Source organism: Indicator indicator, chromosome 3 (genome assembly GCF_027791375.1).
Source record: "Indicator indicator isolate 239-I01 chromosome 3, UM_Iind_1.1, whole genome shotgun sequence".
NCBI classification, from domain to species: Eukaryota; Metazoa; Chordata; class Aves; order Piciformes; family Indicatoridae; genus Indicator; species Indicator indicator.
The window spans coordinates 8,079,713-8,130,254 of record NC_072012.1 but is presented as its reverse complement, the minus strand read 5'-3'; the positions used below and the strand labels follow the sequence as shown (position 1 = coordinate 8,130,254).

Genomic DNA, 50,542 nt, shown 5'->3' with positions numbered 1-50,542 from the left:
GGCATGAGGTGTAGGGTGACAGGTTGGACTCGATGATCCTTGAGGTCTCTTCCAACCTTCTTGATTCTTGAAGTGGGGTTGTTTAATCTGGAGTAGAAGGAGGTTAAGGGGAGACCTTGCTCACTACAGCTCCCTCAGAGGAGGTTGGAGTGAACTGGAGGTGAGTGTCTTCTGCACAGAAAACTTTGATTGCTAGAAGTTGGTATTCACAAAGCAGATGGAAGGTATCCTGTAAAACTTTATTGGAGTAAAGAGAGAGCCGAGGGGATATATCCCTGTGGAGTCTCTCAAACTGCCAGAGGGGACAGCTGCCTTTTATCCTAAATTCCCAACCAGAAGTGACCCTGCTCCTTTCCCCCTTGGCTGAGGTACTCTGAATGTACAGACCATCCGGTTCACCTACTACATGTTCCCCCTTGACATGTATTAGCCCCCTACATCATACACTTCACGTTCATTAAAATCAGGCTTTATAGCTGCCAGAGCACAGAAGTTAAGCAGCCTATTAAGCCTGCACACTACCCAAAAAAGTTCAAAAGTTTGGGTTCTGTACAGTTACTCATTTTTGCTGTCTTTGAAGCACACTTTGCTAGTTCAGGAAAAATATGGGGAAGCATCAGAGATGAGGATGCAGACTTTGTTAGCCAGAGGCAACAAGATGTAGTGAAATTGCTGAAATAACACAAGCTCTCTCAGCCCTTTCCTGGTAATTTGCTACTTGGCAAGGCCTTCCTGGTCCTGTCTTTATTATATCACATTTCATAGAGTAGCATCTTCATTTGTAAAGACGTTTTATCTCTGTCCCGTCACTTCTCTCTAGTAACAAGTGATGGAATGAGAGGAAATACCCCCAAGTTGCACCACTGGAGGTTCAACGGTGGATAGTGGGAAAGATTTCTTTACTGAAAGTGGTCAGACATTAGAACAGGCTGCCCAGGGAAGTAGGGGAGTCGCTGTCCCTGGAGGTGTTAAATAATCTGCAGACAGGGTACATGGACCTGGTTTAGTGGGCATGATGGTATTGGGTTGATAGTTGGGACTTGATCTTCAGGATCTTTTCCAACCTTAATGACTATTATTCTTCCTCCAGAACCCACTAACAACTTTATCTGGTTTTGAATCTTTGTTTAAATTCAGAAAGTTAGTTGTAAATAAGTAACAGGTTTCAAAGAAGGTAGGTTTTAAATTAAGCTGAATTTCAGGTCCAGCCTGAGCATGACCAAGCATCTCTCACATCTCAAAACCATTAAATCCTTTAGACATGCAATGAAATTAACACATTCTGATTTAACTTGCATTAGTTGAATTATATTCAAGAAAACTTAGAAGACTTGGTAACAGAAAAGATTGTCTTTTTATTTTAGAAAAGGGAAACTAAATTGAAGTTGTACACAACACAAGTGATTAAGGTTGATTTAAATGTAATTAATAGAACAGCACACAAAGGAAGCAAAACTTGGCATTCCTGCTTAAATTCTAACCCATACTGGTAAAACTAACATTTTGCAGAACATTATGAAATTATAGAAAGCTTAAATATAAATAAAGACAATATAAAACAGATCTTGTGTCTTTTGGTTGTAGTTGAGTAACATTTCCAACTTTTCTTACAGATTTGAGGTTCTATACACAGAAGAAATTAACAAAAGAGTTGACGTAGAATAGCACCAGTGTTCTGTAGTATGGAAAGAAGAGCTTGACACTTTATCCCATGTTTCCCATCCTTCTAAAATCAATTTTAAAATTGTAAAATTTAGCACTTCAAGCTTAGGGAAATCACAACTGATAAATTACTTAATGGCCAGTCCAATTCAGAAATGCTACATTTCACTATTTAACAGACATAGACACAAAAGTTTACACTCCAAAGTTCTCTCTCCTGAGCATTATAATCTCATCATTGCTTCTCCTTGCACAAGACACCTCAGTAGGTGTCTTAATCTCTTCCCTGGGCTGCACCCGAGTTGCACAGACAGAATTCACATTCTTGAATGAGAAACTTTCAGATGTCACATGCCTGCCTCCAAACACATGCACTTTAATGCCATCACATGCACGAAATTCAACTTTAAAGCCATCGTTGTTTATTTACTTCTCCTAAATACTCATTCATACACTGTGTTGTCTTTATCAAAGTTATGCAGAACCTTTGTAGTGAAAATAGTTTTAAAATGCTCATTGCTCAATCCATGTGTGATCTGGCTAACTTTCAACCTATTGTTTGCACACAGCTCCCTGGGCATTGATATTTCCACCAAGTCTTAATGTTTGCTTCTACCAGTCAGCCTTGGAAAACTTCCTCACTAATTCAGGAAGGACCCCTTTTTACTTCTTCCCTCTAGCAAGAGGGAAGTGAAAGAAGGGAATAAAATCTCAAAGTGGGGCGTATGTGTGTGAACACAAATAACAGAGAGCAACTGGGCAGCAATTAGAGAGATTGGAGAGAAGCATACTTCACCACTTCCTATACATTGATTTTTTTGTTTTGTTTACGTAATGATAAAGTTTACACCACCTCAACTTACTGTTTGCTACTAATCACAGTCACTATTTTACCTACTTTTCAATACTTATTCAAGTATTAATGCCTTAAGTACAAAAAAAAAAAAATCCTCTGAAATCACTTAACTGTAGGTGGTTACACTACAGGGAAACAAATCCTATTTATTTAATGTCTTTCTCCCTTGAAGCAGTGGAAGAGCCATAAAGGAGAAGTGCAACAAAGAACATGTTAAACAACCTACAGTAATACTGCTTCTATGGTATCTCCTGCACATCACTTTTCCAAAAAACACAACACTATGTTTAAACATAAGGCAAAGACATTGGAGGCCAATAAAAAAAAGCATTTGTGCATTTCCCTTTATGAAGTAAAAGTCCAATTTCATTTAAGTGCTATAAAAGTCACCCTAAAACATAATGTTAAGAACTATTTTGTTAAAAAAAGGTTTTGTTAGTGAGGTTTGTCTAATAATATCTGAAGAATTTACATTTTGTTTAAAACGTATCTCCAGAGAGAGACAGTTTACAAGAAGTATTCCTACCACTGATCAGCTGGTGCTTCAAGAGAATTGTAGTCTGTTACTACAGCAGCCACTGCTTTTAGAATCCTTAAAACAGTAGAATTCCTGAGGCAGATTTGTCAAAGAGCTGTAAACAAATAATTTTCCAAGATTTATTGGCAATAAGCAAAATGATCTTTAAGCCTTTAGGATGTAAATTTCTCTGCCAAATTGGAATTTTGGAAACTGTGGAATCTGCTTCCAAATTAATACTCTGGAGCAGTATGGAAACTTGACTCTGAGGAAGAGTCAAAATCTATTTCCAACTCAGATTCGTCACAGTTTGGGAGAAAACTGGGATAGGAGTTTAAATTGGAATGCTCCTGCATGTTGGCAGAAGCATTTTTCATAGGTGAGTGCACGAAGCATGAAGATTCCCAGAGCCAGGTTTCAAGGTCCACAGAAGAGTGAGGCACTTTAAGGTGGCAGTATGAAGAACGAAATTCCATAGCAGATGGGACAGTTTGACATTTTCCTAGTGATGTATAATTGTCTTTCCTGTTTAGAAACAAAAAAAAAAAAAAAAAAAAGAAAAATATTCTTAGTGTTTCAATAACATTTTTATTACTGTTTAGATGTCTGACAGGGAATCTTCATATAAGGAAAAACACTAGAGTGAAAGAGTTAATTCTTAATAAATTTAGTGAGTTGGGATATGGAACAACAGGAAAAGGATCTCGAAACAATTGTGTCTAATAGAGGGCCTTTCTGCCACTGCATGTTACCCTCAGTAGTAGGTAGAAAACAGTTACACTAAGTCATGTCATTCTGATGAGCTCAGAAGACAAGCCCCAAGTTTGTACATTCCCTGCTAAATAATATTGATTTCCCCCCAGCTATCCACATGGAATTCCATTTGCTGGTTTACCAATCACAGCAATAACTGAACACTAAAAAGTCTTTACAAGTTGAGTAGCAAATAGTTATGCAACTTCCTAAATACCATCTACATTCCACTTTACAACCAGCTAATTATTACCAACCTCAAACAGCTGGAACAACTTTCCTACACTCTGAAACAGCACCTGAATCACCAGGCTCATCTTTACCAACTCAAGAAATAGGAAACTGAATTTGTCACTGTGAATACCTCTTTTTTTTCTTTAAAGTTCTCTCCTACAGTCCTCTGTGGACAAAAAGTCAAACCAATCCATGACACATTCTCTCACACACACAAAAAAATCCAACTTATGATACACACACTTCAACACCAGCTTCTGTAGCTGAAGTTCAGGTGCATGAGGAGTTACCATCCACCAGGTTAAGTCTGCTAAAGGGACTTCAAACTGTTAGTAGCACAAATTTTCATGAGATTTAAGTTTGGTTCCAAAACAGAAGCTAGATCTGATGACCTAAGAGGAAAAGCATTTTAAAAAAAAAGTGTGGGGATTACATTCTGCAAAAGCAGCAGTAAGCTCTTGGCAGATGCTGAAACAGCACAAGCTCACAAAGCCACCTGTAGAATGAGACCCAAGATTCTACACAAAGCCTTGGGACCTAGCTACCTGAAGAGAGAATCCACTTAAGGAAGGCTTCAGAAAGCTTTCTCTCACTGAAGTGAGAGCTGGTCACTTTGATGCCATGAAAGCATACAGCAAAACCCATGTCAACTACCAGGTTCTGGTTTATGGCCAAGAGCTTCTCTTTCCACAAGAAGAGAAACAATATTTCTGGTTAATCATAACTCAATCACCAAATAACCCCTCTAGAAGTTATGTCTGGGACAGTCTTGGGATACTATGTCTTCCAAATGCTCATTTCAGATGAGGAGTATCACAACTGGCAAGGCTAGAATACCAGCAACATGAAGAAGCTGCTAAATAAGGCTAAAAGCAGGAACATAACTATACCCACATTTATGGTGTAAAGGAGTCAGGAATCTCATTAAGAAAATGAAGAAAAAATGAAGCTGGATGGCTTGCGGTATGAAATAATTGATGAGATAATGGCAGGATGGTAGCAAATAAATGCTCAGAGAGATGGCCTCAAAAGCTAAGTCGTGTTGTACAATAGAAGGCTTTAACCGATTTCAGGAAGGGAGAAGAGAAGCTATTTGTATACAGGAATTAAATGCTTCTGAATTCTGGATAAAACTGAAAATTGTAAAATGACAGTATCTTTACAACCTGATATTAAAAGGCACCATTTAGTACTTCCAAAGTGGTAAGGAAACCCAAGCTTCAACCTCATCAAAGTCATCAATTAAAGCCAGAACCTTTTAATTGCAGATTTTGACTACTTCTAAAAGGATGGGACACACGAATCAGATATTTCATGACACCAATCCAGAACCTGGAAAATCTTCTACTTAAAAGGAAGTAGGATCAAGCAGTTCTTCTCAGATATATCCAACCCGAGTTTCTGATGGGTCTGTGTAAAGCACTGCCAAAGTAAAACCAGCACTATTGATCATTTTCCTTGTGTAATTTTATTACTAAAAACAGGAATGCCAAAGCTCAAGAACTCTTAGCTCAAATAAAATGGTATTTTATATTTTAGTTTAGAAGTGTGCTGTACACAGACCATGACAACATTTTAATAGAAATAACTGCTGCAGTTATGCAACTTCAGCACTACAGCTATCTCTTGGAAGCCTTTATGAAGCCTTCAAGAATTCTCTTCAACTCTTAACAGCTTTCTGGATTAATTTCTATCCCACTTCTGCCTCCTGCACAGCAACTCCAGGAATTTTTTAGCAGGAAAATCTAACCTGAATATTGGCCATGTCCATTTTGTAAAAGTTTGCAGAGCTCCTTGGGCAAATACTACACTCCCCAGAAAAAATGAAAACAGTAATAGTATTCTCAGATTCATACAGAGGTCAACTGTCACCAATTCCTCCATACATATTGTGCAAAGGGCAACAGAAGTAACAAATCTGGAAGGCTAAATCTCACACCAGGTTGGTAAGGGAAGCATAATGAACCTAGTTACAACCAGATCAGAGGCTTTTCTCTTCCACAGAAACAGAGGCTCCTAAAAATTTTCCACACACATCTTAATTCTTTCCAACTATCTTAAGAGAGTGTCCTTCATAGTAATCTACTTTTTAATCGTTACAACCTTTCCTGCCCAGGCTCCTAAGAATCTAGCCTTTCTCACATTTTCCAGTTCTCACCTGATATAATCTGATTTAGAACATCCCGAGCAACTTTTTCCTCCTCATTGCTCCAGCTACCATGGAGCAGAGGAGATACAAGGTGTCTGTTCTCAATCCAATGCCTGCTCCATAATTCACCTTAAGAAGCATGAGTCTACCAACAAGAACACCACTTCATCCACTATATGTAGCAGTCATGAATCAGTTATAAACAAGAAGCATCAGAAAAATATACTTAAACAATTCTAAGGATTAGAGGGAAGGAGAATTGTTTTGTATTACCTTCGACAAAATTATTAAATCTTGTTTTAAGAAAGAAACTTATTAGTAGTTGAAGCTCTAAGAGAGAGAGAGACTTTACATCATTGGCACACAATAGCACACCACTTTACCTGGCTGTAGAGAACAGCTTGGTTTTAGCGTGGGAATAAACAGTACCAACGATCTGACAAAGCTGTTCTTGCATCCATCGAACATCAGCAGGCATGTCAGGAAACCAGTTCACTAACCTGCAATCACAACCAAAACGTGTGTTGCTTTGTAAGCAGAAGATTCAGTCTGCATTATATTCTTACATACCATGTCCAACATCCCACAAAGTAACAGAGTTTTCATTCTCCCCAAGTGAACGCCTCCATCAAAGTCTCCAGGTCCTCCCAACATCCCTACATTTCCCTCTCTTCCACTCATTGCTTTTCTACAAACTAAGAAGAAGGGCAGCACAGAGCACTGCATCTCTGATCTATGATTCTATAGAGTGGCTGACCCATGCCACTCTATTTGCATTCCATGCCTTGTGATCAGTGTTTAGGAAGCCTGCCAAAACTTCCTGTCTCTGCAACATCTTTCTGTGTGGTGGAGACTTTCTGGTCAGTTTAAAGTTAGGTTGGAGAAGAAAGAAGAACAAAAGAAAAGCACACAGGAAGAACAAATAAAAGGCAGAAATAGAACAAGGTCATGAATGTATTTTTTCTTTACGACACCCTTGACAGGTATCAGTTACACCTGAGGGGAAGGAGAGGAAAAAACTCACATTAGAATTCTGTTGAAAGTTGCTTCACACCCATACACCAAAAAAATGGCACAGAAGTACTACGTTAACTGCCACAGAAACAAAACATTTTACTGAAGCTGTATGTAGTTCCATTCACAGAACATTTGATGTTTCAATTATTTGCTGATCAAGTAATGACATCTGCTGTTCAAGGACTGAAATTCTCTTAAGCAAACGTAAAGCTCGGGGCTCACAATGCCTTCATTTAACGTAGTTTCTCCTTTATAGGACCTGAAAACTTGAAAGTTCAGCCCTTTTTCAAAGACCACATTTTTTCAGTCAACCTAAACAAACCTGGTAAGAAGATTTATATGGTAAGTAAAATTGGGTTTCATTCCTGATTTCAGAAAGAAGGTAAAGCCCAAGCATGATCTGGATAGAGTTCAAATACCACTGCAGAATATAGTACTAGTAATAAAGTACATGTTCCTGGAAAACATAACTAAGGGTGCTTCTTTCAAGCAATTAGAAGACAGCTACTAGTAATAAGAGTAAATTGATTAGAAATCATCTTAATCTGTTCATTTATCTAGCCTTGGACTTAGGAGGCTTTAGGGTGGTGCATTACATAGGTAGAAATAATGGTCTTTGGACAGATACTACTAGATTTCTAGAGTGCCACAATGCCCGCAGCACTGAGCTCCCAATGAGTACATTTTCAAAAGTGTAATAATTGTAAAAAGTGTAATAAATGTAAAATGGTTCATTAGAAGTTCCTTACCTTAAAGCCACAGAGTAAGCAGACTCCACTGGCAGAGTACATGGTAGCAGCAGATAGGATATCACCCGCATTGGGAACAGTTTAGAGAACTGATCATAGAATCCATTCTGTTCTTTACAAGCTTCCTGCAGTGCTTAAGAATAATTATTTTAAAAATGTTACACTATTTGAAAACAGTTTAAATCATTTGCTCAAACTTTGATAATCTTCAATCAATGTTATGAAGTGTTACTGAATAAGGTTTAGGCAAAAAATGAAAAAAATTCAGCTCAAGAAACTCTCACCATAAATCTCCTCTATGTCATTTTAGAATATGGGAAACAGACTCAAATCACAGGGACAAAAGGCATTACACAGAACTTTTAATAAAATAAGTTAAAGAATTAAGAGGATTTACAGTTCAACTCTTTAAAAATACTTGTGTATTTTTGATAACATTCCTGTCCTGTTAAAGACTGTAACTGTCAGGAGTTTTAATATCCCATTTACATATAGTTGTATGAAATAACACACTTCAAATTTTGTTCTCCTAGGTCACTGGGATCACAAATTTCCTATTCTGAAAATACCCATAAGCATCCACAAAACCAAACCAGATAAAAGTTATAGGTTAAAGAAATATCAGAAGTGAATTTCTTCTATTAACAGCTTATTTAAAAAAGAGCAAAGCAAGAAGTCTGTTTTAAAAATAAGATGGGGACAACCAGTGTTTGGATTCGAGGTTCAACTCTAGCTGGAAATACACGCTTCCAAAAATCCTGGGCACATACATAGTTTATCTAAATGAGAATTTGATTCACAGCTCTGCAGTGTTGGAAGTAACTCCTTCCTCCTGCTTCCATCATATTTCTGTAGCTAAATCAAAGTACATTTAATACGCATTCAAAGAACTTTGAACTTTAATTTCACAGGCAGTTAAAAGATTAAATAAAAAGCATCTTCTGCAAATTGTAATAGTAAGCAAGCAGGGGGAAAAATAAATCCTAGTTTGCCATTTGAAGTTACAGGAAACAGTCTGAAGAATGTACCTTTACGAAGTCTAGGAGGTAGACTCTCAAATATGCTTTTCTCCAAAGGCCATGGATTTTGCTTCAGCTGGTCATCAAGTACTTCCATTTTCAAAGTTTCTACTCTGTTATTTTCTGTCACTTTTTTCTTCATATGGTCAGTGTGCTGCACAGCCTCATGAGGATTTCTTTTTGTGAAGGACAAGTGGATATAAATTGAGTCATTCAGAATACCTGGAAGAGTCAAGAGCTTCCACTTAATCTTGACCCACAAGTCTTCACAATACACAGGTTACAAATACTGTATAGGTATCTGTACAAAGGCCTATCCTGAAGGAACATCATCTACCCAATGTCAAATACACTTGCTTTTATAATCTCACAAATGTTTAATCATACTGCTGAACACTCTTTTGCAGCTTTAGGTCTTAGTTTAAAATTGGTTCTTAAAGGAAAAATGAACAATTAACTGAAACTGCACTGGAAACATACAGCCACTTACCTAAAGTCGTTTTCAAGCAATAAAGTAAGTGATTTACAAGAGAGGAGGGAAACAGATGTAATATTTAACTGAAAGAAAACACCTGAAACACACCAGAAATTTGCCAGGACAGGTATCTCATGAGTACTTTGAGGCACTGCTACAACAGATGGAAAAAGAAAGCAAGTAGGGTACAGTACTTTTTTTAAGGTATTTCCAAAGTACAGATCTACTACTTCTAAAAGACAAATGTTAAAAGAATCTATAAAATCAATTTACCAGAAAACTTCTCTGAACTGCTAAAGATGGAAGGGAAAAACATCAAAGACCTAGCGCCTTCTTAGCTACATACAGCCCCCTCTTGCCTCCTTTTTAAAAAATAAACAAAAAACCCCAAAAATAACCAACCCACCCCAAACTCAAGTTAAAACCATATCACCAAGAATTATCCTCAATTGTAACATACCATTCTCTTTCAAGAATTTAAGAGCATCTGAATATCCTTGCTCACAGATCTCTCCTAGTACCTGTAAGCATAGGGTAAATTGAGTCAGACAAGTAAAAGGAGACTCAACTTAAGTTCAGCACTTTGCAGAAATTAAAAGCTTCTTCTATTCATCCTCAATTCTTGCAAGAAAATTTTACAGGAACAACCTTTATAATTCAACATATTCATGTTAATATGCCTACTGTGATGATGGATATGAGCTTAGCTATTACATGTGCATTTTTACATAAGGACAGCATTCTCATAGTTAGTAAGAATTTCCTCTTTTTGTTTCTTTGATTAGCATTTCAGCAGATGTAAGCAATAATGAAACAGAGTGGCTTGGATTATACTAAATCCCTTCCTTCTCACTGTTTCCCACCTTCCAAAACTATGAAAAGTCAGATGAGCAATTCTTACAGTTATATTCAATCTTCCACACAAAAAACATCTTTCACCAGATGCAATGCCAGCTCACCTGCATAGTAGTCCTAGACAAAGAAAACCAAACCAACCCAAAACCTGAAAAAATATTAAAGCCTACGTAAGTAGAATGTATGGCCCAAAAGCCAAGTGCCCCAAAAGCCCTCAATTAAAAAAAAAAAGCGTATCTATAGCACTCCTTCTCCTCTGTATCACATCCCAAGCCAGGTAGCAAAGCCTGTTTTCATTTTTTCAGCTTCCACAAGAGCAATTCAAAAGCACTTCCCCCATCAAATCTGCAATTAACAGAGCTCAGCAAAGTTTAAAGGCACACTGACTGCATGAACTATCAAGAACTTCACAAAACCATTAAGCTTTAGAACTTCAAAGTTCTGAAGCACTTGGTGAGCAGGTCAACATGAAAGGACTACAAACTGACAGGTATTTATATACCATATATATATATATAATATACCAGTGTTGATTTTATGATGAAATCCTGTGTTAGTTGCCAAATAAATACTGAAAGCCAATAGCAGGACATGCAACTTCAGTCTGAGAGAGACTAAAAATAAGGAGAATTAAGACAAACTATGGAAAAATAGAAACAAATGTCAGCAGGGTAGTTTGTGTAACTAGATGAGATGCTAAGATTACTGTAGCTTTCTGCAAAAGCAAGGCTTTTCTATGGGAAGGTGTTCTAGGAACTACACAATGGCAGTGACTTACTTTAGGTTCTGGTGGAAAGAGCGCTTGCGTTAAACGATAAAAATTCCCCAAACTGAACTGAATGCTGGTGTTGGTCACATTCATTTCGTGAAAGTTGGCAGAGTTACCCTTTGGACAGATATCACACTCCCCAGCAAACGGTGAAACTGTGATGGTATTCTTAGATTCATAGTGAGGTAAGTTGTCACTGATTCCTCCATCCACATAGCGCTAGAAAAATTGACAGAAATAAGAAGTCTCAAAGGCTGAAAATTTCTAATGAGCAGATTTCCCATGCAGGAATTAAAAAACACTTAAGACTGCAACAGAACAGCCTCAGCCTATGCTCTAAGGCTAAACATCCTTTGTCCTCTAATGCTATTTAAAAAAACATTCCCACCCATCATTCCATAGACAGTCTGAGATTATTCTATTTGTAATTTTTCCTGTATGTTTAAAGTGGACTTGCCCTTTCTTAAAGATCATAATCCTACACAATACACAGAAAAGTAGTACAGCTGACTCTCCTTCCTCAAAGGAGGGCACCAACCTAAGAGATACCAGGGTAGTTCCTTAGCAAGAATATGAACAAAAGAATAGCTCTATACTTCAAAGCTCAAGTTCCGTGATACTAAATGATCCAGTTAGGGTAACAGTAACTTAAAATTACTCTTCCTAATTGCAATTTGATATAAAGGAATCAAAAATACTTAGACATGAAGAAACTCCAAGTAAACATGGATAATGCTTCAGAAACCTTGCCAATGATTATGGATTACCGATTATGCTTTGAGTGCAAGTTTAGAAACTGTTTCAGATTATGCTTTTGTCTCCTTCATGTTCAGTTGCCCATTTTGTGCAATTTTTGTGCCTCATCACCTCATACATCCAAGAACTGAAGAGTTCTATGGTGGGGTACTAGTCTATGGTGCAGCAGCTATGGCCAAATCTAGCTCCTCCAGTCAAGCACATTAGCCATCTTCCCAGTGGCACCAGTTGTTCTGACAGTTGCAAAAGACCATTCTGCATTACCAGCTCTGCTGGTTTAGAGGTTCCATTTTCCTTCTTCCTAACTAGGTAAGAGACATAACCTGTAGGTACTTGTAAAACGTAAAGGTAACAGAGCAGGTGTGGCCAGCAGAAACAACATGGATCACCAATTTCATCTGCTCTGATACTCACTCCTTGACGATTCTGAGAAACAAATTAGGAATTCTGAAGAGGACAGCTCAGAGCAATTAAAAAAAATTCTAACATAATCCAGGGCAGCCTGTTCCTACCTGTCAGATTTCTTGGATACACTTTAGACCCATTAGCATGCAGCTACTGACAGATTTCCTATGGATGCATAACATGATTACTAAGGTACATGTGCAATCACCAAGTCCTTTGTGGAAACACGCAGAAGTTTTGGCAGAGAAGAGGCCATAGCATGCAGCCTTCTCATTAAATTATTACAACGTGGAAGTACACATCTGAGTCACTGTTCAGAGATCACTAATCAGAGATTAATGAGTTTAATTGCTTGGAGTTTCTGCCTATCTGTTCCCCCTAGTACATTTTTTAATCTGAAACCATTGCTGTGCTTGAAGATTGTAGAAAAGCACCCAACAAAAAACACCCTACCCACAAAAGGTTCACAACTGACAGTAAAATATACCTACTGAAAGATATCCTAAAGCCTTTGTTTTAAAGTATACATGCATAAAGCACCAAACCAACAAAGATGATACCAAGTTTACATACTTAATGTTCTACTGTGTTTAAACCCTACACACTGAGCATGTGCAACTGTGCTATTCTTACCAAGTTACATCAAAAACACTTCTTCAACATTAAAATAATACAAAAATAATTGGAAAGATCAAAAAGATACAATGATTCCTGCCTTCCCCTTCCCTCAAAACTGCATCAAATAAAGCATCATTTGGGCATTTTTGTACTCTGAACTAAGTCTTTTAAAATAACATTGTTGTCTGGTGACAAGGACTGAATAGCCAGATTAGCCTGGATCCACCTAAACCTTGGATTCAGTCCAACATCCTGTTTTCATAACACCTTTAATCTGGGAGAGTTTAAGGAGACATACAATGTTTAGAAGTACAGATAAAGAAAAACCCCTATGTAGTTCTAGTCACTCTTGCTTAAATTTCAGTATGAAGAAGAAAATACATTTCATGTGTATCTTTGACCTTTTAGCACTTCCAGCTTGCCTTGAGAACAACCTGTAATCAATCATTGTCAGAGATGTTTTAAGTTCGCTTGTTTTTAATATTTTTCCCCTTTCCTTGTGTAAGGAGCACAGAGGTTGAGTAGAAAGCAAATGCAAGTTAATACAACATTGCAACAAAAATACATGAACATTACTGCCTTGATTTGAAGTGCACACCTGCTTCCAGACCTGTTACAAAACCTACAGCACACTACACCAACTTTTCTGTAGTTGTTGCCCCTTTAACAGAGGATTTGTGAAAACCCAGTACAGCCATTAAAAGGTTTTGTAACCAACAGTTCCTGTGAAGTAATAGAACAGACTAATACACTGACATTTTGACACTTTGACACTTCAAAAAGCAACCTTTCTTTATACTGAATACAAATTACAGAAGACATTAAAAAGCCTCATTTATAATTAACTGAACATGGAATTTTAATCCAGTTTTAAGGCAGATCTACCTAAAGAAAGAACACAAAGATATACAACAAACTATCTAACAAGACATATTTTTTAAGCAAAACAAGTATAAATGACCCTTCCTGTAAGCTTGTACAGATGACTGAGTATCACTTTTTACAATAAATATTTATCCTTGCTAGTTTAGAAGAGCCTTTTTCAATTACTGTATTAGCAAGCAAAAAAATTTATGAGCATGTGTGTGTGCGTTTCACAGGGTAGAGAAGAAATGTGTCTTCTACACATTTAGTGTTTCCTTGCTTTTTGGGAAAGTTGTACAATGCAGTTAAGTACTAGAAGCTTTGATGAAGGTATTTACTTTAAAGCAGGATAACTAAAAAAAAGAGATACAGACTGTCCCTTAATTTTGGAACAGCTAGAATTACTTTTAGATCTTAATAGAGACTTACCACACCTCTAAATGATGGTGGAATTAGGCCACAATAAATAGGAACGAATGAACTACAGATTAAAGCCTGCAGAAACATGAGAAATTAAATAGTAACTGTCTTATGATCAAAATCATCATTCACCAAAATCTCTTTAGCTAAAACAACTGAACAATATCAAGCATTCTTTCAAACACTATGAAGGTATTCCACATATCTTTAGACTATAATCACACTCCATATAAATACATATATAAAATTTAAAAAAAAAAAAAAAATCAACCAAATGACATCTCTAAGGCTCACTAAAAGACCATTTCTAGACATGCTAATTGATAAGAAAAAAAGTTTCTGATCATTCACTCAAGGTATACATTTTCTGAGTAATTGAAGCGAATAACTGGGAACTAAATCTCAGCATTCTGGGATCACGTGAAACTGGCTTTGTAACTGATACTAAAAAAATCTAAAAGCTATTTTTGACTGCCTCTTGACCACTGCTTTTAGAATAATGACCTTGAAGTCTTATTCATGAAGGATACAGCTTTATTAGATACACTACACTATGAAGGCATTTATCCATTTTAAGGCTGATCTCCCACACCTGTTAACTAAAACAGTTTGTAAATACAGGGACTGGGAAAATAAGCAAGTCAATTTAGCATAAGAAAGTGTGAATTCATCTTTAAAGTACTGTCCAAGTCACAATATCTTAAAACAGAAATTCAACCAATGCCACCACATGGAGTTAAGATTACAGAAACCCAGAAATACACATACCTGGACAACTTCTTCTTTTGAGTTAAAATTAGATATCAGTGCATTTTTACCATCTGATACTCTGGTTAGTGAAATACACAGTCTGCCCGATGACAACTGGTGAGCATTTTCTGGAAGGTTTCTCATCAGGCCATCTCTTATTATCTTTATCACATTAAATGAAGGATGAAGAGGACCAAGATTTCGCTTTCTAGCCTCTTTGGCTAATGCCAGAACATCTGCACAAGCTTGAGCTGAAAATAAAATGCATTTATTTTAAAAACATAAGATATGTCAAAAACTATAAAGTAAACTTCCAGTAATAAAGCATGTCTAGAGCTCCAACTTGCTAGCATGAGAATTCCAAAAGTTTGTTTTCAACAAGAGTTTAGGAATTTTCCGAGGGGGAAAAAAGGTCACTTTAAACTTTCAAATAGAACTCCTGGTGAAAATACAGCCACCAAGTTACTTTATATACACCACTTGTGTCATATAGAAAACACATTCTTAAGAAACAACAACAAGCAAAAAATCCAAACAAACAAACAAAAACCAAAAGAAAACCAACCCAAAGATGACTAACTTCCGTAAACACATCTACACAGACATTCCATATGCAACATCCATAAAAATCTAGAGAGTATGATGCACAGATTTACAGTTCACAGTATGTCTGCAGGAGCAGAGCACCTAAGTTCATCACAGCTACTAACACTTGTTGGACTTCAACCAAATTTAAGGTTTCAGGGCATCATTTATCCTCATTTATACACAAACACAATAAAGGTGACATCAACTGTGAGCTTATAGTAAGGAACAACAGGAGGGAAGTTTTTAAAGCAGTGGGTAAAGAATGCAGAGGAGATCTGCAACACCTCACACAGGTCTCCACCTAAATAGGAGCATTTTTACTATCTGTAACATATCTCAGATTTTTTTCACCAACCAAATCAGCAGGGAAGTAGACCCAACCACTACAGAAGACAACTGGTCCTGAAAAATGTCAAAATATTTTAACAATCACACACCTAGTCACAATAAGAACAGCAGTTCATCCACCTGCAATACTTTGAATGTTTAATGTCATGTTTCTCCAGGCCATACTTTGAAGAAATTGCCTGATAAACTGTCAGCTTGGGAGAGGAAAATCAAAGTAACAGGTTATTAACCTGTGATATGCTACAAGATCATCCAAAAATACTTTAAGAACTGGCATATTTTATCTTACACAGACTCCTTTCAAAGCAGATAAGCTTCAACTTCAGTTAAATGTTTCCATTCAAGGAAAAAAATTTGCTTAAGCCAAATTTCCAAAAATATTACCTTTCCAAAATGTTATTTTTCCTCCTCAGATGACAATATCTAAACCTTTCTTTTTCTTAACACAGTAAACCAAGGATCTGTGTTCAAAAGAATAACTCTAACGAAAAAAAAAAAATCTGAGGTATGAAACATACTTCCATTTTTACCACAACGTTTGTTTTCATTTCACACTCGCAGCATGCAGCCTCAGGCCATGAATCTGTAGATAGCAGTAGCCTGACCCCACATTCCACCTCAGAAGACAACAAACAGTTTAAACATAGCTCACTGGTCACAGTCAGATATTTACATGAGCAAAACACATGTTACATGCAATTAAAAAAAGTGGCACAACACACATTCTGGCAAGTGAAGAAGGTATTTCCAAAAAAAGTTATGTAGCTACTTCTAGCAGTTCCATTTTTTACACATGCAGATATAAATCATCAACTCCCCATCCCCTTTTAAAAATTTCTTCTTTGTTTTAATAAACTAATTTAGCAGCATTCAATCCTCTAAAACTTTCTTAAAGAGATAAATCAGGTGCATTTCAGGAGTCCGAGATAGTGAACCTCCAGAACTCTGCCCTGCTATGCATTATTTTGGCTTTTGCAAAGTAAGTACATTTTTGAAAACTTTACAGTAAGCAATTTACTTGCTTGGGGCATTAAAAACAGACCAAGAGCACTGGGTGTGTGGACACAGAAGCAAGCAAATACACACATTCACTTCTCCAACAAGTCTTTTTCCAGCTAGCTTCCTGTCAAATTTAAGTTTGAAGCACAGTAAGATCTTCACTAATTTTCAGTGGAGGTCTGTTTCCGCAGGAAAAAAAAAAATAGAGCAAACCAGTGCCCTCTACTAACATTGTTATTTACCTCTCACTGTAAAAAAATGTCAGGAAAATATCAGCTCACTTTACACACCCCACTAAAGGGCTGTGAATCTGACGACCTGTAACAATCTAGATCTGAGTTCTTCTCGTTTCAGCTTCCTTTCATAAATTACCCAAAAACATGAAATTTGATTCCACATATAAGAATGTCTACATTTGAGGTAGTCTACAGGGGAAAAAAAATAAAAAAGACAAAAAAATCAACTTTACATATTTCATCTACTGTTACCTATTTTAGATAGTCTTATTCTGCTTAGAAACCTTCCTTGTATGTTGTGTCTATCCAAGAAAATGCAGTAGTAAAACAGAGGAAATGTAAAAAAACTACAAAAGTAATACATACTATGTACTAAAATGTATCACCAATAAGGGAAGCATACAATATGAACTAATGAAATTTATTAAATTACTAGCTTATCAAACAAGCTTCTTTAGAGCTTATTTACAACCCTCTGCTTTTACATAAACTCACAAAAAAATTAACAGCACAAAAGATACAGAATTAACATGGGAATGTTGTCTTAGTTTAATGAATTTACAAAGAGTCACAGTTTAGAATGTAGCTGGTTTTGAAGTGTCTTTCAATATTCCCAATTGCCTTTTTTTAAGGAGAAAAAAAAAAAAAAAGATTCCAGAAGAAATACACTTGCCCATGAAATACAACACCTTGGGCAGTGATGGCACACATGCTAGCTATTCCACTAAAGGGAAAAAAGTTGATTGTATGAGAAAGGAAAGTGAAGTGAATAATAGTTGAAACTTGCAGACTTCAAATTAAAACGCTAAAAATGTAAAAAGCTGCTAATAACACACACTTCTGGAAAATAATACTGATTTTTGTGCTTAAAAGCACTTCAAATATTTAAAGTGGCTTCCTTAAATCATTTACAATGACTTGTAACTTAAAATTTGATACATACTAAAAATAAGTAGCCATTGTGGACAAATGTGATTTGCTTTAAAAGCTGGTATCAGGCTTATAGCAACTCGAGTGTGTTACGTTAGGACATTAGAGCAAAATTAAATTATAAAGTTTAAGTAGTACAAGTTTACTGCTAAAGCTTTGAAGGAATTAAGCATACATGATCAAGATCAGTGGCTAAGCAGGAGGAACAAGCATTTCACAGCATTACTCTCTTACACATACAAAGAACTTCTGTTTTAGTAACTGAATTGTTCCCTGAAAATTTTAAAAGCACATTCAAACCCTCTTCAAATTCTAGGTAAGCACACACTGTTTTCCTTTTCCATCCATAAGTAAGATGAAATATCGATTTACAAAACCTATTTCTAAACTTGTTAACAAAAACAATCAGTGTTGAGTCATGAACTAGACTTATAAAGAAAAACCATTTTCAGATTTCCAGGTATTTCATATATTTTTTTTGACTACAGTCATCATCCTAAGTAACTTGATATTCTACTTGTATCAAGCTTGTTGTAATGTCTTGCATGTCTAATTCACTAGATAAAGGCATATTTAGGTTCTCACAAAGCCTTAATATGTAGAAGGCATGCAATAGTTTTCCTGCTGCTAAAATATCAGTGCTTACTACACAAGAGAGAATTAGTTACAAACATCCAGTGTAAATAAAAAAAAAAGGATTAACTCATTACTTAAATCACAATTAAAATCAGGTATTTTAATCAATCCACTGTTTCTAATCATACACCCAAGGGACCTATGCCATATACGCTGTGCACAGATTAAAAAGGAAAAGCATATTAAAGCTAACCTAAGCCCTGACCTTAACTCCCTTAGCCTTACCTCAAGAAAGCTTTAGAGGAAGCAACTTAAAGCTAACTGAAACTTGATTTACGAAGTTAACACAGGAGATGCAACAAAGTGCAAGTATTTTCGTTTCAAACTGCCAACAAGATTAGTCTGCCATGAAGGCTACTAGGATTCAGCTGACTCCCACTCTCCCAACACTACAATTCCTCTGCTTTGCAGGGAGGCAGAAGCAGCTGTCACCGACCCGGTATTTGTAACTCCCGAGTCCAGGAGGCACTGAAACGGCTTAGGTGGACACAAGGTGGCCCTATTCCTTCCAAGGGGCAGTATTTGAATACGCGTTAAAATCAGGTGAGGTTGCCTCAAGACCATTTGTGGAGCCAAGGAGGCTGGTAAATATCCATCCAAGGCGAAGATATGCTAGTTTCACCACCTGCCTCTTACCTCACCCTCAAAGAAAAGCACCACTTTGTGTGTTTTACTCAGAGGCAAGACGTGCACAAGACGAGATGCAGGAGATTAAAAAAAAAACCAACCAAACAAAAATACACCAGCCTGAGCTACATAGCCCTTCGGATTTAATTTCCTAAAAAGCTTCATATTCCCCTTTGGGGCTAGAAAACGAGCAAGAGCGAAGAGAGTCAGCTCCCCTGGGAAGAGCAAACCCAACCCAGCGCCAACCCGCCAGTCCCGCGGCTGTGCCCGCTACCCTGCGCGCCGCCAAACACAGGCCCTCTCCTGGGCCACTGTCGCCCGCCACCGCAACAGCGGCCAGCCCACCACACCTGCCCCGTTCCGCAGGCCCGCTCGGCCTCGCCTCAGTTCCCTCAGCCTGCCGCCCAGCTCCCCTCAGAACGTCGGAACCCCCCATGACACCGCCGCAGAAGGGCGGACCAGCTGACCCAGAGAGCCGCCTGCGACGAGCACGGCTCCACAAAGAGCCCCGGCGGAGGCACCGTAGACGTGACGGGCGTCGCGGATAACGTGTGGAGCGCGCTCCTGCAGGCAGGTGGCAGCGCCAATGTGGTAGACACCCAAGAAGCCGCAGCCGGCGAACGAGACGCTCCAGCCACGCTTGCGGTCCAGCATCGTCACCGGCGGGCGGAGAAGCAGAACACAGCTAACACAGCTCCCGCCGCGACAGCCCAGCAACTGGGTTGCGAGCGACGCGTCCCTCCTACCCGTTTTCACGGCGGCCGCGCCCAGCACCATCGGCATGCGCAACAGCCAATCCCGTGCTTCCGCTCGGCCCGTCCCTGTGGCCTAAGGGTGCCTCAGCCAACCCAAGGACAGATTGCAGACGAAGCCCTTCCCCGCCCCCGGTCGGGGTTGGGTGCGCGATGGGCGGTGGCGCTGCGTGATCGGCATCCGCGGGTCCCCTCGGCACCCTGAAACCCCTCGCCTTGGGCGGCCTCTGCGGCTTCCTCACCCTCTCCTATCCCCGGCTCTGTCTCCAGGAGCGGCTGGCTTCTCCCTGCCCCCTGAGCGAATCTGGCGGTTGGAGCGCGAGTCTTGTCCAGCGCACCGCAGCCGAACAATAGGGCGCAGGGTGGGTGAGGTAAGGCTCTGGCAGACGGGCTGTGGTGACGCCTTTGGTCTTCGGATAAGAAAGACAACGCTAGGAGCTGCTACCGCTTCTACTCATGGAGGGGTAGCGGGACGCGGCACAGCCCCCACAGCCTGTGAGCAGCGAGAAGGAAGATCAGAATTGTTTCAGTTGGAGAAAACCTTTAGGATCAAGTCCAACCGCTGTCTTTACCAAGTCTGGTGCTAAACCATGTCCTTCAGCACCACATCTCTGCGTTTTTTAAACACCTCCACAAATGGGAATTCAACCACCTCCCTGTGGGAGCCTGTTCCAGTGTCTGAGATCTTCTAATATCCAACCTAAACCTCCCCTGGTGCAACTTGAGTCCATTTCTTCTTTTTCCATCACTAGTTACCAGGGAGAAGAGACCCAGAGCCACTTCACTCCAGTCTCTTTCAAGTAGTTGTAGAGAGTGAGGCTCCCCCTTTGCCTCCTTTTCTTCAGACTAAGCAACCCCAGTTCCCTTAGCTTCTTCTCACAAGACCTGTTCTCCAGAGCCTTCACCAGTTTCGTTGCCCTTCTGGACACACTCCAGGACCTCAATGTCTTTCTCGTAAGGAGGGGCCAAAAACTGAACTTGGTACGCAACGTGTGGCCTCACCAGTGCTGAGTACAGGGGACAATTCCGGAGTATCTAAGGCTCAAAGGAATATATCCTGATAGTGCATACTAGCATAGATCTTTCATGACCTGCCATAAAGAAAACAGTGTTTAATAATGGTGCCATAAACTTGGAAGAGAAGGAAATTCATTCTGGTATTATTAGCCTTATAAAGGGAAGATAATAGAATAATTTTTTTTCCCCTGAATATCTCAAACCATTAATTACACAATGCTGTGTTCATGTTCTACTAATATTTTACAGACAAGTACAAGTAAAGCAGCCAAATGCCATTTGAAGTCTAGAAAAATGTCATCTGACAGAGCTTCAATAGTGCCCAGATGACAGATCCATCAAACCCAGACATCAGATACTGATGGACTTTTGAAGTTTTTCTTATGGCATCCTTAAGCACCTGAAGACTTCCAGAAAATCTGAAGGACATCAGTGATTGACATGAAATGAGTTATATTATCATTTGCAGTGGTCTTCACAGAACTGCTTAATGCAGTGCTGCATCATGATGTCCAACTTAGCTGCAGACAGGCCCATACATTTATTAGAATCAGAGAATTGCAGAATGGCTTAGGTTGGAAGGGACCTTAGAGATCATCTACTCCAACCTCCCTGTCATGGGCCAAGAAGCCTCTCAACTAGACTCTTCTGCTCAAGGCCTCATCCAGCCTGGCCTTGAACACCTCCAGGGAGGGGGCATCCACAACCACTCTGGGCAACCTATTCCAGAGTCTCACCACCCTTGTACTGAAGAACTTCTTCCTAAGATCTAGTCCAAATCTACTCTCCCTCATCTTGAAACCATTCCCTCTTGTCCTGTTGACAGCCACCCTTATGGAAAGTCCCTCTCCAGCTTTCCTTTATGCTCCCTTCCGATATTTGAAGGCACCTATAAGAGAACCCCAGAGTCTTCTCCAAGCTGAACAACCCCAGCTCCCTCAGCCTCATCTTATCCTTGCAGTACTACTCTGGACTTGCTCCAACAGCTGTGTGTCCTTCTTATGATGAGGACATCAGAACTGGATGCAGTATCCAAGGTGGGGTCACACTAGAGCAGAGTAAAGGGGAAGAATCATCCCTCTTGCCCTGCTGGCCACACTCCTCTTAATGCAGCCCAGGATACAATTTGCTTTCTGGGCTGCATGAGTGCACTGTGGCTCATGTTGAGCTTCTTATCAATCAATACATCCAAGACTTTTTTTTAGGGCTACTCTCAACGTACTCTGCACCCAGCCTGTATATTTGTGCTTGGTATTGGCCTGACCCACATGCATGATCTTGCACTCTGACTTGATGAACCTCATGCAGTTGTCACTGGCCCACTTCTCAAGCCTGTAAAGATCCTTCTGAACGGTGAGATCAAGTGAGGCTACCACACCACACAGCTTGGTGTCATCGGCAAACTTGCTGAGGCACTCAATGCCTCTGTCCAAGTCACTGACAAAGATGTTAAACAGCGCTGGACCCAGAACAGACCCCTGAGGAGCTTCACTTGTCACTGGTCTCCACCTGGACATTTAGCCACTGATCACAACTCTCTGAGTGCAACCATCTAGCCATTTCCTTACCTACCAAGTGTGTACCATGTCTCTTCATCTTAGAGACAAGAATGTCATGTAGGACAGTGTCACATTAGGACAGCACTGTGTGACATCTATTTGCTCCATAATACACCTGTATGAAGAAGGTGCTATGTTGGTGTCAAGCAGCCCTGTCAGTGTAACAACAACCATCACTCTTTCAGCTCTGCAGGCTATTTCCTCACTGCTAGGTCGAGTATTTCTGTGGAGTGCTTGCATTACAGGCCATTGCATTATGCGCCCTAAATGTTTGTCTGCTCAAGTTGTCTGGAAGCCTTACATGCATCTAAACACAATCCAGGCAGGTTTGAGCTCCCCATAAAAGGTTTGAGCTTCCCTAAAAGTTGTAAGAGGAACTGGTATTTGTATTATGATTCCTCTCTATCACCACAAATCCCAGAGTTTCCATTAGGCTCCTACTAGTGGAGACTGAGTGGCTCAGAAGGGAATGTACAACAATTGGCTTGCACTGTGGGGAGCTCCCCAGAGATGGACTATGAAAAAAAATCCAAAGGGCAGCGTGTCTGAAATCATCTAAGTTTTATTTGCCTCGTTCTAGCATCCTCTCAGGAGAAAGGTGCTACAAATGCTCCCCAACCAGTACTGCATCAATTCCTTCAGATGGGGTTTCACTGGAGCCTTACAGAGTTTTGCTAGACAAGATGAATCACTGATTCTGATTACTTATAAATCTGATTGTCTGGTAAATCCAGGTCCTTCCTCCTCTCAGTGTAGACCACTTTTTAAATATATATATTGCAATTCCCTAGTACTCAACACCAAGTTTGTTCCCCTTTGTTCCACTGGACTCCCCTTCCTGCATATGCCCCTTTTTCAGTACTTGTATTTGTCTCTTTGAGCTGCTCTCTAACAGATATTGCAATTTATTCACTGCATCATCTCCAGCTTAGCAAACAGCTTCTCAAGCAGAAGTAAAAGTCAGCTGAGGTACATACAGACAGGATGGATTCCATTTCCCTTCCCAGGAAAAGCAGCTGTCTCATGAAAAATGTAGATTTGTTTGACACACTGAACCTTTGGCCAATCACTGGCTATATCTCATGTCCCTTTTATCTTCAGGGCCTATAAAGATGATTGTCCTTCCTCCCCAAACCTGTCGTAATCCCTTCTTTTTCTTTCCATTTTTGTTTCTTCACATTTTTCAGTTCATTCATTTAATTCCAATTATAGGTTTAGCTGCCCTGGCACATGGGTGTTTAGGATAAAGATCCTGGAGCTCTCTCTAAAATCTGGGACATCTGAGAAAGCTGATGCAACCTCAATCACAAGCACTACAAACTAACCCTATCACAGTTGTCTAATAGGCAGTTTCAAGGCTGATCCATTAATCAAGTATCACTACACATACTATGCTGCAATTTGTGTTGCAGACATATCCTAAACCCTTTACTGAATCCAGCACATAATAATTTCACTATTACTCCAGGAATATGAAGTAAGGCCTGAAAGGCCACATGATGAGAATCTATAATCCACCAGGAAACCTGCATGCAGCTTACTTCTGTAAACAGACAACAACCCAACCCAATATCTGGCATGTAAGTTTAACAGGTGTGCCACCTATCCATAATTTAAGCACCAAAAGCTTCTCCCTTAATCCTTTTCATTTAGCTGGCATGTTAATTATGATACAGGTGTGCCATTTTCCTAAGATACAGATTAAATCAGATATATTGTAAGAGAAGAGTGAAATTGATGGTTCTAGGTTAGCTGAAAGCATATAGTTTATAGGAAAAGGAAGCACAAAAGGTAGAGCACCAACAGAGGGTGACAAGAGCACTGCTGGACAGGTGGCAAGTCATCAGGTCTGACATCTTGGCCAGCCTCGAAAAGCTGATGAGAAATTCTGTCATTGGAAGGAGTAGGATGTGAGCTCCAAGAGATAGTTTCTAATCCCTCCTTGGAAGCAGCAAATTTCTTCCATGACTGTTTTACTTCCAGGGATTCATTAATAATCACTGATCTCTGAGTTTTCATAAAGCATTTTTGAAGAGAGTGATGTACCATGATAGCCATATTCATGAGAGAGGTGGACAGGGACACAGTAGTGAAATTGTCCCAGTATCACTCAGCAAGGCCAGCTTCAAGGTTGAAGGAGAAGCTTGATTTACTGAAAACACATTTTCTGGAGAAACACAAAGCATTTGTTCGTGCAGTTTAGGTGCCTTTGGTGAAAAAAAGCAACCTTGTCTCATGACTGAAAGCCTTGTTCTCCCCTCCCTGAAAAGATTCAAAGAGCAAAATTAGGGGACTGCTTACACTCCCTTTGAGATTTCTTATATGGGATGCTGCAAGTTCACCTCTCACTTCAGTGTGTGCAGAGGATAAAAAGTATGAGCTGTGCTGTCCTGATTATTCACGTAACTCCTGTTTGTTCCCCTGAAGATGCTCATTTGTCATAGAATTTCTAATCAATAACAGACTGATCATCCTCTGTTGGCAGATCATAATGGAAATCTTTCTGGATTGGTGGTCAGAAGACTGTTAAACAGCCTTCACTGTTTAAAGTGCAAGAGGAAGCACAAGACAGGAATGGAGTTGTGTCGGGTTACAGAGGTAAGCTGAGGACAAGCACTGATCATAACCTGGACAAGGAATCCCATTACATTCCCTGTGCTAAGGCCCTAAGTGCACACTGCACTGCTTTTTTCCCTGACCTCTGCTGCTGGGCTGCATGCTGGAGAGTGGGCTTGGAGAAAGGATATTTACATTTTCCTAAGTTTTCCAAGGTTTTAATGTTTGCAGCACCAACTGAAATACCCCCACCACACATGACACCAGCCTTCCAAGAGAAACTACACTTGGCAAAAGCACTGTTCCTGTTCCATAATTGGCTTCCAGTTCTGTTTAAAACAGTGACATCAACCAGCAAATACACAGGCAGTTTGTAGGATTTTTCTCTCTTCACATGTCATGTCACAGCCTATTAAGCTTGCCCAGGTCTCAAGTTAACTACTCTCAGGTTTCTTTGGCCAGAGTTGGAAAGCAGGTCATTCTAGTGAAAGCTACTGACCTGCTTTTTTTTACCTTGGGCCTTATCTAGTGTTTGAGCAACATGTTAGGGTTTGGGCTAACAGTCTGGTGTCTGGTACACATCTAATACAATGCAGCATAACCCTAATGATTGCTTTGAACTAAGCCAAGAGGTCTGCTCTCTGAATTGTAATTGTGGACTGTGGACCAACAGGATTTGGTTTGGGGAAGGGGAAGTCATCTGTGAACATCTGTATGAAAGGAGCAACACAATCTCTAAAACCAGAGAGATATAGCAGACTCCGGAGTTTTCTTTAGGCTTCTGCCATAATCTTTTTAAAAGGAACAATAAAAATTAAGCATTCATTTCACATACCTTTTGCTAGAAGGTTGTTCTGTAGAGGTAGACCCCTGCTTTCTCTTTAATAAGCTGAAGCACGGGGGTAGTAGGGCTAGCTTTGGAAAAATCTCTTTACATGCCCCATTTCCAGTTGTATGCTCTTCGAAAACTGGGACCTTCATTTTGGAAGCTCTATCAGAAGTATTTTCTCTGGTTACTTCGGCTGGTGTTGTGTAAACTACTTGGTAACTATTGCTGAATCTCAAACTGAAGTTCTCAAATCTAGGTGCATCCCAGGCCCTAAAAATTCAGTTGAAATGCTACTTCTGCTGCCAACTCTTGCTGACTCCAAGTGATGTGGGAGGGAGAAATGAGGTAACCCAAATTAAAAAAGGATAATACAAAATGTGTCAATTAGCAAAGGCCATCGAATGCATTTGTCTGGCCAGCTTGTTTGTAGACAGGTCTGTCTCAAACCTAACTTGTTTGAAATGATGGCAGAGAAGAGCAAGGAGCACACACTATGTATCATGCAGTCAGCATCACTGCGTCTAGTCAATGCACAGTGAGTGTAATCCACTCACCAATAATCAAGGGCTATCCACCTCATGCTAAAAGAATGAAGACAGTGACTAAGGTCTGTGACTGCAGTCTTACTCTGTCAATTTATTTATAATTCTATAAATAGGAAAAATCACAGGATCACAGGGTGTTAGGGGTTGGAAGAGACCTCTGGAGATATTAGAGTCCAACCCTGCTGCCAGAGCAGGACCAAAATCCTCCAGCATTTTACATATTTTCATATTGGAGGGTGGATGGAAACCAGTGTAACTGGTTCTGGTAGGAGAAACAATGAACTTTCCTATCATGAATTCTTTGGTGTGATCTGTGTTTTTTGTTCTCAAATTTAAACAGATAAATCCTAAGGTCTTCTCAGGTCTGATATCACAAACATTGCCTTTACTCTTCATAATTTTGAAACTATTGCATGGGGAAAAAAATAGCCTAGTGCTATTTCACATGAACATGGTCTATTTATTTCTTTTATTTTCACATTATTTTTGTTTCATAACTTTGTATGTGGCAACAGCTTGTTGCAAAATATCCCATACAGCTTTACATACCCTACAAATGAGATACAGCAATGACCATGCCCATTGCTGACTTGCAACCCAGGTTTTTTTGGTGTGTGGTTTTTTTAGTGGTTACTTTGGAAAATTTTGTTATTCTTTAAGACAGAAGACTAAGAAAAAAAAAGTATGGCTAACAAACTGGGGGAGGAAAACAGAGAGCCACCAGAGTTAGGTTTTTCAAACCTGGTCTTACAGAGTGTTTGCAATGTGGCTACTTCTTTAGCTGTGTCATTTCTACATTAACTATATCATTATTAATTGACATTATGTATATTGCTATATCTAGTAGCTGTTGAGTGGCAAATGATGTTGCATCTTAAAGGCCTAATATCTTGCCATAAGGTCTAATAATTAGTACTTCACAACAGATGCTGATAGATTTCAGTAAAGCTTGGTCTTGACCTAAGAAAATACTTCAATAAACACTGTTTAGTGCTCTGAAGACTAGATATTTGTCTTCCCAATTCTAAGACCAACAATGTTTAGAGAATTATTCTAGAGATAAATATGTACATAAGGAATGATTTCTCTGGCAGAGTATTTCTCAAGAGTCATGATGCATTTTGAATCTCATCTTGCAGCACAATGATCCATCAGCCAGGAAATATACATGATTATTTTACATTCACCTACTTACAGAGGTTACCATTCTGCAGAGAAATGGTGGACACAAACAGCTGTTTCTTCATTCAGCACCCCAGAGAGATGGTAACTCGTGAGAACAATTTGGAATTAACATTTATAAAATAGTTACCAGTAAGCATGCTTAGCATGCATTAGCCCCTTCTTAACATTTGAAAACATGATAAGAAATTCCAGAGAGGAGACTGTGGAGCTGAACATGGATGTAACTGCTGTCAGCAGAGTGCGTGGGTGAGGTACAAACATATGCTCTGTGCATAAATAACAGCCTTTGTTAGAGCAGTCCTGGTTCTCCTGATTCTTTAAGTATCAATTACTTTAAATTCTTGGATTTTTTTTTTCCTTCCAGCTAGAGAAGGAAAGGAAATTATACTGAACAGTTGCACCTTGCAGATCACAGATGGTGAAACCAAGCCACAGGCTGGATGACAGAACCACATAATGCCAACACAAAGGAGCAGAGACGTCACAAGTGCCACAGAAAGTTGCCCAAAGGAGTTCATGCAGTTTGTCTTGCAAAGAAAAATCTTCTAGTGAGCTTTTGGGCAACGATACCAACCTAAGCAATCACCACCAACCCTCTGCCACCCTTGGCTATGCTCACACAAGCATCCATATGCAGTGTACTGGCTGGAGGAACTATACTGCCAGAACATAACTTTTATTTTCTTCTGAGGTGTTTCTCAGCTGAGAACCATTCTGCTGCTGAACCACTGATGCTGTCACCATGAAGAAATGCCCTTGCTGCCCTAATACGTAGTCTCCTAAAAAAGGGGAGGAAATAAAGAGACAATTAAGGGAGACCTTTTCCTAAATGGTTTCTGAAGACCCTGTTTGTGGAGCTGGAAGTTTGGAACAACTACTCCAGAACACAGCTAGAAAACAGTGGCTGAAACCATCAAAGCTGGCTACAGCTTCATTTGTTTGCCATCCAACCGTGTCACTGGAATTCTCATAAGTGACCTTCCTCAGCCAGGACCTCTCTTTTAATCACTGAATTAGGAGGAGAACTTGGGGAAAGCTCTTCGTCCTATAGCTGTGCTTTAACAGAAATAGACAACTTTTTGTCTATAGAGGAAGGATGTTATTTAAGGTCCATGAAGAAAGCATCTAAGCTGTGCATCTCACATTGGCTTAAACATCCATGCTCATCATCCTCCTATGAGTTATTTTAGGCAACTAACTATGCAAGGCTCTGGCTGTTATGGATCTCATTTTGAAGAATTCACCATTCTTCCCAAGTGTTGCATAAGAAATTTAGGCACAACCTTAATTCTAGGCTGTAAATTTTATCTCAGTGAATAAAGTATTTCCAGACAGCTAATGAAATGGCAAATACAACAATACCTAATTCCTTTTGTGGTCTAATTACCATTTAATTTTCATCTAGATGGCACTAGATACAAATTAATTGTCTATCAGGCAAATAATCTATACAGTGGAAAACAAGAACCTATTAAACTCCCAAATTACCAAGGAATCCTAAAGAAGTTCACAATCAGCAAGAATATTGCAGAAGACTTTCAAGTGTCACTAGTTGTTTAAATGCCATTATAAATCAACAGCTTCCTATTCATTAGTGTTAGGATGTAGAAAGAAATGCCAGGTCCAAATCTTCAGTTGCTGCAAGTCATTGTATTCATATTTCAAACCTGCTGGTGAATTTGCATTTAGTTTGAGAAATCAGTAAACTGCTCAGTTCGAATCACACTTTAACTTTGAGTGATCCCCCTTACATCAATAATGTTTTTCAGTGACAAAAATTGTCTTTCTGCTTGTCTATCAAACATTAGCAATTTGACATGTTACACAGAGTGAATTCATTTTAGAGTTATTTTTATAGGCCAGTGCTGACTGGTGCGGAATTTTTTGTTGTTTCTCAAGAAGAAAATTGCATACATCTTCTCATTGCACATTTGCTGGTTTTCTACTTCTGAGTCAATTGGTTCAGTCAAATTCATACTACAGGGCTCATTGTCTAGTGCTAAATCAGTATCTCATAGCAATGCAGATTTTATAGAGAGATTTTCCTTCAATAAGCATAATGTTCAGGATCTGTCATTAAAGAAACAAACTGATACAAAATTTGGACTAAATTTGGACTAAATTCTTGAAGACTGAAGCAGAGTTCCCAAACAAGCAATGTATCAGCTTATGCACTGTACTGATGCTTTCCTAAATTTGTTTGCCTGCAGCATCTGATCTTCGTTTAAACACTTGCTACAGTTTGATACGAAACTTTCCTTAGCATGCTTTTCCTCTTGACCTGATATTCACATCTGATAAACTCTGTTCTTGTAACAGCAAAAGAGAAGCTGAAAAAATAAGAACAGAATCAATACATCCTCTTGTAGCTGTTTTACACTCCATTTGTTATGATTTTACATCTTGACTGCATTCTGACTTGGAATTTAAATCTAGACTATTTTTTTTTCTTCTTTTTTTTTCCTATGAAGAAGAAAGTGAATGGTTATTTGAAATATTTCAGTGTGAAAATCCAAATATTTCTCCTGAATAAGTGATGCTAAATTATATTAACTAAATTAATATTAATACGAAGCTATGTTACAGTTTAAAGGGGGAACTTTAGCCTAGTCCCTGACTGCAAAGACTGAAAATAAATTACCATTGGATGTAAAAAGAAAATAATTATAAGGTCTATATAATTCATTGGATTGTTAATGGGAATATAGAGCAGTTCTTTCTCTCTTTTCTTCTTCTGTTGCTTCTGTTTGCAAATACTCTCTCTTCTTGTGGCCTTGCTGGGGTCTCTCTGTTTCAACTACTGTGTGAGGTAACAGGAAGGAGGGAGGGAGTGGGGGAGGAGGTGAGCAGGTCCCCTGGGTCTTCTGTCCAGGGGGTCTGAGGAGTTTCTATGTTGTTTATAAATTGTAAATGTATATATATTGTGCATATATTGTATATTTTGTACATACTAATTGCATTTCATATTTCTAGATTGTAGTTTGCTTGTAAATACAGCTTCATTTGCTTCCATTCCAAACTGAGCTAAGTCTGGCAATTTATTTTGGGGGGTAATTCTCTCAGATTAGTTGGGGGGTAATTTCAACCCACCACAAGCTAAAACCAAGTGAGTTTAAATGTTTCACCACACTGAAACTAAACTAGTTTTTAAAGTGCAATAGAAGAGTTGCAGCAATTATTTTGTTCTTTTATTATTGAAAACTGCTGAAGCCATGCACTTAGTGCCATGGTCTAGTTGATTAGATAGGGTTGGGTGATCAGTTGGACTTGATGATCTTGGAGGTCTCTTCCAACCTGTTTGATTCTGTGATTCTGTGTGTAACCACTGCATTCTCGTGATTTCTAATTTCCCTGAGAATGAGTTTCCTGAAGGAAGAAACTGTAGAGGGACACCCTGTGCTCTGGGACCTTCTTCACTATTTTATCCTTATTTGTAAGATTCCTTACACTGAAATAAGTAATTATGCAGCTCTTATGGTAGGTGCTTCTTTGGACCAGGAGTACTGACATCTTTCCCAGCTCTACTCCACTGCAAAACCAAGGACTCTTGGCTTCCTGATACTTTAATATTTCATCCCTTTTCCCCTTGTCCTGCTCTTGATTTCTCTGTTCCTCCTCTGCTTCAATGTTCATATGGTCCCCATCTTCCTTTCCTTCTCCTGCCACTTTTCTGATCCTAGGCTTAGCCAATTCAATCAGTTAAATTCAGAAAGACAGAAGTGAATAGTTTGCTGGGTTAGAAAGCTGAACTGGCTTAGCAAGGAGCAGGTAGTAACTACCAGAGGCAGTCTTTCCCTTCTTGGCAGGAGCCAGCCAGTGGACCGGCTCTGTTTGTAGCACAACTTCACCTCAAGATGAGGGTCAGTGCATCAAAGCTGTGGGTGCTGAACACATTTGTAATCATCTCATCTTGTGACTTGTGGGCAGCCCTTGCTTTCTTCCCTTCAGTGTGCGAGGGAGAGGGCACAGCACAGTGCCTGCCAAAGTTGGCAGCCAGCTGCCTCTGACACAGGAAGCAACTAACCTTAACCTTCTCTGCCCACTGCCATTCCCCAAACAAACAGGCCATGGAAATCAGATTGCTGCTGTATCTGCCTTCAGTTCTTTCAGAAGTCTAGTCTTCTGTAGTTTCTGCCTCTGCTGTGACAAAAGATTGACAAGAATGGGTGGTTTTGGTCTGTACCTCTCACACCCAGTTCTGCTCTCTGTATGGCCCAGGCATATATAGATGCCCCTTGATTTATTTCCAATGTTGGCACATGTGCCTTCTGTGAATTACTGCATGGGACCACACCGTTTACATTTTTAACCATCTTAATCTGTGTACAAACCAGTAATTCTCACCTTCTCATGCCTTAAGTTCCTGTCCATGTACTGGGAAGGCACAAAAACCCTTTCACCGCTTCCCTTATTTGTACTACTTTACTAATCTAGGCCACTGTGTCACACCATCACCCTACATTCACCATTCCTCCACTTCTTTCCCAGATGCTGAAAGTTGGCTTGCTGTAGGGAATTTGTTTGTGGAGTGGTATGTCAGTTATCTTGTGAAACAACCAGACTCTGATCTTAGCTCCCAGCTGTTACATTCAGAGGAACTCTTAACTTCAACTTTACTCACGGTCATAGATCTGGCCCTGACTTGTCAGATGGAATGAGTTATATTACTCAGAAAAATAGGAGTAAATATAACGATTGTCCCTTTCCTGACTAAATATTGACTTTGGTCAACCAAGGAAACAAGGTTTGTTTGCTTCAGTCAGTTTCAAAAGCAAAGAATAAACTTTAATCTCACTGGAGTCAAGTTCTGAGTAAGAGAATTCCCTATTTCTATCCACACCTCATCCAGGTTCAGAGCAAGACACTGCAGTTCTGACAGCTAGCAGATCAACATTTTCTTTGCCCCCTCTAAAAGGGTATAATATCTACCTCACTGCACAAGAGATGAGGCTGATACTGATTGTTCCTAGGAAATACAGCAAGGCCACAGGAAGGTCATAAGGAGTGCAACATGTGCCAGGCAGAGAATTCACTCTCCTATAGCAAGCTCTTACTTTTCTTTCTTTGAACACACCAACAAGTTTTTTCCTACCACAGCAAAAGCATCCCATCACTCCTGGATGTTACAAGGAAGATGGGGAGAAAATTATAGACTAGCTCAGAAGGAACTCCACTGCTTGTTTTTCTACAAGCCCAGGCATGCAGCAGTATAACTGAAGGTTAGCTGGGAGACTAGCAAGAAGAGCAAGCCTAGGCAGTTGGGATAAACAATCTTATCTTTAGATGACCTCTTTGAGTCTCATTTGTTAGCAAGTTCAATGTAAGCACAAGTTCTGAGTATTTTGAAAATAAAAAGGCAGCACACTTGGTAGCTTTCTTCTTTATCTTTCATTAAATTTGCCAAGAAGAACTAGAAGCTTAGCATGATGCCAGGGGGGCATTTCAAAGTCCAGCTACCTAACCATGCCTTCCACACACAAACTTTCAGTGTATCATCACAGTAAGCTGTCTTCAGCTTCAAGGCACATATATTGATCTCTCTCCACTGAGAGAAGACTTCCATGTGGCTTTGCCTACCTTCATTGTACTAAAAAAAATAATACATATATAATACAGAACTTACAGCATAAGAACTGAAATACAATTTTAAATCTTTTGCTGCATCACAACTGAGGTGTTATTCTAACACAAACTATCAGCATAAATGATTTAACTATGTAGATACAGATATGCTTGTAGACACACTTTCTCACCCTGGTGTCTGCTTACATTTTTCAGCCTTTTTATGAGGACCATTAGCCTTCAGGGCTGCAAATGCACATTGCTGGCTCCAGCTTCTCATCTACCAGTACCCCCAAGTCCTTTCCTGCAGGGCTGCTCTCAATTTCATTCTAACTGAAGTAAACGTTCTCCTTTCTGTTTGCTAACCAGACATGATGAGAGGTTATTTCTTAAAGAGGTCCTTGACATCTGCGTGCTATAAAGTAAGAGAATTATGGCACACTGGAGCAAGGAAGCTGGCCTAGGTACATGTCTAGTTAGTGAGGGACAGGGTGAAGGTCAGAGAGAAAAAAAAATCAGTCTTGCAAACACTGCTTTGTAGACACTTGGCTCTGCCCTCTAAGCTTAGGAAGCCTGTTGTAACAAAGCAGACTCCCTTTGACACCAGGTAGCTGTACAAGTACCTGCTCAGGAGTCAACAGATGCTTTTTCTGGTGATTCATTACAATAACTGCTAGAAGGGAAGGTGACAACAGCTGGGTTTACATTACTAGGGCTACCATCTTCCTGGTACTAGGACTGCTATCACTTGTGCTTCTGCCTGACCCTGAATGCTCTTATTCCTTGCCCTTTTTCTTTGTAGGCAGCAAATTCCTTGCTCTGTTGCTGAAATACTGGCAGTACATTCCTCCAGCATGTGCTGCAGCTGTGTCCCCATTAATCTGTCCAAAAGACTTTTCAAAGTAGAAATACTGATAAACATGGGACTTCTCCTGCTGTCAGATGCAAGCAATCTCTTCTCTTCAGAGAGAATACCCATTAGCAACAGGTAAGATGTGAAAGCCAGCCCTTGACATCAATAATCCAAGACCCCATGGAAAATTAAAAATCCAGGGAAAAAACCCAAACCAAACAACAACTTTTTAATGGATGCCTTCTTAAAGAGGCATTATTGAGCCTACAGCTAAAAATATTTCAATGTAGGTCACCACGGATGGGTCAGCTGAGATTAGTTATCAGATCAAGACCTCAAAAGCCTTTCAAAAAGCAGCACTGATAAAATACATTCCTACAATTCCTAATCTTGTGAGTTGCCTGTGATGTCCCCTGATGATGATATCACAGCCAACTGAGGGTATGCATCCATTCCCTTCCTTGTTATCTACTGATAGCTTTAGTGAATCCAGGACTTTGGTATCAGTCTTCTGCTTAAACCAACACCATTCTTTCTTTCTCCTTTCTGAGAAATCAGATGAGACCACAGCTGTCCTCACAATTCACCAAGTCTCCTGACTGAAGCCGTAACATACTGCTTCCATGCTCTGAAGAAAGTGTGTATACTTCCCATTAAGTTGCCTAAGAAACATCCACAGAAAAAGTGGGAAAATAACTGGTCGCCATGTCTCATTGTGAACTTCCAGTTGCAGCTGACTAATTCCTCATATCCCTACGCCACGTTTAAAAAGAACAAGAGATAACTGAAAGACCACTTAACCATTCCCCAGATTAAAGCTAAGGAAATTTGTTCACTATTTCTATCCTGGTCACCATGTACCACCAATTAAATATTATAAATCTTTTTGTTTTCCCAGAATGAAATGGAGATGACATTGCTTCCATTTCTGCCAAGATTTCTCTGTTCTCTTTCACACACCATAGCCCAGCAGCGGTGCACAGACTCTTCGTGGAACAAACAGTGCCCAGTAGTACCAACAGGGAGTTGTTCTATGTTGTATTGATCCCCATACACATATTTCTGGTTTTCTTGTAAAGAAAACCCTGGTTCTGTATAAATTCTATTTCATTCACTGATATTCTGTCAGCCAGAAGCCTGACTGCTTAACAGAAAACCATTCAACACCATTACACCTTTTATTTTCTCCTCCTAATAAAAACTCTGAACTTACAGAAGAATGCAGCTTACCCTTGAGGCCTCATCATGGTCTGTTTTGCAAGGTGAATGGGAAGCCACAGCAGCACTCAAAAGTAACAACTGAGAAGCTGGCAGAGAAGCAAGAAGAATGAACAGCTGAGGTTCATTCAGGGGGAGGAGAAGAAAAACAAGGAGTAACTGATCAAAAGAAAGTGGGGTAGAATAGCAGTCTGAAATTGTTCTTTAATATGCTAAGTTTTTTTGTGGGATCACTGCTGTCATTGCCTCAGAACAGGAATTGTTAAGTTTAATGCACACAAAATAGTTGCTTTAATTAAGAGGCAGTTCTAAATCTATTGAAACATTTCATTCGTTGTTAAAAAATGTTTGTGATGTCAAGCAAGGTTGATTAATTTGTAGTTTCCTGGAATGACAAAATTAAGTGAGAGACAAGCCAAGTGCAAGAGAACTAGAAATGGATTTAGCTTGTTGTGCAAGAAGTAATGCTCCCTTTCAGGTCAGATTTTCAAAATCTGGCAGGCTGAATGCCTTGCTAAATCACGACAGCCCCATACAACACATGCCTGGCTTTTGCAAATGCAGCAGTACAAAGGATAGTTTAAACAAGAGTTTAAAAGGTTAAGTCATGCAGTACCTACAATTGGGAGGAAAAATATCCTCCCTATTGCAGCTGAAGTACTATTCTTTCCTCTGTTTATTTGCTTTCTCCATGCATACGTTATTTACTTAGGTATAAGGTATCCTGTTTAAGCAAAACGCATTTAAATCCAAGACTGCTTCATCCCTATGAGAGATGGCAAGCAATGTAGTTTATGTTCAATGTGTCCATAGTGTTAAGACATCTGGCAGTCATAGCTATAGCCCTCAGTTGGAAACCATCCCTTGACAAAGAAAGAAGCATTTGCAGTGCTATCAGTCACTGCAGTTTCAGTCTGTCCATGCAGATTCCATTGTCTGAAACTAAACAGTTTTTTAATTTCCTGGAGTTACACTGCTATTAGGTGCATTCTCTAACACCAGAAATATTGACAGATGAAAGGCAAGTAGGGGATACTTCCTTACTATTTTTTACAATTAAAGAAGTATTAATTTTAATGTTCCTATTACAAGAAGGATCTGGAGGTGCTGGAATGTGTCCAGAGAAGGGCCATGAGGATGATCAGAGGGCTGGAGCACCTCTCCTATGAGGACAGACTGAGAGAGTTGGGGCTGTTCAGTCTGGAGAAGAGAAGGCTCCCAGGAGACCTTATTATGGCCTTCCAGTATCTTACGGGCGCCTACCAGAAAGCTGGGGAGGGACTTTTAGGATGTCAGGTAGCAACAGGGCTAGGGGGAATGGAGCAAACTAGAAGTGGGTAGATTCAGACTGGATGTTAAGAAGAAGTTTTACACTATGAGAGTGGTGAGACACTGGAAGAAGTTGCCCAGGGATGTGGTGGAACCCCCATCCCTGGAGGTTTTGAAGGCCAGGCTGGATGTGGCTCTGAGCAACCTGATCTAGTGTGAGGTGTCCCTGCTCATGGTAGGGGGGTTGGAAGTAGATGATCCTTGAGGTCCCTTCCAACCCTGACAATTCTATGATTCTAAAATGATAAGGGGTCTGGAACATCTGCTTTGGGAGGAAAGGCTGAGAGACCTGTGGCTGTTTAGACTCGAGAAGATGAGGCCGAGGGGGAATCTCATTAATGTTTATCAGTATCTAAAGAGCAAATGTCAGGAGGATGGAGGCAGACTCTTCTCAGTGGTGTCCAGTGACAGGACAAGGGGCAATGAACACAAACTGGAACACAGGAAGTTCCACGTAAACAGCAGGAAAAAATCTTCTCTTTGAGGGTGGCAGAGCACTGGAAGAGACTGCCCAGAGAGGTTGTGGACTCTCTGTCTCTGGAGGCATCCCAGACCTGCCCAGACATGTGTCTGTCTCATTTACTCCAGGTGATCCTTTTCCAGCAGAGGGTTGGAATAGATGAGGTTCAGAGGTCCCTTCCAACCCCACCCCTGCATACTGTGATTCTATGAAAGAGCATTTCTTGCCCAAACATACCACTACAGCTGAAAGCCTCCACATGCCTTGCTACAAAGCAAAGCGGCTCAGAACATCACCCTCAGCTTGATCTTCTGAGCAAAAAATACAAAGCTGCACTTTGGAAGACTATAGCTCAGCAAAAGAAGAGTAAGGACCTGAACAGTTTAGCTGTTGAAGTTTAGAGAGTGCCCCTGTTGTTTTCCTTTTCTCAACAACTGTTTCAAAAATTAAATGTAGCTGTAGTAAAGATGCTGGCACATCAGTGTCAGTAGCACCCCCACTACCTAACAGCAATGTGAACATCACATCTGCAATACAAAAAGTTAAGGCACTCTGGCTTTGTATTTAGAGATTTACAGAATAAATTTCTTCAAAGCACACTAGCATGGGTAACTGGGATTGAGAAGCTCTTTTCACATTTTCCTGTTTTTCTGCTCCTGACAGATTCCTATGTGTGTAAGACCCTTGCAGCTGCTTTTGCAATTGTAGTAATCCCCTCTCCAAGTCACCTCCATGATGAAAGTATTCTTCCTGTCACAGTGTTTCAGAACAGCTATGGCCGATTTAGTAGCTCCTGGCTTGGAGTTAAATTGCCCAGGAGGCTTTTCTCTGTACTAACAGCAGTTGAAAGTCTTTTATATTCATGTGCACATAGCTTTTTTAGGACTGTCTTCCATCTTACTTCACATTGATTTCCCATATGCACCCAAAGAAATCTCCTTTACTACCCACTTCAAAGTAGTGGCAAAGATTCAGTGACAACTGAATCTATCCTGAGCTCTATCTGCTATTTAATACATTGCTGAGTAGAGCATCTTAAATTATGTGTAGAACATCTTCAGCTGCTTCCTGAGCTGTATTTATTATGACTGCTTAGTGCAATTCAAGACAGTCAGTTTGAGGACCTCTCTACCATGAGTTTGATGACCTCTCTACCATGAGTTTAATGGACTGAAGACTGAAACAACAAAAGCGTAACTAAAAAGCACTACCAGTAGGGCAGATGTGTACAGCTGTGTACTAAACTCTAGCCTGATCACAATGGCATCACTGTGCCAGCCAATGCCCCCGGCACTCTACCCAGTACCAGGGAAAAGAAGCCAAAGACTCCTGGAATGCAGTTAACTTTTCCCTCCTCCTGGCCCCAAAACTTTTCTAGTCTGCAGCATTCACAGGAAGCATGGGGTGACCCTTCATTCTCACCCATTGTATGACCCAATGAGGCCACAGTCCAAGGAGATGGGTGATGGGAATTTGAAGTCACAACTGTTTATTTCATCTTTGTTTGCACAGGCCCTCATTCAGGGTCTTCAAATGTAAACACAAGAAAGGCTTATCTGTGAGAAAATGAGACTTATCTCCGAGGCTTAACTTAGTTCAGATGTCAGCTGAACACAGACAGACTCAGAATGGCCACAAGCCATGCAAGATATGGAACATCACCAGAATAGCTTGCAGTACTAGGTCAGAAAATCCCAAGCCTCTCAATGAAGAACTTACTGGCAACAGCTTCTTTTTAGCAGCCTCTTTCCCTAGCAATTGTTGTCTGTGTCAGGACTTGATATAAACAAATTTCATTTTCTCTAAATCCTATCTTATGCAAACTATATCAAATGTGTGGGCATCATGTGTGGATCTGGTAGATCCACAGAGTTACTAAACTTGCAACAGAATAGTAGTCTTGCAAAGTCATTGATTTTTCTGCATACTCCAGAAAGTACTGTTGTTGGAGTTTGTGGTAGAAAGAACACAGCACTGGGCCTGTGGTAAACACTTTCACATTTAGCTCAGAAAAGGCTGTTACCAGGGAAGAGGCTTCAAGTGAATCCACCACAGTGACTCCAAGATGCTAAGACATTCACTACATTTTATAAGTACTGAAAGAGGGTGTTAAGAACTTGAGTGAGGATGTCAAGTAAACTAGAGAAAAATTGGGATTAGAAACTATGACATCTACTTCCCACCTCCATGCTTAAACTTCAGAACAAAACTCTCTCCTGGAGTACATCTGATTTGTATTGTTACTCCCTTTAAAGACTAAGCCTACATTCCTAATTCATACAATCAGTCCCCTAGAAACCAGCAAGAAGAGTCAGAATTGATCTTTTAAATTGCAGTCTTATGAGTTTCTTTTTTTTTTTTTCTAGCCTAGCACCTATGCTTTCTTAGCACTCAACACCTAAACTATGATTAATAAAGGTAATTAATAGCAGGTTACTATTTTTCAAAGGCTGTAAATTATAGTTAGCAAACAGGTAAGCTTGCTACTGAAGGCACAATACATGATGTAAGAAAAACATACAGAGCTATTTGCCAGCCTAATTAATGAGCCTGGTTAAGAAAACTCATATTACATATGGCATACTCTTGAAAGATTGTGGCCTCTGTCCTCATTACAAGTTGTCATGGAGGCAGCCACAAAACAGACAGCAACAGCCACCCGAAAATGTGGACTTATTGTAATTAATCATCACTCCTTCCAACACAATAAAATTAAAGCTCTGGATGTCAGTCAGGATTATACTGCTGCACAACCAACCAAGTTGTCTAGAGAGGGATGAACCAAAATGTGCGCTCAGAAAGGGAAAATCTCCCACTCAGGATACCCAAAATACATACACCCAAAGTGGAGGGCTGAGTCCTCTGAATCACACAAAAGCAAGGTGGAAGCTCCTGGGCCCAGAGACAGCAGTTAATGTCTGCCAGGCATCAGGCTGGTCTTCGTCAGCTCCCAGCAAGCCTTTTGTGTTTGTCAGGGCAGCTGTACCTGCCACACAGGTCCACCAACAGGAGATGACTGCACTCATTTGCAGAAGACAGCTGAACTATTCGTGGGTGTTTTCATGATACAGATGATGATACATCCAGAATAATCATGATACCACCACGTATCAGCAGATACAGCACCAGAGTCTATGACTGTTTGTCTGAAGAATCTTATTAGCTATAAGGCTTAGCATCAGAATGCAGCTCGAGGTGGTATGGAACCAAAAAATCTCATTTTGCAACAGGTAACATGTGGATTTGGCAGCTGAAAGATGAAGTGCTTCAATTCCAAATACAGCAAGTGCCACTGAAAAAGCCTGCTCCTCCATCTGGAGTAATGCACAGCAGAGATGTGGTTTGGTAATCTCCATTACAGACACCTGTGCGCAATCATCCTGCCAAGAATTAATCCTGCCAAGAATTAATCCTGCTCTGCTCACAGAACCAGTAGTGGCATCTTTCACACAGGGAAGGTCCAGTCGTTTGTGTAGTCACTCTTGGGTACCTGAGGGTTGTTCTACCTGTGCCTTATGCAAACCATGTGGGCAATACCATAAGCATTGCTCATGTCTCTTCCTGCTCCCTGCTGAACAGACTTTTTGTGGTGAGAACAGAGGAAAGAGTCTGGCTTCTCCCTTCCTGTATCACACAAGCCTTCAGGGACTGCACTTTGCACAAGGAGCAACAGGCAGGATCAGAAAGAAAACATGTCCTGAAGAATACTACAGGACATTCACACAAAGAAGCCTTAGCAAAACATGTGGAAAGTCTAGGCTATCATTTCTCAAGTGCTAATAGCTATTCTGCCTGCACTCCATTTGCATAATCAGAAATGTTACTCAAACACTTGTATGAGAAAATCCCTCCCTCCCTTTCAATACCTCCCTTATGCCTGCTACTGCATCAGTATCTGGAATAATTGTGAGGATTTACTTTGTCCTGTGTTCATCAAATGGCAAGATCAGGGTCCATACCTGCAACTTGTACTCTCTACACTGTGAGCTGCAGGAATGACATTTTGATGCTTTGAGTAACTATCTGCCTCAAGACATCTATCACCTTCCACTTTTCCAAGTTCTTTCCAATCACTATGCTTTCCCACTGCTGAGTATTCTTCTAGAATCTAGCAGCAATTTTTCCTCATAGTTGTATCAGCAGCAATTGGTAGATGTCCAGGATATTTACCCACGCAGGCTGTCATTCTGGACTGCCTGCAATGACAGAAAAGGAGGGTACAATTCCTCTTTCTCCATTACACACCTAGGAATCAAATGGATGACTAGGAAACAGTTCAGGAGACAAGTTCAGTACTCAGACAACAAAAAATCCAAAGCTTCCTCTGAAGATGGAAAAGAAGCACTCTAGTTGCATGATAAATCACGTAAGGTGACAAAGATGTTACACAGCACTGATCCCAGTAGTGAGCCCTGAGGGATGCCACTTGTCTGAGTGTTACCATCCAGCCAATTCCTTACCCAGCCAGTGCTCCACCCCTCAAGTCCATTCTTTTTTAATTTGGTGACGAGGGCATTCTTACAAAGAGGCCATGAGACATTTTGTCATTACTTAATGTCTGACATAGAAGTAAGTTAGTCCTTACCCCAGGATTGCCCCAGGAGTTAAAAATAAGCAGCAAGCATATTTGGAAGAACCATATAAGCCAGCTGCTTAGCATCCCAGATAAAGGTTTTTGTCATCACAGTTCCTGAGGTGTATGTTTTGAGGCTTAGGTGTCGTAACTCACAATATCAGACTCTCTGGGAATACCTTGGAGAATGAGTCTAACCTTGACAACCATCATGGGTATGTGCTCAGGTGCAGACAGAACATGAAACTTGACAGAGGAATTGTTGGGACTGAGATAGAGTGACTATTTTTTTGATCATCACAGCTAGCTTGACTCAACTCTGTTCTGAAGTAGGAGATGACTAGTTAAGTGCATATGTATGTGATCCATACATACATGACCACACAGAACACGGTCAGTTGTGTCACTAGCGTTATTACTGCTCTTTGATCCCACTCCAAGTCTGTACATTTTAACACTTTTGTTATTGACGCATCACTGCAATTAAGCATTAAAGCTCATGGCCAATTGAAGTATGTGAAAAGCCACATTCATGCTGTTGCAGCTCATATAATTCAAATCGTGTGTTCCTCAATGTCTGTATTTTAAGGCCTAGTCAACATTTACAGTTTAGTATGGATTGTATTATTATAAAAATCTGCTCTTACCTTCCTTTAGGCCTCTTGAGTGGTCTTCCATTCCCACTCATCTTTTCTTTCTGGGACCTCCTGACTGCAACAGGCTCAGAGTCAAGCCATCAGCCAATCTTGCAAGTAACCTGGCACATTCATTTCAGCATCCAGATCCTTCCACCTCTCTCTGGCAAGTATGTCCACTCTTTCTAGACAGCCTTTACGCTGCCTGTGATCATCCTATCTCTTCTCTGACATTCTAGCCTGTTAATTTCAGTAGCAGAGAGTATTTCTCTTTTTCAAATGCTTTCCCCTCAGTTTCTCTAATTCCTTTCTCCTCACTGTTCCTCTTCCAGAAGGTCATTAGAAAGCTGCCTCACAGCTGTGTGCATCCATTCAGTTTTCTGCATTGATGCAAGGCAACTTTTGCAATGAGTGTGTAGCAGAGACTGCTCTTCTGTACTTTTCTGAAATCATGCAAGTGATTGTCTAGGATGACATATTTATTACCTTCTCAGGTAAACAGTCTAGAACCATGACCAACATCTGTTGATGATCAAAGCAACTCCAGACAATCCTCAGAAGTCCAGCTGAGCAGCTCCTTTCTTTGCTATGACCTTCTATTGCTATCTACATCCTCACTGTAAAATTGATTGCACAGCTATAGTAGTTTCCTTTAAAATATTTGCTTTCACATTTCAAGCCTGGGTGCCAGATTTATATTGTCATCATTGCTAGGAGATGCAGATCATGCATCTGAGTGGTTTTACAAAAGTGCCTGAAAAGTAGGCATTGCAAAGCACAGCACAGCCCCTAGTCCAATACCTTTCTGAGCCATTAAATTCACACACAGTTGCTCCAACACACACAGAAGGCCAAGGTGCTGTCTGGAAGCAAGGAAGCCTCCCTACATCGTTACACAAATCTGGCTACATCACAGCCTGACTTATGCAGAGTCAGTTCAGAATTATCTTTTCATGTACACATGCTCCCAGTTAACTGGACATTGCATTCTGAAGCTGTTTGAACAGCAGAAAACTGATCCAAGAGTATGCACCCTAAGGTTCATTCAGGAACTCATACAGTCTTGTGTGGTTTAACGACTGTGACTTGAAGATTATCTCCCCTGATACCAGAGGTCCATGTTTAGATAAAAATAACCACACTAATATACTTTCAGAAGCATAATACAAATGAAAATTTTCTCACTGATTCTCATCAAGGACAACTGTATTTGTGCCACTTCTACAGTGGCTTCCTTTACAATAGATACATTCAGAGGCCTTTTGAGGGGAAAATAACTCTCACAGTGCCAAAGCAGCCACATCCAGTTCACTTCTTACTAGGTTTCAGTTTCTATGATTCAACCAGAACAATGACAAAAAACCCTGTAGAACTGATTTGGTTTTATGATACCAACTTACTGAGATGTTCAAATCAGGTTCTTGAAAAAATCAACTAGTTTTATATGAGATATTTGCACAACCTTTATTATGCAGAGATAACGAAGCCAGCATACCCAAAGGCATCTCAGTTTTCTGCCTTTCCTTACACTGAAAACAAGCAGTTTCTATGAGAATGTGGTGAAAGCCACACCAATTACTACCTCAAAACAGTCGTTGCCTTTAATGCCCTAATCTTAGAGTGACCATTTAAGTTATCCCCAAACTGTTCATCTTCAGCTTTAATAATGACAAAAATAATGAACATAAGATTAAGAAGCATAATTAATTGTTAATTGTTTGTATCATTATATCTCAATATTGAATTGTACTTTCTCCTGTGAACACCAATATGATAACTGTCTCTACCCCCCCTTAAAATGAAGAGTTACAGAAGCAAAGGGTAGCACACTAACTCACCAAACTTTACCTATGGAAGTGGCAAGAGCTGGCAATGGAAACAGATGCCCTATGTCCCAGGCCAGCAGTATGCCTATTTTGGAAAATGTTTACAAATTTTAATTACCTTGGGCAGCCTGTGCAATCTCAGTAATTTAACCACATCCTTATTGCCTGTAACTAACAAAGAGTCTTTGCATCCTTATCACTGAAGCCCCTTCCCTAATGAAGCGTCCCTCGAAACCAGCGAAAACAAACTAATATTGTCCAGGACCTGACAAAGTGATGATCCAACTTGTGATCATGTATGGAAGAGGAATTAAAAGGTTCAAAGGAAGTTCAAGCCTAAAAGACCACAAGAGACCCTAGAGACCACACCACTACTCAAAATAAATCCCTCACCTTCTGAGCATGTGTAGTGAATTTAAGAAAAGCTGTACCTTTGACACAAAGTGAGCAAGAAACTAACCCATGGATGGCTAGTAGGCGTTGGCATGAGGTGTAACTTCTATATTTCACTGTATAAATATCTGTTAGGAATTTCAGCCGGTGTGCTAGATTTAGGGAATGCCCCCAAGCACCCAGACTTGTTCAGCTTTGTAATAAAGTAATGCCTGCTTGTTAATGCAAAACTCAGTTTAGGAGTTTGATTACTGATTTCAGTGACACCTACAAGGCCACATTGTGAACATCTCCAATGAAAAATAGTACAGACAGAGTTAGGATTTTTTTTCCCATATAGCTTAATCCCAGCTACAAAACAGTTAGTTACGCTGCAAATTTTTTCCCATAGTAAAAAAGAGCCCTTTTCTTGAATAAAAGTTGCTGCTAAAAACTCAAAATCATGGGAAGATGGAATGGAGATAAAAAACATGTGGATAGCTAAAGACATCTACAACCCACTGGGGAAATATTTACAGTGTTGATAGCGAAATTATGCAATGTATCCCACACTGTCTTGTCTGCTGGACTCATCATTGCCCAATCTGTGGTGGGGGGTTACAAAACTGCAATTCTTACCTTTAAAGAAAGCCAAGCCATCAGTCCACAATGCTGACTTACTTGCTGCTCATCTTATTCGTACATGAGATTTCCTTTGACTCACTGCAAATATTGGTGCACCTCTTGCATTTTTCCTTTGAAGGGATACCAGAGCTTGTTGACTATTTTTGGTTATGTGCTTTTTATTCTGTTCCTGCCCTTGTTTCACATGTAATGTATATGATGCATCAGCAAAGTGATCACACGTTTTCTTTGGCCATTTAGGCTGGTGGTAAGGCCTCCTGGGAAGTGTAGTGCTAAGGATAAAGATAATACATGACTTCTATACATACTGATGATCCAAGTCTGCTGAACTTGAAATGCTTTAAGGTATAATTGTAGAAACACTGTGAATTTGTGATAAATATTATATGGTAAAGACTTATCTCAAAGCTGGCACACAGTGATTTGCATTGCTCCTGAATTTAATGCTGAGTGGTATTCTGCAGCCCGGGACACTGAACAACTGGCTCTTACAAGTACCAGTCATGAACACTTTAAAGAGTTATAGAAAGCCTTGCATTCTGACTGTATTGATCAGTGTCACATCAAAGAAACCATGATTTGCATCAATCTTCTCTCCTAGAAAGATCATGAATCTTGTGCCTGGTTAGTGAGAGGCAAGAGATTTATCTGCCTTTTGAGGTGGATTATGGTACTTGCACTGTTTGGACAGGTGGAAATCAAAGTGCAGGGAGACTGAGTTAGTTAAGGTTATATAGGAATCCTAGCTGAAAAAGGATCAGATTCTTTCATATCCTGTCTATGAGGCCAGAGCACTCATGCCTTGTTACAGGTTAAAAGCAAAATAAAACAAAACAAATAAAAAAAAAACAACAACAACCCACACCAACAACAAAGCAAAGATGGTGAATGCCAATTAACAGCTTGATCGTCAACCACATTCAGCAGAAGCATTAATTGCTGTGTTAGAATCACATGCTCAAACCTTACAGAGCTATGGTTCATATTTGGGTTGAGTCAGAAAAACACATTCCTGAAGGTTCATGTGTCACTGAACAAAGGTAAAGGGCTAGCAGGCAGCAGTGTTTGATAAACACCAATCTACTGCACAGTTGTTTTCCAAGTTAATACAATATCACATTCTGTAGCAACACAGCACTACATCAGCTTCATGTAATACTTATGGCAGCATTTACAGATTTCCTGTCTAAAACCAAACTGCAGTTGGCACCTCAACACATGCAAACGGTTGAACATGCTCCTCCAGCCTTGATGCAGGTTGCTGTTACAGTAGCTTGATAAAAAGGCAGAAAAAAACATTGTCAGATTTGTCTTCTTTTTTTTCATCAGATAGATTTTGAAAGCTACAACTCCATTTTCTGTGTGTGCAACAGTGTGCACACATCTCAAGACAAGGGCATTCATTACAGCATCTTCAGTAAGCACATCTGACACCAAAGAGAAGGAACCACCCTCTGACTCTTCAAAGGTACATGAATGCTTTTTGTAGTGACAGACCACAGAAACACAGACATAACAAGCCAGCATAGGAACAGTCTTGTTTCCAGGGTGAAATACTCCTTTCACAGATCTTAAAGTGGTAACATTTTCCTGAGGTTTGCACCTTTTTTCTACTATCTTCTGATTTTCTCAGGTTTCTTCTTAACCTTATACAGAAGGGAGTCCAATGATTTCTATGATGTTGGTCTGTTTACATCATTGTAAGGGAATCCAAACTTTTTTTCATCGACGTTTCTTCCTGCTGCTTCACGGGGACACTGAGTAGCTATACATTCTGGGATCAGTTACATTGCAGAATGGGCTAAGTATTACAGAAAAGGCTGGGAACACATTCAGAGAGATACTGTAAACATTTTTCTTTTAAATAGAAAAAAAATCTGCAGAAAATCACTTCCCAGGCTGCACGTTCCGATTCCTTCCACAACTCTTCTCTACTTTAAGAGTAAATTAAACACTCCAGTATGATTCACCTATTACAGCTTATTTTACTTATTGAGCTTTAAAACTGGGTCATTCTCTGGTTGTTTGCTTATACCCTTGGGTAACTGAATGATGGTATACCAGCTTCACCATTTCTGTTGGACCACCCTGTTTGTGAATGAAGAACTGCCTCTGAGCACAATGCACTGGCTGCAGTCTTTACGGGAACTTCCCAAACAAATGACTTTTTGTAGTTCAGCTGTCTTTGAATTCCCAGTGAGGATGATGTGTCTCAGGTATGCCAGACCTGAGTAAGCACAGGGCATGGAGCAAACCCTGGATGCTTTAATATCCACATGCATACATCAGCAGCTGTGCAATTTGTGCACTACAGGTCCGGTATCACCACATTAGGATTTACACAGGGATGATCTTTCCAAGAGCACAGCACCTGGTTTCGTAGCCACATTGAGCTCCAATTGCTTTTTCACTTGATCTGTAGAGCAACACCATATCCATGCCTAAGGACTGAGTTAGGAATTTAAAAAGCTAAAGAAAAAAATTAGCAATAGAAACTAGAATTCAAGTTTGTCTGTTTTGTTGTACTTATTACTAGTACAGTTTAACACTTTTCTTCATCAGAAAAGGCCAATAAATTTTGCCTCAAAGGCAACTTGCAACTCTACTTCCCACAGGAAATTGCAATTTTTAATTATTTTGTTAAGCAAGGAAAGAAAGAAATCAGAGCATTTATAACACCATAGGAAAGAACAGGCCAGGCACCAGTGCAAGAATGCCAGTTGCTTCTGAATTTGCAATACTATCTTAAAATGCAGAATACCAACTGCCCAGCTGCTTGTTAGTCTTCTCAATCCAGTTTTAATTACAGATTTCTTTATTTTAAATTGGAAAAGTCCTTGTTGGTATTAACAGACAATTCTGATTTCAGCATCTTGAAGAAGCTGACTCAAAACAAAGTATCACAGGGACTTGAACCTCCATTATCAATTTCTAGGGCAATTCTTACCAGTCAACCACTGACTGTGGGATGAAGTTTTCTCTCTGATTTTTTTGTTTGTTTGGGGGGGTGGGGGGCTGTGAGGCTTTGTGGGTTTGTTTGGTTTTCTTTTTTCAATCTCATACATTCCAGCAAACTATTTCTATTCAATGAAACAACACCTTTGATGTTTTAATGCCTGCAGTTTGTATTAACATGATCAAAGCAAACTACAGTAAAAGCATTGATCTATGAATGATGAAACTATAAAGTATGAAAACAGTTGCTGCCCTCAGCTGTTTGCACTGTTGCTTTTCCTGTAGAGGGGACAGTTAGACAAGAAAATACAACCTCCAGCTAGTTGCTGCTCAGAGTTTGGTAAACTCAATTGAAGTTATCTGTAATTTATTCTCTAGAAGTTTAAAATGTGTATTTTCCATATCATCATAACCTTTTTCCTTGCTTCTTCTTTATGTGCTTATTCCATTTCTTTCAAATGCACCTCTGCTACAGATACTTCCTATCTGAAGCTTCCAAAGAACTTCTGTTTTTGCATAATCACAGGATTATACATAATTAAACACAAAATAAAGTAGCTGTTAAAAGGCTAATAAAAGTAAAGTAAACCGAAACCCTTCACTGACCTTTCTGGAAATCACAGAAATCTTAATTTCATTGAACTGCTACTAGCGTTTCATTTGTGCAAGACCAAACAGCCAAACCAGTCTTCATTTCTCTAACAGATTGTTAAAGGAGGTTAGAGTTTTTATACCTTCCCATCAAGCATCAATAGATCTCATATAACCTGAACAGCTGGGAGTACTGTTTGACTTCTGCCCCAGGCCTCATCTGTGCTGTCAAGAGTCTGGAGCTGCTGTAATTGAGGGATGAGCAGATACCAGTCACAGCGCTGGCAGGGCTGTTCTCACTAACCAGACTCCAGCAGTGTTGGGATAGGGGTGGTTTCTGCTGCCTCATGACCACCAAACACAGTAACTTACAGACTCACAGAGTGGTAGGGGTTTGGAAGGGACCTCCAGTGCTCATCTAATCCACCCTCCCTGCTAGAGCAGGTTCACCTAGATCAGATTGCACAGGAATGCATTCAAGTGGCTTTTGAAAGTCCCAAGAGGAGACTCCATAATCTCTCCAGGCAGTCTGTTTCAGTGTTGCAGGACCCTCAAAGTAATGAAGTTTCTCCTTATGTTTAAACATCCTGTGTTCTAGTTTGTACCTGTTGCCCCTTGTCCTATCACTGGGCACCACTGAAAAGAGCCAGGCTGTATTCTCTTTACATTCACCTTTTAAATATTCATAAACATTGATTAGACTCCCTGTCAGTCTTCCCCTCTCCAGGCTAAAGAGCCCCAGGTATCTCTGTCTGTCATGGTAAAAGAGATGCTCCAGTCTCCTCAACATCTTTGTGGCCTTCCATTGAACTTTTTCCAACAGTTCCCTGTCTTTCTATGGGTCAGCTCTGACACCAGCCTGTGAAGTCCAGGGAGCAAGTCAGAACTGGTGGGGGATGTACTGTGTACTTGCACAGGGAGATGTACTCTGTACCTGGGTGCTCAGGCCTGAGTCCAAATGCAAGATATTTCATGCAGTAACAATACAGATGATACAGGGGGGTGGCAAAAAGACAGGCACTTCTTAGTAGTGTCCAGTGACAGTACAAGGGATAACGGATACAGGAGGTTCCACAGAAAAAGAAGGACAAATAATTATTCCCTTTGAGGGTGGCAGAGCACTGAACAGGCTGCCCAGAAAGGCTGTGGAGTACTCATCTCTGGAGGCATCCCAAACCTGCCTGGACATGTTCCTGTGTGATCCACTCTACATGATCCTGTTCTAGCAGGGGACTGGATCTTCAGAGGTTCCTTCCAACCCCTACCATTCTGTGATTCTGTAATCCCAGATCTGGAGAAGAGGCAACTAAGATGAAGATCGTATTGTGTAAAAAAAACCAAACCCAAAACAACCAACCAAAAAACAAACAAACAAATCAATCCAGATATGGGTTTGTACGGAAAACTTTCATCATTCCAGGTTAGTGTTCACAAGCGACAGAGGAGTCCTGTAAAACTTTATTTGAATAAATGGAGAGTCCATAGGGTATATCCCTGTGGGGTCTATCCCTGTGGGGTCTCTTAAACTGCCAGAGCCTCCTTTTATCCTAAATTTCCACCTGCAAGTGACCTTCTTCCATTCCCCATTGGCTGAGGAACTTGGAATGTACAGACTGCCTGGTCCACCTACTACATGGTCTCCCCCCTTACAGGTATTACCCCTTGCATCATGCATCGCATTCTCATTAAAATTAGGCTTTACACCTCCCCGGGTGGAGAAGTTAACACTTACTAGCCTATTAAGCCTGTGCACTACCTTATAAAAGTTCCAAAGTTTAGGTTATATCCAGTTACTCCTGGCTTACGCTGTCTGCGAAGGCCACCTTGTTAGTTAAGGAAAGATCTATG

General features: G+C 40.1%; 1 protein-coding gene across 1 annotated transcript; it reads right to left on the bottom strand.

Moving 5' to 3' along the window:
• Positions 1–3,268: 3,268 nt before the first annotated feature.
• Positions 3,269–19,886, bottom strand: LOC128980921 (1-acylglycerol-3-phosphate O-acyltransferase Pnpla3-like). The gene is made up of 9 exons (XM_054399517.1): positions 19,700–19,886; positions 14,887–15,119; positions 14,128–14,193; positions 11,065–11,274; positions 9,892–9,952; positions 8,966–9,178; positions 7,938–8,070; positions 6,555–6,671; positions 3,269–3,560 (listed from the first exon to the last, which is right to left on the bottom strand). The coding sequence occupies exons 1-9, from the start codon at positions 19,884–19,886 to the stop codon at positions 3,269–3,271; spliced, it is 1,512 nt and encodes a 503-aa protein (XP_054255492.1).
• Between the last annotated feature and the right edge of the window lie 30,656 nt (positions 19,887–50,542).

Excerpts from the sequence above, each read along its gene's own strand:
- LOC128980921 (XM_054399517.1), bottom strand. The coding sequence starts at position 19,886 with ATGCTGGACCGCAAGCGTGGCTGGAGCGTCTCGTTCGCCGGCTGCGGC. Across the intron at positions 15,120-19,699 it reads CGTCGCAGGCGGCTCTCTGG|CTCAAGCTTGTGCAGATGTT; the intron begins GTCAGCTGGTCC and ends TTTTATTTTCAG. Across the intron at positions 6,672-7,937 it reads GCTTACTCTGTGGCTTTAAG|GTTAGTGAACTGGTTTCCTG; the intron begins GTAAGGAACTTC and ends TTGTGATTGCAG.